The following is a 72,089-nucleotide window of genomic DNA, read 5'->3' as shown; positions in this document are numbered from 1 at the left end:
CACTTAGAGCCACCCTGTAGAGAGCACTGACAACACTCTGTGATATTTTCCTTGACAACGCAAAATTCCATGGCATTCACCTGGGAATGTGATGTCATTTCACTGTTACAGTCAAGTGCCAGTTATGGCAGTAGCAACCCAACCATGGAATGCCCAGGAAGAGACACATGAATGAATACCTGGCTCAGGCCAAAATCACTATGGCAGAGCAGCTAAGACCATACCAGAGTCAGGAGGCCTCGATTCCTACCTTGGCTTTGCTACTCACTAGTTGTGTAACATGGACAAGTAACTTCTCTGGGCTTCAACTATTATCACATATAAAATTGAGATAATAGTACTGCCCACTTCATGCTATTTTCTGAAGATAAAAAGAACTAATACATGTATAGGACTCAGAACAGTGCCTGGCATATAGTAAGCATTCTCTTAAAAATATATGTAATGCTCTGGATTCAGCAACCACAAAACAAACACACAGTAATGGAAAAGAAATGTACCTATCAAAGTGAGACAGATGGAAGGGGTCCACCAAGCAGCATGTCAGGCTGTGTAGTAAGGGAGAAGATAGCTTGGTGCCTTGCCTTGGTATTGGCACTCACTACAGTGGCTGTCCTCATTATCACACAGAGACACCTGCAGCCAGTGGGGTGAGGATAGGAAGCTGAGGTGAAGAAGGATAAAGAAGCCTCACTGGGGCTTTTTTGGAGCTAGGTATTGGGAGGTTCCCAGGGGAGGGGAATTCATTACATTCAAAATCTCTTAGAAGAAGATCAGTTTATACTTGCATATGACTTAACCAACATCAACTTCATTATTTTTTTCTCCACCAGCCTTTAGCTGAGAGATTACATTAAAATAAATTGTAAAACCTTTCCACGGCCTCTCTATACCTCTGCAATTTGCAAAATGGGTTAGTATCAGGCCAAGGGTGCTTCTAAATAGGCATGCAGGGGCTGCTGTGTCCCCACTTGGTGTCCCAGAAACACCTCCCCTGGCCCTGTGGTTTCCCAGTAGTAAACTGCCAATTCTCAGGTTTCAAACTCCTCAGGTTTAGCATTTTAGCAATGGCTCCCTTCCTGGCTCAACTGGCATTTCCTGGCACCTACTCTTGTTAAATTCATCAGCTTGAAGCAGCCGTATAGCCTAATGATGCTTAAAAGTGCAGAATCAGGACAGTTCAAACCTGCTTTCAGTACTTCCTGGCTACATGAGTTTAGGCCAACCACTTCCATCTCATAGAGCCCTAGTTTCCCTATCAGCAAGAGGGGGATCACCTGCACCTTCCAGAGCTGTTGTGAAGATTACAGGAGATAAATGAGCCATGCTTAGCACATACCTGGCAGGGCTAGTGCTAGATAACTGGGAGCTATTATTAGCCTGCATAGGAAAGCACGACAGGCCCTGCAGCTGCTCTTCTGAATCCCTACCCCTCCTTTTTTCCCAGTCTCCAGGTTTTAGGAGTAGGATAATTACTAATGTGTTGAAATCTGGGTGGGGAGCCGGTATATATAAAATTACAAACCAAAAAAATAATAATAAAAATAAAAATAAATAAAATTACAAACCGGCCTGTGACAAACTGTTCCAGCTGTCCAGATTGTAGGGTACCATTTGCCCCAGGCAGCTAATTGTTGCTGTTTTGTGAAGTAATTTGAGTTGGGGGTGGGAGTGAGGACAGCATGGCAGGGTCCCAGCCACTGGGCTCTGTTGTTGGCTGATCTGGGGAAAACTCTAACAGAACCCACCCACGGGAAGGAGGAAGTCAGTTCCTCTCTGTTCTGTGTTCTAACTGGATTACATGAGAGGGCTGGGGACAATTGAGCCAGAAGCAAGAGGTACTAGGATTTGTTTTTGGCATCAGGGTAACCAGACTCTAAAGTGCTTGTTATACCCACTCTTGCAAAACAAAACAAAACAAGCAACAACAAACTCAGGTGTCTTTGGCCAATATTAAGCAGAATGTGGTCCTCCCAAACAGGTTCACAGAAAGTTACCACCACGAGGGGTGCCCACAGAGGTGACCTTTTACAGGGCTGGAATGAGTTCAACGTTGTCCTCCAGGCAGAAACAAAACAAGAAGATCTTGGGTCCTTTAGCTCAAAGGAAAACAGTCTTTGTCCCTTTGAGGTCAGCCTCCTCCCTTCTTGTCTAGTTATATTAATATATGAAGGACACAAAAGGGTCAAACACGCCCGTGCTTATCTCTTAGCCAAATCCAGCCTTTCTTTGCTGAAAGCAAGCTTTTAAGACAGGGGCTTCAGGCAAACCAGATCATCCTGGAGGTCTCTGGGGTTGCTGCCCTTGGGGCCCCAAAGCCCCCACAAGTCCTTCTTCCTACCAGGAAGTATCAAGTTCAGTTCCTCCTGACTTCAAGAAACTTGAAGTAATGTGGCTGCAAGGCTTCCATAGTTCTTCTCTGTTGCCTTTGTGCAGTCCCCACTAGAGTTTTCTGTTGAGTAAAAGGGAAATGGGGGATCTAGGAAAACACAAAACTCCCTGTGGAGCTATAATTATACACATGCAGATAACATTATTTGCTCTAAAAACAGAACTTGTAATTTTGGGGGGGTGCAAATTAACCTTCCCTGAGAAATCTCCTAAGAGAATCCTTGCAATTGGTTTTTCTCTTCATCTCCCTTTCCCCTCATCTTTCCTACTTCTTCTTTCTCCTCCATGTACATTTCTGGAGAAAGGCAAATCAGGTCTATAGGTCCCCTGCAGAGCTGGAAAATGGAAGGAGAGATGATTGGACAGCTTGGAGAGATGGTACCACAGCATTTGATCTTACACAGTATCCTCTAGCAGCCAGTGCCTGAACAGAGCTGTCCCAGAATAGCTAGAGAAGTCTTGAGTCACTGGTTTGTAGACTCTTTCCTTATCTTTAATCCTCATGCTCACCAACTCTCTGCAGGTCTCTTGGGGTGATCTCAGAAGTGGCCTGCTTGTCCCAGCCCTCTCTGCTCCGCCTGTCCCACAGTGGTCTACAGCACCCGGAGTTTCCTGGAGTGCTGATGTGAACACTGGAGGGCTTAAATCCCCATGGGTAAGTATGAGCATAAAAGGTCCCTGGGCCTGCAGCTCCCTAATAACCAGACAACACACCTCTGAACCCCATAGGACTGGAAAAGGAAACAAAAAATCAAAAAAGGAACCCCAGAGACTCATCTACAAGCTCCTAGGTTTCTTCTTTATGAGGTGAGTCAGCAGGAACTTCTCCCTATGGAAGGGCTGGGTTGCATCCAGGGGCTGCCTACCGGGGGCTGCATCCAGAGGAGATGCAAGAATCCCTTTGGTATGAAGGGAAGCCAGACCTGGGGTTTCCCTGGGGCTTCTCTTGGGCCACTAAGTCTGACATCAGCTTTGGAATTGGAGGGAGGCACTATGATAGTGGGAAACCCACCTTCACCCACCCCACCCCCACCTCTACATAACTGCCCCTGCCCAAGAAGAAAAAAGCTTTCTTTCACTTATATATGGGGGCCTTGGACATAAATGGTTTTAGTTGATCTGTTCTCTTTGTTTTTCTGTGAGTGCAAGGGAGCCACCAAAAAAACAAAAAACAAAAAACAAAAAACAAAAAAACACCAGGACGGTGGTTGTTATTGCTATGGAGTTTTTTTGTTTGTTTGTTTGTTTGTTTTCCTCCAACAGTTAAAGTTATAGAAGAATCTCTATACCTTTTGCTTGGAGGAGTAAACATAACCTAAATCCTCGAAGAAGTCCTGGAATACTGTTTGGTGAGCAGAGAATCCCCACTGATCCCAGTTTTTGATCTTGGCTGCCCAGCCCCTCCACACATGCTGAACAGACAATGTGTCCTAACCCAAGAAGCTGAAAGTCTTGTAGAGTTCAATTAGAAAGTTGTCTGGAGGAGGCTGAGAAGAAACAGAGTAGCAGGGCTGCAGAGAGGCCATGACGAATCACCCCAACAGTAGCTCACGCTGTTTTGCATGCAGGCACGGTGCCCATGCTGTAAACGGATTATCCCACTTGAATATCACAACACCGTAGAAAGGAGGCATTACATTTACCCCCATGTTACAATTCATGAATCAGTGTAGGGTAGCGGCCCAATGCTCAGTTCCTAGAGTCACACGGTGAGGTTCAAATCCTCACTCCATCACTACCTGGCCGTGTGACCTTAAGCAAACTCCCTAATTAGCCCATGCCTCAGTTTCCTCATCTGTAAAATGGGGACAGTAATAATGCCTGGAGTTGCTGTGAAGAGTGAGAAAAAAGACACAAAGTGATGAGAACAATGCCATGCATGTAGTAAAGTAAGTTTTATCACTGTGACCTCGTTCATCCATCTCAGAGACCATGGAGCCAAGATCAGATCCGAGGATTAGATTCCAGGTTATCTGGCCACCAAGGCCTCTGGCTCCAGATTGTGGGGGTAGCGTCTAGGAAGCAAGAAGCAAAGAGCTGCTGACAAAGTCTTGGGGGCATGTTCTCGCTTGCTGCTTCAGGTGTCTCCCCCTCACTCAGGGCTGGGTATTCTCTTTCACAGGAAGGCTAAGCCACAGCGTAAACACCCTCTGATACCTCCAGCAGCAGCGAATCACAAACAGCAAACCTGCAAGATCCCTTCTGTCCCTGCCATGGCCAGCTTGTGACACAAAACCCTGCCCCTGACTACCAATTCTGGGAGGCCTTTGCTGTACCTTTCAGTCCTGATGTCCCGCCAAGCACTGTGCTTGAGGTGGCTGCATTCTCCAGCGGCCTCCTGGGCACCGCTCTTTTCCATGAACAATTCAATGAGCTCTTTCTTTAGTCCAGCCATGCATCAGCAAGACCTGACGTGGGTTTGGCTCACCACCGCCAATCAGTGGGATTGCTGGATTCCAATTACCAGTAGGGGAGGCCCCACTCCCTGCAGGGGGCTGCTCTTTCTTGGGTATTCCCTTAGCTGGTACCCTCACCCTGGTAACTATTCCCCAGGAACTTCTGTGATTGTTGCTAAAGCAATCATGCCCTAAACCCACACCCACTATCAGGCAGTGCTCCCTGAGATCAGGGAAATAGAACCAAAACTCAGGCCCATGTCATTGCTTACTGATAAGGCTCAAGGAATATATAGGAACTATCATCCCAAATATCTTTGCCACTAATCAACCTTCCAGCCTGAGATCCTCTTCATCATAAGCGTTCCTTCAGGTTATTGTATTAACCTAAACCTCTGTTCCAGGTTGCCAGGATACACCCAGTTTACACCTGTTAGCCTGGCATAATGGTTGACAGGGTCCCTTTCATTCTCAAAACTGTCTTGGTTTGGGCATAAACTATGTGGTCCTCCTAGTTTTAGTACACTTTCTCTCTGGGGGACTCCTGTTAAGATGCACATGGTCCCCCGGACACTTGTATTGCATAGTCCAAGGTACAGAAGAGTCCTTATGGGACTTCAGGATATTGCTCTAGGTTTGCTCCTTTGGTGGGGAACAACAAGGGCAGGGGGAAAGGTACAAAAGAGGGGAGAGACTTCAGATCAACTGGGCTTAAGAAAAGACCTGAGGCTTCTATCCTTACCTTTTCTGCCAACCCCAGTCTAGTCAGGTACCATCCTCTGTGTTTTCTGACCTTCCCTGAGTTGGCTCCAGGAAGACAATTGTCTGTTGATCTGCCAGATTCTCTACCAGATCTTAAGTTTCCTAAGGGTATGGATTACATATTACTCAGCTTTCCATCTCCAGTGTCTAATCTCATGTTTGTCACAAAGTAAGCATTCATTAAGAATTTTCCCTGGGGGCACCTGGGTGGCTCAGTCTGTTAAGCGTCTGCCTTCAGCTCAGGTCATGATCCTTGGGTCCTGGGGTCTAGCCCAGCATCAGGCTTCCTGCTTATTGGGAGCCTGTTTCTCCCTCTCCCTCTGCCCCTCCCCTTGCTCATGCTCTCTCTCTCAAAGAAGATCTTAAAAAAATATATTTTCCCTGAATGAATAAATGAATTTGAGACTCAGTTTCTGTATCTGTAGAAGGGAAAATCTAGCCTTCTGAGATGGTTGTGAGGCATAGAGATACTTGTGTGTACATGTATTATACCTGCCCAGATATTATAGATTTTTATTAAATAAGAATAACTTAGATGCCTATCATCATGATTAGTCATGCAATCAATCTCAGAGCAGTCCCACTAAAACCAAGCTAGATGACGGGAACTGCATCTCCCAGAGAGCTGCCATTTCACTATGATATCCTTTTCCCTCTCTAAGCTACCTCTGAAGTTCAATGTCAGTTGAATTCCCGTACAGGGACTTCTTGGCATAGGAGGGGAAACACACAGAAGGTGACTTGTTTCACACTCACTTAGGGTCACCTGTTCTTAGAAAATAAGGCAAGGAAATCAGATCGGTGTGGAAGTACCGATTCCCAGGTGTTTGGGAAGAGGGTGTAATATTGATGATTGCAGAAAGTGGGTGTGAGGCACAAAGGGGGCAGAACAAGGATAAAAAGTGAGAAAGGTGTTCCATGGTGTGTTCCCCTGCTTTGCAGTACTGTGCAGTACCAGGATATTAGTTCCATTCCCTATTTCATCCTCAGAAAATCCTATGAATGGGATTTTATTACCCACTTTCACTTGAGATCACTGAAGGTAGTGGTTAGATGGCTTACCTAGGCTTCAACAGCTGATGAGAAGCAACACTGAGCACTGGGATTCACTCCAGATCTGCCTGAGCTGGAGCCTACGAGCATTCTTCCCAGCTAGCTGTCTTCCCTAAGGTGGTCCTGGGGTAAAGAAAGCAAGAAAGATCTGAGATGAGGTAGCCTAATTTGATTGTCCTGACCCAAGCTACAAGAGGTGGGACAACATGGGGCTTACTCCCAGCATAGGGCCTGGCCCATGGTAGGCTCTCAGCAAACAACAAATGGAGCCAGTGAGAACTGAGCTCTTGCCAGATCCTGGTAGTAGGGCAGGAAGTACCATTTGCATCATTCTCAAATGCCCTTTATTTGCTTCTTCCACAGGGCTCTTGAATTAAGAACCCAGGGAGAAATGTAATTATGTATTTTGCTGAGAAACCATTACCTTTCATTCTATTGATTGAGAGAGAGTGCACGGAAGCACGTGAGCACATGTGTGAGTCATGGGAAGGACAGAGGGTGAGGGAGAGAGAGAATCTTAATAATTTTTTTTAATTTTTATTTATTTATGATAGTCACAGAGAGAGAGAGAGAGGCAGAGACACAGGCAGAGGGAGAAGCAGGCTCCATGCACCGGGAGCCCGATGTGGGATTCGATCCCGGGTCTCCGGGATCGCGCCCTGGGCCAAAGGCAGGCGCCAAACTGCTGCGCCACCCAGGGATCCCGAGAGAAAATCTTAAGCAAACTCCTCCCTGAGCACAGAGCCCTGATCCGCATCTTAATCTCATTACCCATTAGATCATGGCCTGAGCCAAACCCAAGAAATGGACTCACAACCCACAGAACCATGCAGGTGCCCCTCATTTTATTTATTTTAAATAGTACAGAGAAGAGTGTCCATGAGGGAATGCCTGAGTGGCTCAGTGGGTTAAGCATCTGCCTTGGACTCAGGCCATGATCCTAGAGTCCCAGGACTGAGCCCTATATCAGGCCCCCTGCTCAGGGGGAGTCTGCTTCTCCCTCTGCCTCTCGTCCTGCTTGTGCTCACTCTCACTCACTCAAATAACTAAAATAAAATCTGAACTATTAAAAAAAGAAAGAGTGTCTGTGAGTTGCCTATAAAAATAGGGTTGGTCTAAAAAGCATATATATAATTCTATAATTTATGCTTAATAAGTTTTTCCTTCATTCCAAGACATTTTAAAATGAGAATTTATAATATTTTGGAGCTGGGAAGAATCTTGGCATTTATCTGATCAAACGCTTCATTCTTCAGATGAGAAAGGTGAGACACAGCATCATGTAGTTTGTCTAAGGCCTGGCCCCATGGATCGACAGAGCTGGTTAAAAGGCCAAAGAACTCTCTCTAGGCCACAAGTTTTCCAATTGTGGAGTGCAAACCAATCGTGAGTAGTGAAATAAGTTACAACTGAATTTCATTTTTATTTTACTTAAAAAAAGTATTTTTGATAGATTTCATTCTTCGGTTAATATAAAAATTGTACAGAAGGCAAATATGTTACAACTGATGAACCAATATTGATACATGATTATTAACTAAAGTCCATAGTTTATATTAGGGTTCACTATTTGTGTTGCACATTCTATGGGTTTTGACAAATGCGTTATGTTATGTGTGCATCACTATCATATCATCATTGAGAATAGTCTCAATGCCCTAAAAGTGCCCTGTGTTCCACCTATTTATCCCTTCCTTACCCCTTCTGGACCTCTGGTTCAATTTTTTAATATATAAGATAGAGTAAAATTTTAAAAATCATAGTGCATATGTTATAGTATGTATAGTACTATTTCATGAAACATTTTTTTTAAGAGGGGGAGGGCAGAGAGAGAATCCCAAGCAGGCTCCACTCCCAGCACAGAGCCCAACTTGGGACTCGATCCCACAACCCTGGGGTTATGACCTGAGCTGAAACTAAGAGTTGGATGCTTAAGTGACTGAGCCACCCAGATGCCCCAAAAATTTTGTTTTAGGTATATAGGTAAATATGTGTGTATTTAAGTTAAAATGTAAAATACATTTCTTATTGTAGATTGGAAGGGAACAAAGTCTGAGAAATACTGCTCTAAGCTTTCTTGTACACAAAATTCTAGGGAATAAATCCAGAAAATGAATGCACAGATGGAACATTTCATATATAAGACCAAAACAAGAAAAAAACATAACTAAGAGACATTAAGAAAATAAACAAGCATACAAAATTTCCCTGAAGAGTGAGTACAAAGAGGTCAGAAAGTTACTGTTTTTCCCCAAATCAGTTTTGATTTTAGTTTCTTTGTTGGGACGGCAAATTATTCAGATTCAAAGACTTTAATGTTCTCAGAATACAAGAAACGGAAAGGGGGAAGAGGGTTGGGTGGGAGCAAGGGCTTCATCCTTGCAAACTAATTCTGTTCAAAGTTTCCAAAAATGTTATCTCTGGATAGTAATCAACGACAACAAAAAAATGCTTTTCAGGCGGGTTTGTTGAGGTTTGCTTGGCTCTACAGCTATTGACTTTTTCATCAACAGGGCCGCTGTTGTGTTTAACTTCATGTCATGCCAAGCGTCTTAGGTTTTTTAAAGGATTTGAATTTATGCTTGAATCAGATTCCTCAAGTTTTAAACATCTCCTTTTCATGTATATTGGTATTTCATCTGTCTGGTGGAAATGTGGAATCTAGATATATCAGCATGTCTCAAAGAAATCCTGATTTCAGGGAACGCCTGGGTTGGCTCAGCAGTTGGGCATCTGCCTTTGACTCAGGGCGTGATCCCTGTCCCAGGATTGAGTCCCACTTCTGGTTTCCTGTGAGGAGCCTGCTTCTTCCTCTGTCTATGTCTCTGCCTTTCTCTGTGTCTTTCATGAATAAATAAAAAATAAAAAGATGGCAGTCTGGGTGGTTCAGTGGTTTAGTGGCACCTTCAGCCCAGGGTGTGATCCTGGAGACCCAGGATTGAGTCCCATGTCAGGCTCCCTGCATGAAGCCTGACTTCTCCCTCTGCCTCTGTCTGTGTCTGTGCCTCTCTCTCTTTCTGTGTCTCTCATGAATAAATAAATAAAATCTTAAAAAAAAAAATCCTGATTTCAAATTTTGAATTGCATTGGCTCATTGTGCAGCCTACAAATTGCCTAGGGCTCAAATCCCAGGTCTTACTAATTATTGCATGAGCCTGAAAAGGAATTCTTTCTTAGTATTCTTTTTCAAGATTGATATATAAAAGTTCTAAAAATAAAAAAATAAAAATAAATAAATAAAAGTTCTATATTAAATGACGCTAAGATTATATTAGGAGCTTCCCCTTGTATGAGTAATGTGTTAAGCTAAACTCTCTGGATAGGATTTCTATCAATAATCTATGATATAGAAATTATTGTACTCATTTAACAGTTGAAACAAATTTAAGCTCAGATAGCTTAAGGGGAATGCCCAACATCACCCAGAAAGATAGTGGTTAAGCTAAATTGGAATCCATGTCAGGAGGAGCATGGAGCTAGTAGTCTTCTGTGTGCCCCCAGGGCCTAACGTAGTGCTTGATACATAGTACATGCTCAGTAGATGTTTCCTGAAGAAATGACTAATGGAAGAGCAAAGGCTTAGCAAAGATTTAGGGGTAGTTTTAAGGATAAGTAAGATAATACTATTGCTATACCTGCCATTCATTGAGCACCTACTTTGTGTCAAATACGATGTTAAAGGGTTTACATGTATTATTCACAGTGCACAGGAACTAACATGAGGTATAGCATACAGTAAAGATATCAGTTACTAACATTATTATATATCGCTATAATAGTAGATATCGTCATTATGGCAAGAGAGCTTATAACCTTATCATCTCTTCAACTTACACCCTCGATGCTTTTCTCTGAGCCATACTGACCAGGTCAACTGAGGGTCAGCCCTTTCAACAGTGAACCAGCCCCCAACCTGATGCTTCCCTCCACTTCTTTCTCACACAGGCATAATTACAACATGCTGTGTTGGCCAATCTCCCCCCACTCCACCTTTTTAAAAGCATACGTGATGCTGAAGCAAGCACTCAGTTGGCCAATCCTTGAATTACATAAGAAGCCCAGCTCCCTCTACCCCCACCCCCGCGTGCTTTTTGGTGGGAGGGAGGAATAGGGTTGTGGTCTTGTGCTGGCACCTAGTTTGCATAACGTGCTCTTCTCTTTCGGGTTGAATTGAGAAAGAAGCCATGTGGTCTGGTGGCAGCAGCTGGGAGGAAAGAGTGGTGACTCAGCAGGGCTGTGCGCAGAACAGTGCAGGGCAGCTTTGAGGAGCAGCAGAGATCAGCCTCTTCCTGGCCACGAGGGAGCTACAAGCTCTGAGCAAAATCAGCCTGACTGGCAGCTCTGGCCACCAGGAAGGAAAGGAAGAGAGCTGTCTCTGGTGGGACCTGGTCAGGCTGTGTCAGTGGGCTTGGGGTCAGTGTGAAGGTCTGGGGAACTGAACCATGTGGTATCGTCTTAGTACTGGAAGTTTTTTTGTGACCTGAGTACATTTTATTTATTTATTTATTTTTTCCTGAGTACATTTTAAAGTGGGGAAGTACCAGGTATTGCCCATGGGTCTACGTAAGGTCTGGAGCCCACAGCCTTGAAATTAAACTTTTAGATAGTAACCGGAATCCTCATGAAGCACGTGTCACAAACAGGAATATTATGCATATTTTCAGAAATAGAGCACTTTATCACAACCAAGTTAATCACAATCTTTCATCTGGTGGCCCTACTACTGAACTTAATATCAATATATTTTGAAACAGTACTCATAACAGGCCACTGTTACCTCTGATGACTTGAAAGACTTTCAACAGAAATTCTCATGAGAGAAATCTTAAGAGTTTATTCCTTTGTTTATTCATTCATTCAGTCAATCTGCAATTTATCATCCTTTTAAGAAATTTATAGTCTCTGAGGTACACCTAATGGTGACCTGAGTAGAAAGTCAGAAGACAGGTGTATGAGTCCCATTTTCACTAGGATTTAATTGTGAAATTTTAGGAAAGTTGGTAAGATGTGGGTAAAAATTCTTTGCCTATGTAGTGTATGGAAAGTGTATAAATGATAAATGGTAAAGTACTATAGGAAATTACTGTGTTTTACCTACTGAAGAAACCAAGACACGGAGTGAACAAGAAACTTGTCCAAAGTCATAATTAGCTAGTAAGGGAGAGCCAAAGATGAGATATAAATCCAGGTGACTGGACACATTACAAGCTGAAGCTGATTCAGCAAAACAACTACTTTTTTGCAGTCAGGATGCATGTGACTGTAAGAAACATCGGTCCACTGATGTATAAAAGGTTACTTACTGAGAGTATATGGAGATCTCACAGGATCTAAGGATGGACAACAAAGTACTGGTGGGCTTCATTCAAATTGGTCAGGAGACTGGGAAACCCTCAGGAATAGGATCACTCTGTCTCTGATTCTGAGCCAGCTCAGCCTTTCTTCCACTTTGCCTGCCTTCCTCTATTTGTTCATCCTGTGAGAGACACAATAGGACTGCTCATCCTGGACCTATACCATGACCACTAAGCTCTAGCACCCACCCATTATTGGCAATCCGTGTTGAAATTTTTCAGGGATGAAGAAATTACCCTGGGCCACATAATCATTTCAGAGCAAGTGATTGGTTCTTCCTGAGTCAGGTGTGTGTCCACCCCTGGCCCAATCAGCTGTGGGCTTTCCCACCCCCACGATCACCACCACCCAGCTCTAGAAATCACATTATCTCACATTATCTTGTGCAGCCTCCAGAGAGCTGTGGGTGGCAAGGGTGCTAAATTGCCAGGCTGGATGTTATCATATAAAGAGAGGAACTATTTATAGGTAGAGTGTACTTGGAATGATTTTATGATGTATTCCAGTTATGAAATTTAAGACCCAAATTTCCTGGTAAAAAAAAAATCAATTCAATGTAATAAATATTGTGTTGGGCTCTGAGGATAGACACATGTCTATGAGATATGTCCACAAATAACTATAAGACAGTCTCTGAAAATCTCTGAAAAACTGTCTTACAAAATCATATGGAAGCATAAGAAAGGGTTACATCTCCTGGGGGAGTAGAATGGTTTCACCAAGTAAGTGCAATTTGAGATATGTCTTGAAGTATTCATTTAGCATTTACAGAGAGAGGTGGGAGATCAGGAAGACACACACCAAGTAGTGGGAAAAAGATGAGCAAAATAATGGGAGTGGAGTTAACGCTTGGCTCTGAGAGGGCAAACAACTACAGTGTGGCTGAAGAGTAGGGTACAGGGGAGGGAAAGAAACCAGCAGCAGCGGACTGCCCCAGCTATATGCCAGACATTTCCAAATTCTACCTTATTCAATCCTTTTAGCAATCCTTGAGATGGCACCTATTGTTCCTATTTCACCAAGTGCACAAAGGCTAAAACCATTCCCTCCATTGTACCAGGATGAGGATGGGGTGGAGAGGGAGGCAGAGGGCAGATGGAGGGAGGTCTGCCTTGCCATGTGACAAGTCCATGCTGGGTGCAACTGGCTGGCTCAGTCTGTAGAGTGTGTGACTTGGGGTTTGATCTTGGGGTTGTGAGTTTAAGCCCCTCGTTGGGGAGTGGAGACTAAAATAAAATCTTAAAAGACAAAAATCAAAACAAAACAAAAACCAAGTCCACACTTGATTCTGAGGACACTAGGCAGGAAGACATGCAAGAATTCTGAGCAAGGAACAGTATGATCAGATCTGAATTATGGAAAAATAATGCTGATGGTAATATGAGGATTAAGTAGAGTATTTTTTTCTCTCCCTCATTCATTTCATTAAAAATATATACTGAAGGGCTGCGCTTGGGTGGCTCAGTCAGTTAAGCATCTGACTCTTGGTTTTGGCACAGGCCATGATCTCAGGATTGTGAGATCAAGCGCTGTGTCAGGTTCTCTGCTCAGCACAGAGTCTGCTTGAGATTCTTTCTCTCCCTCTCCCTCTGCCCTCCACTTGAATGTTTTCTCTTTCTCTGTCCCTCTCTCTCTAAAATATGTAAATAAATCTTTAAAAAATATCTATGTATACATAGATAACTTACTATGGGCCAAGACCTTGAACCAGGCCTTAGGAAAAAATGTTATATATGCCAGTCCCGAATCTCATGAAGTTTATACAGTCTCTCTTTGTGTGTGTGTAGATGATACACAGCTTCATATATACTTTTCTGTATTTTATAATATATATATATACACATGTACATATATACAAGAGTAAACTTTTACATTTTAATTTTTTTTTTAAAGATTTTGTTTACTTATTCATGAGAGACACAGAGAGAGAGAGAGGCAGACACATAGGCAGAGGGAGAAGCAGGCTCCATGCAGGTCCCATGACCCCTGGATCATGCCCCGGGCCGAAGGCAGCACTAAACTGCTGAGCCACCTGGGGATCCCTACATTTTAATTCCTTTAGCTCACAAAAATAACATTGTTTTAAATATTATCTATATACTCTAGATATTAATCCCTTATCAGATATATAATTTGCAAATATTTTCTCTCATTCTGTGAGCTGCCATTTTATTCTGTAAACAGTATCTTTTGATGCACCAAAGTATTTAATTTTCATAAAGTCTAATTAGTCTATTTTTTTTGCCTGTGCTTTGGTATTATATTCAAGAAATCACTTTGAAATTCAATGTCATGAAGATATTCCCCCCCTTTTTTTTTTTGGCAAGACTTTTATAGTTTTAGGTCTTAGGGATCCCTGGGTGGCGCAGCGGTTTGGCGCCTGCCTTTGGCCCAGGGCGCGATCCTGGAGACCCAGGATCGAATCCCACATCAGGCTCCCGGTGCATGGAGCCTGCTTCTCCCTCTGCCTGTGTCTCTGCCTCTCTCTCTCTCTCTGTGTGACTATCATAAATAAATAAAAATTTAAAAAAAAATTTATAGTTTTAGGTCTTATATTCAGGTCTTTGATCCATTGAGTTAATTTTTGTCTACGATGTAAAGGGTCCAACTCCATCTTTTCCTTGTGGATATACATTTTCCCAGCACCATTTGTTGAAAAGACTGTCTTTTCCTCATTGAGTGGTCTTGGCACTCTTTTAAAAATCATTTGAAAATCGTATATTTGAGGATTTATTTCTGAGCTATTTCCTTTCATTGATCTATATGTCTAGACTATGGCAGTACCATACTGTTTTGATTATGGTGGCTTTGTAGTAAGTTGTGAAATCAGGAAGTGTAAGTTCTCCAAATTTATTCTTTTTCAAGGTTATTTTGACTATTTGGGGTCCCTGGAGATTCCAGATGAATTTTAGGAATTCTATTTTCTATTCCTGCAAAAAAATAAAAATTGAGATTTTGATAACTACACTTGAATCTGTAAATTACTTTGTATTTATTTATTTATTTATTTATTTATTTATTTACTTTGTATTTATATAGCATTTTGAATACATGAAATGCCACTGAATTATATACTTTAAAATGGTTAATTTTATGTTATGTGAATTTCAGGTCCATTAAAAAAAAAAAAGATTGGGCAATTATACCTGAAGAGCAGGTATGGGGGTGGCATGAGGTAGCCAGAAGGGCAAGGAGGAATGGTGGGGTTGAAGAACTCTAATAATGCAGAATACTTTAGGGTAGGTGAAGATCTCTGGAGTTGAGCAGCAAAAATACTGGGAGGCTAAGGGGCTCCAAAGGTATCTACAAAGACGTTTTCTTTGCAAGGAGGTTCAAGACTGCAGTTTCAGAAGGATACATTCTAGGCTGGGAATGGTGGTCATTACTGGAGTGCCGGGGAGATAGACTACAGGGGAATTTTACTATTACAATATCTTTTTAAAGAAAAATAATAATGAAAATTGTCTTAAAGCTGTAATATATCGAAAGATGAATAGATAAAGAAGCTGTGGTCTACGTATACAATGGAATATTACTCAGCCATTAGAAACGACAAATACCCACCATTTGCTTTGACTTGGATGGAAATGGAGGGTATTATGCTGAGTGAAATAAGTCAATCGGAGAAGGACAAACATATGGTCTCATTCATTTGGGGAATATAAAAAATAGTGAAAGGGAATAAAGGGGAAAGGAGAAAAAATGAGTGGGAAATATCAGAAAGGGAGACAGAACATGAGAGACTCCTAACTCTGGGAAACGAACTAGGGGTGGTAGAAAGGGAGGTGGGCGGGGCGGGGGTGACTGGGTGACAGGCACTGAGGGGGGCACTTGATGGGATGAGCACTGGATGTTATTCTATATGTTGGCAAATTGAACACCAATTAAAAATAAATTTATTTTTAAAAAGCTGTAATATAGGAGCTTTAGAAAAAAGAAAATAATGAATTAGGTGCTTTTTCTCTTTAATTATTGTGGGAATGGCAGGAAGGTGTTATGTGATACAGGCATATATAGGGAATGGGCACACCAGCTGGCTTCATCTTTTACTTATTTTCAGAGTAATGGTCTGGCCATAATACTGAGCTGGGAAAAGGCCAATTCTCCTTCCCAACCCTGAATATATGAGGTTTGGTAGAGCAAATATCCCACAATTCAAAACTGAGGCAAAGGAAGCTTATTCTTTTAAGATAACCAGGTTTCAGTTAAGGCAAGCAGTGGGAGATAGTTTAGGGATGTGGAAAGACTTGGTCACCATGAAATGGTGGTCCAAAGGAAGCAGCAGAGGGATATGAGAAAGAAAGGAGCAGCAGGGGAATGAGTGTAGGAAGGCACAAGGCAGTCTGGGGTCCAGTGTACAGGATAGATGGATGACTGGGGGCATTTACATTTAGGCACCTATGTAGTATGCAAATAGGGTGGTTCAGTGAGGAATAGCAGCTGTAAGAGACCAGAGACCTGTGACATCAAGTTTAGTAACAGTGGAACAGGCTTCCTGGGATCTGAACAAGATGTTGGACTTGAGCTGGGGCACTGGATAGTAGGATCTGGATAGACAACAAAAAAATGGTACAACCTCACACCAGTGAGAATGGTGAACATTAACAAGACAGGAAACCACAAATGTTGGAGAGGATGTGGAGAAAGGGAAACCCTCTTGCACTGTTGGTGGGAATGTGAACTGGTGCAGCCACTCTGGAAAACTGTGTGGAGGTTCCTCAAAGAGTTAAAAATAGATCTGCCCTATGACCAATGGCACTGCTGGGGATTTACCCCAAAGATACAGATGCAGTGAAACGCCGGGACACCTGCACCCCGATGTTTCTAGCAGCAATGTCCACAATAGCCAAACTGTGGAGGGAGCCTCGGTGTCCATCGAAAGATGAATGGGTAAAGAAGATGTGGTCTATGTATACAATGGAATATTACTCAGCCATTAGAAACGACAAATACCCACCATTTGCTTCGATGTGGATGGAACTGGCGGGTATTATGCTGAGTGAAATAAGTCAATTGGAAAAGGACAAACATATGGTCTCATTCATTTGGGGAATATAAAAATTATGAAAGGGAATAAAGGGAAAGGAGAGAAAATGAGTGAAAATATCAGTGAGGGTGACAAAACATGAGAGACACCTAACTGGGAAATGAACAAGGGGTAGTGGAAAGGGAGGTGGGCGGGGGTTTGGGGTGACTGGGTGATAGGGCACTGAGGGGGGCACTTGGTGGGATGAGCACTGGGTGTTATGCTAAATGTTGGCAAATTGAACTCCAATAAAAAAAATTTTAAAGAAGAAACAGTACAAAGTCACAGAAGGAGACAGAAGCATGGGTATTTGAGGGCTCTTGAGCAAACCAGACTAAAGCTGAAAGCTTAGGTTGGGATGAGAAGGCTATCTCCCAAGGGTGGGGCTGGGTTCTGGAGAGATTTATAAGCCAGCAGAAGTGTCAAGACATGATTTTTAAGAAACAGAGGTTCATTATAGATTTTTGCCAGTGGAGGGACTGATGAACATGGCATTTAAGGAAGATTAGTGTGAGAAATATCCATGAATTGAATAGGGAGGGGCTGGAAAAATTGGACTTGTTACAGGTTTTTCTATCTAAACATGATATGGTATAGGATTAGACTAGGAAGGAGAAGATAATTTCAAAATAAAAAGCAGCACTTGTTTTATACACGGATGAAGTGATGACAAGAAAGGATTAAAATTTTTCAAAACTTTGAGAAAAAAGGAATAGGATCAGTTTATGCAGAAGGAGTAGACAGTGACAAATTTAGTTTGGGACCCAGATTTGTTCGAATCTCATAGCTAAGTAAGACTTTACATCTGGCTATGTGGAATAACGATCACATTTTACAGGTGATGAAATCTTGAGTTTGAGAGGACTCAGGACATCCTAGAAAAAATGTCCTAGGGCCTCCTGACTAGCAGTTGGTGTAGCTAGCATGCGACTCTTGATCTGAAGTTGTGAGTTCCAACCCCACATTGGGTATAGAGATGACCTAAATAAATAAAACTTAAAAAAAAAAATGTCCTAGAAGCAGTTGGCCATTTATAGCTACACTTTAGTGAAAGAACAAAGCTAGTGATACCAATTTTGAGTCATATGAATAGTCTTGTCAGACAATTCTGTAAAAATGGATGAATTATCCGAGACAGGAAATATAGTGAGGAAAGAAGACAGAAATTTAGCAGAGAATTGAATCAAGAGATAGAAAAGAGACGGGAATTTGAGCTTTGCTGTTGGATAGCTCTAGGAACTTGACAATTTATTGACTTCTCTAGGTCTTAGGTTGCAGTCTTATGAAGGTTTGAGGGGTAGTGGGGAAGGCTCTGCTTCCAAGCTCACTCTGTGGCCTCTGGTCTCTGCTGGCTGTTGGCTAGAGTCATCAGTATGTTAGTATGTGGGTCTCTCCATAAGGACACTTACCACATGGCAGCTGGCTTCTTTCTGGGTGAGTGAGAGAAAGAAAGTGCTTAAGATAAAGCCCCAGTCTTCTTATAACCTAATCTCAGAAGTAGCATTTCCCTTTTGCCAGATTCTGTTCATTAGAAAAAGTTGATAAGTACAGCCCACATTTGAGGGGAAAGGATTATACAAGGGTAGGAGCAAGAGAAGGCAGGATTACTGGGGACCACTTTAGTATGTAACACTTATATTCATAGATGCTCATACTCATTTCCTTACTTTTGTAGCTGGTTCACCTAAATTGGGCAAGTCAATAAATGTTGCATCCACTAAGCTGGACACAGACATGGGGCACAAAGAAGGCAAAAACCAATTTTACTCAGAGAGACAAGTTATAGGAATTTCCAGAGAGGAAAGTTATACTTGCACGGATTCTTAATTAAAGAATAAACCAGTAGTTTATCAGGAGACAAGATGGTCAAGTTAAAAGCTTAATGATTAGGGGTACCTTGGTGGCTCAGTTGATTAAGCATCCAATTCTTGATTTTAGCTCAGGTCCTGATCTCAGGGTCCTGGGAATTGAACCCCACATCAGGCTCCCTGTTTCTCTCTTTCTCCTTCTGCCCCTCCCCTCATTCTCTCTCTCTCTCTCTCTCTCAAGTAATAATATTTTTTAAAAAAGCTTTCGGACTGTGGAGTTCTTTTATTTTTTAAGATTTATTTATTTGAGGGGGAGAGGTCACATGCAAGCATGGCAAGGGGCAGACACACACACACACACACACACACAGAATCTCAAGCAGACTACCTGCTGGGCCTGGGAGCTGACTTGGGGCTGGATCCCACAACTCTGAGATCACAACCTAAGCCCAAGTCAAGAGTCGGATGCTCAACTGACTGAGCCACTAGGTGCCCTTGGACTATGGAGTTCTTATGTATTGATTCTAAAGCTGGAAATATGGTAAGCATGAAGAAAATATTTCATAATTTGAAAAATCTCCAAACTTATTAAAATGTGAAATAATGATTCATGGAATTTTATCATGATTTCAAATATATCTTTAGAAATAATAGTTTAACTTAGTTTACCAGATCTTATAGCCATTTTAATAAATTAGCACTAAGTTTCAACTGTTTTCTAATAATATTTTTAAGTACACTAACTAAAAACTTGCATTAAATTGTTCAGAAATTTAAGATAATTTCAATGTACTTAGGAAAAACATAAAGTCTGTTTTCCTATTTCAAGGCTATCACTCTATTACAATAAAGCTGATGTTTTAGTTTTTTCATTTTTTATTAATTTTGTGAGCTTCATATACCTCCATACTTGACCCACCTTCTAGCACCTTCTTGCTTTCTTCACCTACAGATTTAGTATTCTGGATGCTGGTTTGAGAGTGTGGCTGAACTTGAAATAAGCTACTTTGGTAATTTCCCAAAGTGGCACAAATAACAGAACATTAAGTGGGTTTTCCAAGGGCTTCTCTCCTCAGAAATCGGAGTGCCACTGTAGAATAATAGGTTGTCTTATGTTTTTCCTTGCAAGTCTGCATTAATCTCTGAAGTTGTCTGATCGCCCAGGCTTTGGCCCAATCTGATCTGTCTCCCCCAGATCCAAGCAACCAGAGGGCAGATGAAGCATTGATGGGAAGCCCTAAACAATGCCAGCTCATCGTTTTGGAAGAATACTGATTTTGCTTTTTTGACCATTGTTCTCTAACAACTAAAAGGTTTAGTTCATCATTTTACTGTGGTGTTAGCACGTAAACGTTGGATCCCAATGCTTGAAAGTCATGTAACTCTGCTGCCAGTGGATACGGTGCCTGGCAAGCTGGAGGCATGCCACAACACACACCCTCTGCATTAAATCATCTCCCACTCGAGGGTTGCTGCTGGCAGTTGGAAATTTGATTTAGGAGTCAATATGCTGTTAAGAACCATTGTTTTTGCATACAAAGAACAATGACCAGCTTTTTTTTTTTTTTTTTTTAAGCATTCTTGATATTGTACTATTACAGTGTCCCTCATTTTCTATTTATTCACTTTCTTTGAATAGCAACACTCTTTTCTTGGTAACGAGGTACACAAATAACATGAAACAGTGACTACAACTTAAAATTTATTTTAAAAGGACTATTATTCCTCTTAAATTGGACACAGGCATTTTCTTTTCTTTTTTTTCTTCTATTGTAGGCTATTGATTTCCCTGGGAAGAGGAGGAATCAATAAAATGGCCAATCACAGATAAAAATCATCCTAATTTCAATATATGCAAGGTAGGAATTATAAATAAAACTTTCTTATATGTTAATATACAATCATCATATTTAAAGTTAAAACAATATCAAATTGTTTTTTAAAAAAATAGTATATAATGAATAGCAACGAATAGTGTGGGTAAGGAAGGAAAGTGTCTAAGAGGTCCCTCTGGTCCAACATCCTCCCAGGGCAGAAATCTCCTCTGTACCTCTGAACAAACCCAGTGGCAAGATAGCTTTCTCCTCTGTAAGACATCCCATGGCATTATCCCTTATTGTATTTTTGGGAAGTAACTAGAGGTCTATGTGTAAGGCACCACCATGCTGAGTGTTCTGTGAGATTTTTAAAAAGAAAATAATCACAGTCATTGCCCTAAAGAAGCTTAATAATATCTTGTTCAGAAAGTTCAGACAATAGTAATGTAAGACAAGGAAGTAAAAGGGCCATAGAAAGACACAAACCAAACCATATACAAACTCAAGGGGTGGGATAAAATAGCACATCTAGCCAAGGGAACCCACTGGTCCTAGCTCTCCCATCTGGACTGACACCAGTTTCTCTCATCCATCTACAGAGCTTGACATATTCTACAGACGTGTTCAAAGAAGCAATCAGGCTGAGGGGCTTGGCTGGATCTTGGGCATTAGACATCTTTGGATATGAATCCAGACCTTCTCTTTTCAGCTGTGTGATCTTGAGCAAGCTGCTGAACCTCACTGTAGTTCTCTTTTCTCCTTTGTACAATGGGCATAGTAAAACCTATCTGAGAGGCATATTGAAAGATTACTTAATACAAAGGGCTTTAGCATAGTGCCTGGCACTTGGTGTGTAAAAAATGGTAGCTTTTGTTTGTACTTTTTTTCATTTTCCCTCTGTCTTTGCCCGCCAATCTCTAATACTCTTATCATTCCTAATAATATGTTGTTTTCTAGACTCACCTTTATGGCTATCTTACTCCAAGCTGGGTGGTTTCCACTCTCCTGTACAATGCACTACCTAGAACTTTACAACAAAACTTTGTTTCCAAGTTGTTTACAAACTCCCAAACAGAAGAGCTACAGTTGGGGCTTAGTAAACTAAATTGCTACCTCCTTTCTGACCTATACTTTTATTCATGCAGCCCCAAATTATTGCATTCAGATTTTTGGTTTTTAGCAATTTCATGCCTTTGTTCATTCATGGCAAGCTTGTGGGTGACTACCTTCTCTTGGTGCTACTTAGATAGAGAACAATCAGGCCTCTCTTGTCTTATACTTGTGCAACTGATTTTTCTAACTAAATGATATCTTTTCTTTTTAGCTTGTGTAGGCCTGGATTCTTGGTTGTAAGTGATAAAAAGCTAAGCTATTAACTTACACTAGGAAGATGAATTTCTCTGTTTGGTATAACTGAAGAGCAAGAAAAAAGGGGACAACCAGAATGCTAAGTCTCCCTTCTTCATATGTGACTTGGCTTCATTTTCTCACATAGATTTCCTCTGGGACCATGGATACTGGTAACTCCTGGCTCATATAGTCATAACTTGAGCCACAGAAGAAATGATTCCATTGTCCAGTCCTCCTTCAACTAACCAAGCAAAGAATGGTCTGAATCCAACATGCACCAATGACTGGTAAGCTGTCCCTACCCCCAAGATAGGATGAGAAGCGATTAATTCTTGGACTAGTTCCTGTGGCTTGGGAGGCCAGGGTGAAGAAGATGGCAGTTACCAGAAGAACTCAAGGTATGGCAGAGGAGAAGTACTTCCAGAGGAATAAGGAATACGTTTTTTAAAAGAAATGGAGGTGGTTTAGCATTAAGTGACTTACTCAAGTAGAGCCAAGACTAAATGAAAGTTTTTAGAATGTCATAGATGATAGAATGGCACAAAAAGATTAATTATTTTTGTGAAAGCAAGTCATTTATATTTCTTCTTTCTATTTTGGTAAAGAACTAATCTTTTATTTTATTTATTTATTTATTTGCATGGACTTTTCTCCTGGTTAAAGTTACATAAAGCAATAGATAAAGCAAATTTAAATTGACATAAATGTTTATAAGTTACATGTTACAATTTGCAAAACTTTAAATGACAAAGTAATTTAAAAATTCTTGTTAAATACAATGTAGCCCAGAGTTACTCTCATTAGCAATCACATAGGTACTCATGTGATAGCACTTTGGCTAAGTTATTTATTAGAGAAAATAAAGCAAACCATAATTCAAACTGGACAAGCATAGATTTCAGAGCTCCTATTTTTTATGTCCATAACCAAAAGTTTAGGGATATCTGCCCAGGAGCTGTTTTGAAACAGAGAGACACAAGCCTATCTTACTCTATATTACCTAACCAATAAAACATTTGTTATCAGACAATGTGTGGCAGCAAAGCGACAATGAAATTAACTTTCCAAGGATTTCCTCACTTCCAAGGATTAGATGAAGACATAAGACAGCAAACTCATGGATCATGTCGATTGATTATTCTAGTCATGTATGTTGTATTTAATTTGTAAAACTGGATAATTTCTTTGGCTGCTTACACAGGTTTCTGAAGCAGTCCTCTTAAATTAACAGGAATAACTTGTTACATTTCTTATTTGTAATAAAAGACGTCAGTGTATTGCTTATGACCCACTTATCACAGAAAAACCATCCAAGTCACTTGAGAGAAGTAAAATGCTGACCCATATGTAATGACATACACAGCCACTAAAATGAAAATAGAAAAAAACCTGCTTTTCCCTTACACAAGAGTCTGAATCTGGGCTCCATCACTCTTTGCTTGCCAGGCTTACCCTTCAACAGGTTAAATGATCCTGTGGACAAAGATGGGTGATGGACATGAACAACTTCAAGTCAGTGCTGGGATGCAGGGGCACAGAACTCTACTGACCTGGTACCTAAATTTTGTGAGGAAAAAAATTAAACATGACAATAAAAAAAATCTCTTTTCAAATCATATCATTTTTCATCGGAGGTGTAAATCAGCCTAGGTAAAGCTCTAAACAACAGATATTTAGCAAATAAAGGACTGCACCTTATATCTACTCCATTCAAGGAGAGAATGGTATATAATCTGAAACCCTACTCTACAAAGTAATTTGGAAACACTTTTACCCATTTTCACTAGCCCAATAGCACCAGATTCTTAAGAAGCAAGTTAGCTTTTTTCTTTTTAAGATTTTATTTATTTATTCATGAGAGGCACATGGAGAGAGAGAGGCAGAGACACAGGCAGAGGGAGAAGCAGGCTCCATACAGGGAGCCCGAGGTGCGACTCGATCCCGGGTCTGCAGGATCAGGCCCTGGGCTGAAGGCAGTACTAAACTGCTGAGCCACCGGGGCTGCCCACAAGTTAGCTTTTTACAAGACTATGAGTGTACCAAAATATGTGGTAGACAACTGAAATATCATGTTTTTTTTTTTGTTTTAAGATTTTATTTATTTATTCATGAGAGATACAGAGAAGGAGAGAGAAGCAGAGGCACAGGCAGAGGGAGAAGCAGGCTCCATGCAGGGAGCCCGACATGGGACTCGATCCCAGGACTCCAGGATCATGCCCTGGGCCAAAGGCAGTCACTAAACCACTGAGCCACCCAGGGATCCCCAAATATCATGTTTTAAAATGTGAATGTTTGGGCAACCCTCTTGGGTCCCTTCCCTCTTTGGAAGCTTTATACTATCTATCACTCTAATATCGCTCAATAAGCTTTGCTTCACTGCCCACCACTCTTTGGTCTACCTCTTCATTCTCTGAAGTGGTGTGACCAAGAATCACGGGCACTGAAGGAGGAGCAAATCCTGTAACATTTTATGGGAGGTCGTCTGGGATCTCAACCATTAAGGACAGCTAACTAGCCAGTCTGGGAAGGCCCATATACAGTGATTTTTGAAGCCTGGATCTACCATTCCAGAGTCAAACCCTGGTCCCCAATAGGGCCTAACAATAAGGAACCAGAAACACTTCTGTGAATCCAGAGAGGACCTTGAACTAGTGGAAGCAACAAGAAGACACATGTAAGTCTTCTTAAACGTAATGTTTAACTGATTTATGCTAGGCTATGCTCCATCTTGCATTGTGCTCTGGGACTTGCCTCCTAAATGCCTTAACCCACTTTATATTTTCCAGAATAAAGGTCATCAAAATCCAAATGGTGGAGTCTCACATGGAGGTCAAACCAGACTTCTACAGGGGATCCCTTGACAGGCTAGAACTAGAGGGATCCTGACTGCTGCCCCATCCAATACCCTGACACACCCACTCCTATGCCAGCAGGAAGTAGCTATGATCAGATGTGAGCCTTTTCCCGTAACAGCAGTTAGGGTTACAGTTAGTGGGGAATGATGGAGGATAGTTGGAAGAAAGGCAGGCAGGGACAACCCCCCCCCCCCCCCATGCCAGGAGGAAATAATCCTTAAAAGGATTTACACCACCCTGGAAGGAGACCTCTACCCTTTCCCCTTTCCCACGTGATAGATAACAAAAATCTGATTGGATGACAGGTGCAGGGAGGGTTAATTAGATTAAAACAGCCCTTCAGCAAGTCCATAAAAACCCTAGACTTAGAAACTCCAATGACAACCCTCTTGGGCCCTTCCCTCTTTGCAAGCTTTGAGCTATCACTTTACTATCACTCAATAAACTTTGCTATGTTGCTTATCAAAAAGAAAAAAAAAGAATGTGAATGTTTGGGGCATCTGGGTGGCTCAATTGGAAGAACATGGGCCTCTTGATCTTGAGGTCGTGAGTTCAAGCCTCACGTTGGGTGTAGAGATTAGTTAAATAAAACTTTTTTAAAAATGTGAATGTTTTAATTATTCAAAACCTATATATTTTGACTGTGAAAACTTGAACTGTGGAAATATTATTTATACATCATAGATTAATTAAATTATTATGTACTTTTTTTACTATATATCAGTTTGAAAATGTTATTTTTACAAAGTATTCTTTAAAATGCTTGAATTTCAGAGTATTACCATTACCTATGAAACTTAACATTAAAACTTTAAAAATCCCCAGAAAACACCCAAAACAAAAACTATATATTTTGTTTTCTATATAATGAGTACTCAAAGAATGCACTTTAGCAATAAAAATGCTTATTAAGCTCTCTTTAAAGATTCCCATTAAACTGGTATTTTTACTCTTGATTATAATTGGGCTCTACATTTGTCATATTTATATATGTGATAACAAGATATTTTTATTATAGGCTGTTTTTAGGTGTACCTATTGTTTTTGAGTGACTTGTTTTTATCATCAATCTAATTCATTCCAACTTTTATAACTATTGGCACAAAAGCAAGTAAGTTTGAATCAATGGACCAGGATGACCTAAGTGTGAATGGTACTGTATCACTTTATCTTAGAGCTTTCTGTTTAATAATAATAGTTTCCCTGGCACTACCTGTGTTTTTATATATGAGTAACCTAACTTGGCAAAAAAACCAAAACCTCAAACCCCAAACACAATTAAATATGCTGTTCTCATTAGGGAAGCTATCGTTCTGTTAAAGTTATATACTATGTTGGCTAGTCCACTGCAGTACAATTTTTAAGGTTCTATTGTTTTCCTCAACTACAATAAATACAATAGTGCTAGCTGCATTATTCTTTAATTTTGAATACACAAACACTAATCATGAGGGCGTGTCGTTTGAATAATAGATTGTTGAATTGCTTCATAGTATAAATGATGTTGAATTAGGCTCAGGTCCAGTACCTTCCACTTGATTTTTTTTTTTTTTATTTTTATTTATGATAGTCACAGAGAGAGAGAGAGAGAGAGGCAGAGACACAGGCAGAGGGAGAAGCAGGCTCCATGCACCAGGAGCCCGACATGGGATTCGATCCCGGGTCTCCAGGATCACGCTCTGGGCCAAAGGCAGGCGCTAAACCGCTGCGCCACCCAGGGATCCCAGTACCTTCCACTTGAAAGAGTGGTCAACATCCAATGACTTCACCTCAGCTACTCCTCACTCAAATTTAACTTCTGTGCCTCCCACTCCACTGAAATTACTCAGTTAAAAGTCACAGATAACTTCTTTTCAGGCCCTTATCATTCTTGATGGATCATTACAATAGCTTTCCAAGTGTTCTCTCTGCTTGTAGCCCTCCTTCTTCCTATCTTCACAGTCGTCTTTTTCTGAAATTCAAACCACTCCCATGATTGAAACTTTTTAGGGATAAAAATCCAAACTTAACAGGAGATCAGAGTTTACCCATGATTTGTCACTTGCCAGAATCAGAACCCTCTTCCCATCCTGTTTGAGTGATAAGACATCTTAATCACTTTTTCTATCTTGGAACACCATCCTTCTTACATGGCTTGACATTGTACTATGGTGATTCTCCTTCCACTTCTCTGGCTGGTCCTCTTGGTTTTCTCTGCCAGCCTCTCTTCTCTCTGGCATTTCTCAGGTTCCTGTACTTACATCCCTTTTCCTGTAGACCTCAACATTTTCTTAATCATCATGTCTATAAGAAAGGCTCCCAAATTCATAGCCCAAAGGGCTCCAGATCTCCCTATTTCCAGGGGCCTTTGGACCATCTTTACATGGATATTACAATAACAACTTCAACTATGCTCAAAGCAGTCTCATATTCTTTCCTCCAAACTGGGTTCTTCTATTTCTACCTATGTTCATAATTCCAGAATCCTCCCTGTTAATTAGCTTAATATACCCAAATCATTTGACACCTTCTTATCTCTCTTGACATTCAAAGATTACCTTCTAGCTTTCTATGCCTTTTCTCTCCCATCCATTCGGATCCCCTTAGCATTCTTAACTTTTTAAAGAGTCCCCACACTGTGTCTTCCAAACTTTCTACCTATTTTTAATCCCACTGATACCAGAATAATCTTTTGAAAACATCTGAGTATATCGTGTTCCTGCTTAAATGGTTCCAGAATAAAGTCCAAGCTCTGATCATTTCTCGATCTCACTGTAACCTACCTTTTCTATCTCATTAGCAACCAGGCCCCTACACTGGAGCCAGAAAGCCCACTCACAATTCTCTAAACTGGCTCATTTCTGTGCCTTCTCTCACTTGTTTCCTTACCTAGAATATCTGCTCTCAAAATCACTTTTTCCCAATGTTTGGAACATCTGCTCTCAAAATTTATCACTACCTTTCCGTAGCAGCCTTTCTCTCAGCTGCAATGATTTCCTCTCTCCACTAGGTTCCACATTGCATATCACTTCTCTGTAAAAAAATTTATTTTGTGTAGTTGTCTTATTTCTCCTGCTAGATTGTAAGCAAGATTTCAAGTAGTGTATTCATCTCTAGCCACCTCCTTCCACCAGGGGGTTTAGTAAAGTGCTGTGTTTCTAAATGTTCTGAATCAAAAAGAATTTTTAAGGAATGAAAGAAAAGTCAAGATATAGCAGAGTGAAATATAGAAAAACAAAATTAGGGAGCATCCACAGCTCCCAATTTTTACCTAATACTTTCCTCCAAAAGCCTACATTTCAGCTTTTCTATCTTTCCATCTAGGAAGGCTATTACTCTTCTTTTCTAATTTATGATTTATTAATCAGACACAGTGCTGCTCACAAAGTAAATTGAAGGTGGGGAAAAACGAACGAAGAAAAAGGTCAGGGTCTTAATCTCATAGATTTTAACTTGGGAGGGATGTATAAATATACATTTCATTTATGTCATTGACTCTTGATTCACAAGGAGTTAGCATGAGAGGACTCAAAAGTTTCTGATCACTAATATGAAGACATTTTTAAAAGATGAGAATAAATTAAAAGCTATGTAGGTCATATTAGGTTCCCCAGTTTAAAAAGTTTGTTATGAAGTGGAGGATTAAAGTATCGTGCGTTTGTAACATCAGTAATCCTCTCACCAACACTGACCCTTCATTAACAAGGGCTGGGTGTAATTGCACCAACCCTTTAAATAATGACATAGAGGCCACACTCCTTTAAAAAAAAAAAAAATCCTACTGCACCATGTTGTAACATACGCGCACTGGGGACATTTTCACGCGGTCAGGAGGCTCTCGGTAACCTCACCAGCGCTGGGCCCATCTATCCCGGCCATTTAGGAACTGGCTTCCACGGAGGAGTGCGCTAACTCACCCTGGGAGGGCAGTCCCCGGGCACAGCCGGTGGAACCCTCCCAAAGCGTCGCGCTCTCGAGGGGCGGAGCTCCGGCGAAGGCCCTGCAGGCCTCCCTTAGAGCCTCCCCAGGCGGTGCACGCGAGCCGCTGCCCCCGGCTCAGCACGACTCTGGAAGTCGTGGCCGCCGGGGCGCCGAGCCCAACTCCCACCGCGCCGGGGCCAGCCGCAGGCGGGAGCGTGGGCGCCCGGGGCTTGCAGGCGCGGGCGACGCTGCGCCCCGGCCCCGGCCCCGGCGCGTCCCTTTCCCCTCGCCCGCCCCCGTCCGAGCGCACGGGGCTCCGCCGGGTGAGGAGCGACGGCCCTCGGGAGGGCGGGAAGCCACAGGCGTTGGGCACCTGCACGCAGGGTAGCCCGCACCGCCCCCTTTCGCCCCCCACCCCGCTGCCCGCGCCTCACGCCTTTCTCTTCCGCTCCCTCCCCTCGACCCGGGCCGCAGCCCTGCTCCGCCCCGCTCGCGCGGCAGCCCGGCCGGCTGTGACGTCATCAGGCCCCGCCCCCTTACCATAAATACTGGCGTCTCCGGCGCCGCCTTCCCACACTCTCTGGCTTTTCGCTCGGCTGCGGTGTTTCCTTTTTTTCCCACCTCTGCCTCTTTTCATCCTTTCTCGGTCTTCGGCTCTGCAGCGTGACGAGGCCGAATCCTCTCCCCACCCAGCCCTCGCCATTCTTCTTCTACCCGCGTTGTTGTTCTATTTCTCCCTTCGGCCGCCGCCGCCACTGCTGCACAGCTGGTGTCGGTGCCGCGCTTTTCCCCCCACGTCGTCCCCGCAGCCTATGGCCCAGGCCGCCTTGGGTATTTCTGCTCAAGGTAACCACATCCCTCTTTAAAAATTCCGCCGAAAAAGAGAAGACGCTTTACCCGACTCTTTGGGCCGTTATCTCACGTGAGTACCGACCCGAGGGGCGCGGGGGCGCGGGGCCAGCCTCGGGGAGCTGCCGGGTGCCTGCCGGCTGGGCCCCTCCGCCCGACCGGCGGCCCGCAGTGCCCCGCGGCCGGCTGCCGCGAACATGGCGGACGGCGGTGTGTGTGGCGGCGGTCGGTGCCGGCGCGGCGGGCTGGGGTGGCGGGCGCGCTTCGGGGCCCTCCGGCGGCCGCCGGGCGCTCGGCGGAGCGGGAGCCGCCGCCGCCGCCGCCGCCGCCGCCGCCGCCGCCGCGGTGAAGGTGAGGGGGCGTGTGCGTGTGGGGGCGCTCGTGGGGGTCTCCGCCGGGGGTCGGCGCAGTCTCCCGGCGGCGTGCGGCCCCCACCCCTCTCCCGTGGTGCATTGCTGTTTCCGGGGAGGGGGGCCGGGCCGCAGCCTTGAGGGGCCTTGCTCCCGCAGCCCCCGCCCGGAGCCCCGTCGCCTCCGGTAACCCCGCGGGCGGCGCGAAGGGTTGCAACGGCTGGGGCCCTATGAATGGAGCGGGGCGGGCCCGGCGGCGGCCTCCTGTGACAGCTGCCGAAGGAGGACTGGTTCTTGGGGTGCGGGGAGTGCGGCCCCCCTCTGGTGGAGGAAAGTTGACGCCACTCGAGGCCCGGAGGCAGGGAAGCCCCGGTGTCAGGTAGCGAGGGAGAGGCCTTTGGCCCCTTCTGGAAGCCTCGGGGCTGCTACTCCGCCCCCTGCGGCGCTCCTGATTGGGCCAAGTCGCCTTCACTCACCCCAGTCACCTCCTGGAGCCTGAGGATTAGTCACCATGGCTTCGTTTTCCCGTCCGCGCCACGATTCCTGGGCAGTGAGAGGGAGAACGGTAGGCTTGGGTGGCTTATCAAGTGCTATTTTGACTGCCAACAGGAATGATGGTGACGTGTTTTAACTCTTGCCCAAAATATTTGAGCGTGTATGTGTCTTGGGCTAAACTGCTGGGTCAGAAACCTGAAGTCGGGGACACAGTTTATAGCCCTATGATGTTCAGATTTAACTGGATTTTGTGGTGGCATCTTGGGTCTTTTAAGATGTTTTCTATCCCGTAGTTTTTCGACCTTTAGCCCCCAGCTTGGGTGGGAACCTGACGACTCTTAAAAGGAGAGAAGTGCTGTGTGGGGGGAAGAATCGATGGGACGAACCTGGCAGAAATATGGCTAATGATTGTCAGGCAAGGCCCTGATCTTTATTATTATTTTTTTACAAATGTGAGAATGCAGATCATGGTCATGAAGACAAAGAAGCCCTGAGGAGTTTACATTTAGTAGGAAAGATTGGCTCCTAATTAAATGAGTTACAGTAGGTGCAGTGATCACGTAATCGGTGCCTCCTCTCTTGTCAGATTTATTTAACTTACACATTTTCAAACATAGAAGGCAAAAGAATTGTACCCTCTCCTAGATTCATTTAGCAACATTTTGCTTTATTTGCCATCCTGCTATCCATCAATCCATCTCATTTTTCCGTGTATTTCATTCAAAGTTGGAGACACCAGAACACTTTACCAATCTTCAGTTCATAAGTATGTGCTGTAGTTTAATACTGTTTATTCTTAAAAAGAAAAACCTTTGGATACAATGCGCAGATCTTTAATCTATCATTTTGTAGGTTCTAACAAAAAATAAGAGTAGTGTAATCCAAATCTATCAAGATGTAGAGCATTGCCAGAAACTTCTCTTTTACCCCTTCAAATGCTATCCCCCCCGCCCTACTCTTCCCGAGGCAGCCAGGATTCTGATTTTTTTTTTTAAACCATAGATCTGTCTATTCTAAAACTTGCATGTAAATGGAATTATATTGTTAGCATTATTTTATGTAAAAGGCTTTAATTCAGCACATTTTTTGATACTTAACCCTGATACGTAGATCAGTAGGTTGTTACTTTTATTCCTCAGTGGTAGTCCATTATGTGAATACTTTGCCTAATTTTATAAAATAAATTATTCTGAAATTTTGGATTTACAGAAAAGTTGCAAAGGTAGTACGGAGGTGCATACTTCTCATTCAGTTCTTATTATTAGCATTTTACTGTGGTACATTTGTCAAAACTAAGAAACTGACTTTGATGCATTACTGTGAACTAAACTGCAGACTTTACTTGAATTTCATCAGTTTTTAATGTCCTTTTTCTGTTCCAGGATAATCCAAGGTACCACATTACATTTAGTTGTCATGCTTTCCCCAATTCTTTCTGACAGTTTCTTAACCTTGTTTGTCATGTCCTTGACAGCCTAGAGAAGTAGTATTGGCCTGATATCCAGTAGAAGGTCCTTCAATTTGGCTGTCTGATTTTTTTTTTCTCATAATTAGACTTTAGTTTGGGGTTTGGGGAAAGAATGCCACGTAGCAACTTCTTAAAAAGTCATTGGTAAAGACAATATTTGTTATTCAGGGAAATGCTGATAATTTGAGGATACTAGGCTAAAATAATGTTTTTTTTTGTGTGTGTGGTAGAGACCTACTGCTTTCAGTCAAGACTAGTTCTTCCCATGCTTATTCACATAGATGTAACGAGACATTCTCTTCAGTTAAAGAACTTGATTGCAACTGATTACACATACCATTCTAAATAAGAATAATTATCTTTTCCTATACCTCTTTTTCTACACATTTTCATTTAACTTCCTTACGGTTTATTTTGACTGTACAAATATCCTGTATGTAACTGGCCCTCTTAGCCTATGTGCCTTTCATATTTTACTAAAATGTGCCTTTCATATTTTAGGGCCTTCATTTCCTATTAGTATCTTTTTGTTAGATGGAAATGTTTTAGAGATCATGCTGAAGAACATTTTTGAATGTCCGAAGTTTAATATCTTTAACATTTTACGCCACTGCTCTTGGGTTACATTAAGCAAAATAGCTGTGTGGATACCTGGTAGGGGTGAGATGAGTCTTTTCACCCAGAGTAATTATCCTAAGACAGGATAATTGAGAATAAACTCTGTCTTCAGCATGAGTCAGCTTTTAATTTATTTTAAAAATTATCTTGGTGTGGGAAGAATCAAAATCTTTGTTTTGGAGTATATTATTTGAAATTTAATAGTAAGATTATAATCACAGTTATATGTCTGTATGGGTTCTTGACTCATCCAAGAGTGTGAGCATATTCTCCTAGTAGGTTGAAGAACCACAAGGATGCGTCTATCCTGGTGGTGAGAGATGCTTTATTTTTTTAAAATTTTTATTTTTTTGAGATGCTTTACATATGTCTGGGGTACATTTGAAATTTTTCTGATTCTTAACTCTATACTTTCTAGTTTAATCCTTTTTCTGGCTTCCTTATCACCTTTTCTAGGAAGTCCTGTCAGGTTATATTAGTTTAAAGTGCAACCACCTAATTATGATTAGAAGTATAGATGTAGCAGTTTTGTTTGAAGGTGAGAAATCCATCCAAGCAAACCATAATCAGTAATAACCATGGCTCAAATTTAGCGTTTTGTAACATGCTAAGCATTCATAGTTCACATTCATAGTTCACTTCACATTCATAGTTCTAGTGATTGTAGACGAAAGTCTAGATAGGTTAAGGTATGTGGAGGAGAGATACAACCCTTAAATACTTGCCTGCTGTGTAAGGCAATTATCAAGCATTATTTCACATAAGTGGCATATCAGCTAAGATCTTTTTGGTATGTAGTAAGATTCTACATTTTAAGTAAAGAGGACTTGAAATTTGGAGAGTAAAAGAAATGTTCTGGGTAGTTCCAGATTACAGATCATGCCAGAACATTATACATCAGGTTGATGAGGGTACTTGGAAGTTTTTCAATTTTAGGGCACTGAGAAATTTGGGTTTTAGAAGATGAATAAAAGTGAAAATGAAATTAGATGAAGGCTGGAAACTGTTAGGTAGATAAAGTGACTTGGAAAGATGATCATGACATCAAGCTCTGAATTTTGTACTTATAGCAGCTTGGAAATTTTTACTACAGAAAAAAAGTACTTGGTATTATGGTAAACCTTTTGAAAACATCGTTTGTATAATGTGACTGATGAAACACTCTTTTAAAACTAAAACTTATTCCCACAGTTAATCTTTAAGTCAATTTAATCTGCTCGAAGAACAAGCTAATTTTCTTAATTTAGGACTATTTACTACTATTTTCATTCCTTTCTTTAGGGCGAACTTTCTGACCAAGTATACAACTACCCAGAGGGCCTAGGAGAAGTGCTGTATAGAGAGCAGTTCGACTTCAACGCTGAGCCACCTTGGGAACCTAGCTGATGATAGGGGGGTTCCATCTCCTAACTTGTCCATGTAAGTATTTTCATGTCTATGCTGGGGCTCTTGTAAAATTGAAGTAAAGGAGAGTTCTTTGTTGCTCAGTTTTTTTCAAAACTTGAAACTGTACTTATCTCTTATCTCTTAAAGTGAAGTGACTTTTATAGTGCTTTTTATAGTTCTAACATAAAGGTTTGACAGTTATGGGTATACTGATTCAGCTTTGTATGCATTGTTTACCAATGATTGGATCACTTAATTTATTTTGGGTACATAACAAGTATTACTATACTTAGGTACATACTACAAGCCAAGCTTTAGGAAGTCTTAACTAGCCCAGGTTTTATTTTTTTATTATTTTTTAAGATTTTATTTATTTATTCATGGTAGACACAGAGAGAGAGAGAGAGAGAGAGTACCAGAGGCACAGGCAGAGGGAGAAGCAGGCTCCATGCGAGGAGCCTGATGTAGGACTCGATCCTGGGACTCCAGGATCAGGCCCTGGGCCAAAGGCAGGCACTAAACCGCTGAGCCACCCAGGGATCCCCTAGCCCAGGTTTTAATATAAGTTGGAAAGATTTTGTATTTTGTTTGTTTTTAACTTAAGGTGTAGGCATTTAAATATTGCAAAAGATTCTGTTTTTCATTCCACTAACTGAAACTGTACCCCACAATATGGGATATAAGAGATGAATCTTCTTGTTTTTCTAGTTTGAGCGTCTTGCCTGGTATAATGGATTACTAGAGTTGATAATTGTTTCATAAAATGGGTTTATATAGTACTCAGCTGGTGGAGAAAAATTGGTTGCTTTTAGAGGACTTACTGAGAGATGATATATGTATGTCTTCCAGCATGCCACTTTCTTGGATGAATTTCATACCTAAAACTGCAACATACAATTCAACAGTAAACTGTTCTTTGAATTTGTGCTGCTAGATTTACATAGTTTATTATTATTATTTTTTAAATTTATTATACGTTTCTTGCTATTGAAACTTGGGTTTTGAGGTTTGGATGTTTCTAAGTGTCCAGAGACTTGGAGGAGATAACAATTGAAATTTTCAGAAAAGTTTAGAGTATCGATATAGTGTTAAATATAGTCTGATGTTGTTAAATAGATTCTATCAAAAAAAAAAAGTTTGCTCTATCTAATTAAAGTATGTTAAAGCAGACCTTTCAACACATTTGCAAGGCTAAAGAGAGGGGAGGAAAACGGTTTAAATAATAGGATTTCTTGCAAGTTCTACTGACTTAGAAACCTGACTAGCAGATTTCTCATACTGGTTTTCTCCTAGCTGTGTGAGTTTGAGCATACTGCTTATTTTTAAAATCATAGCTAAAACTAGAACAGTTCCTTTAGCCCTAAGCTGATAACAATGATTCTCATTTTTGAGTGTATTAAGCACCACTTATTAATGTAGTGTGGTTTTGGGGATTAGCATCATCTGTAATAGAAATGTAGAATCTTAGCCCCACCCAAACCTGACTCAAGCTGCACTTTAACCAGGTGGCTTGTATGCATAGTAGAGTAGCACTGTTGCTGCCATCTCAGTACCAAGTCTGGGATTTCTTAATTTTTGTTAGTAATCAGTTCTATTTCCAATATATCTAATATTCTCCCCTCATTGACTTGGAGATTTAACTTTTCTGGGGTGGGGTCTAGTTGACATCACAGTCACAAATAGATTCTGAAATGGAAATTCAAGAACAGGCTTCATGATTTAAGGAAGATCATATTAAAAGATGGACTTTTTTTTAGTTGAATAATATTTCTAGTGGTGTTTCCTCTTAAACTTGTATCAGTGAACTGATAGCTTAATAAATGAGTCTGGCAAATCTGGGAAAGTAGTTTTTATTTAATATACTGTAGTACTGGGAAAGTCCATAGTTTACTCCTCTTTCAGGAGTGGATGAGCACAGATAGAATATATTAAAGATACTTATTACTCTGCAAGGTTCTGGCAACCGAAGTAACTGACTTATTATGTCTAGATATGATGTATATTATGTTGAACAAAACAATAGCACTTGGAACTTTGCTATAAAGCTACAGGCCCAGAGTCCCTTATGCATAGAATTCTGAAGTCCAAGAATTACTTAAGATTTTTATAGCTTTCTTGAAGCAACCTAAACTGATTTGGAAACAAAACCTTGAGATGTTGCTATTTTTATCTTATCCCATTAAGTGCCAATATTTTTAAATTTTGTTGCAGAAATATTGTGATTACGGGGTGCTGGCCTCCTAGAGAATGCTGTATAATATGAAGTATATGTACTATAGTACCATTCTAAAATCTGAGAAATTTTGAATTTGGAAAAGATCTCTGACTCCAAAGGTTCTTGGCTAGAATTAGTAAAAATGGCAAGAGAAAGTTCTGCTTTCCAGAAATGTCCTTAGATATCAATAGGAGTTTGTTATGGTGGACATTAAAATCCTGTGGAGCAACAATACTGTTTTGGAAAACCAGAAGTCATTAAAAGGGCTTTAACACACTGGCCTTTGTGGAAAATACTTGGTATGTAGCATTGCAGAGCATATAGTTCTGTGCAAATGGTCTAAGCTCTAAGATTTCCCTTCAGAGTTAGGTTTTTAAGTCAGGTAACCATCTGAATCTTGAGATAGTTTATTAAATATTTGGAAACTTGGGTGGTTGCTTACATAATAGTTTTTCTTTGGAATATGTGTATGATGCAATAGGTGAGCACTATAAAGATATTTGACAAATGTTTCAACACTAGTAGTTTCTAAGATTAATGAAGATCCTCTCATTGTGGCAAAGCTTTTGAAAGTCTTTTAAAGGGTTCCTTAGGGCTTTATGCTGGTATGTTTTTTTCCATTGGGCTAGGTTCTCAAATTATTTTAGCTGTCACTCTTGTTTTATAATTAATAAAATTAGCCTAATGGAAAAATTTTTAAATAGGCCTTTCCAGAAAACTAAATTCTCTTCTAACCAACTACTTTTATTAACAGATCTGGTGATGGAGTCCTATTGAATTAATCATTATCATACTTTTTAATAAGTTGTATCTAAATCTAGAAATAGGCTTCAATTAATAGAATGGTTTAAATGGACTCTTAATATTTGTCTAAAATATTTTCTGTGGTTGTCATTAGTTGACTATGTTCAGGTAGGAACTTAGTAAGAATCATCAGCATTTTAAATATTCATGTTGTCTCCTGATTGGTAATATTTACATATGCCTTAATAGGACCTGCCCTAAACTGAAATGAATTATTTTAACTAGGAGATAATGTTCTGTATGAATTTACTAGTATTGTTTTCTCATGTTTTGCTGTTGTCAATAGTAAAATCAGATTTTTGATTTACCATGGAGAAAAGAAATTTTAGTTTGGATAATTTATAGATTCTGTGATGCAAGCAAATTCAGGAGAATATTCATTAATGGTTGGTGGTGTTCTTTGACAAGAAAGCTAAAACTGCTATCCTTGAAAAACACTGTTTTTAAAGTACATGTATCCCCTGGTATACATGAAATAGTATTTGATGACTCTTCACTGCTCATGTAAATTAGTAGAAAAGTATTCTGTACAAGCACAATGTGAAAATACCTTAATAGATAAAACAGTGTTTGGGGAACATGCCTTTTTTTCTTTGGGTAAATTCAGAGTCTTTGCTGGGAGGGCCAAAAAGATTGGAAAGCATTGTAGACCAATTTTTAAAGGGAATAAAATGGTTCTTACATTTATTATAAAAAACAGTGATCCAGGGGGGTTAATAGTGACTACCAATTTTTGTGTTCCATTACACTCCTTTGTGTGGTCTTACTTCAGACTCCTCCCACCCCTTCCCCAAAATTTTGAGACACTTAAGTTAGGAGTGAATAAGGTATTTGTACCTTGTAAAATATGAAATCTAGATAAACAGAAGGCTGTTCTAGGCGGGCCAGTGTTCAGAGAAGCCTATGTGAGGTGCTCTCACATTGATAAGGCTTAGGAAACCGATATTTTTTTTGTCCTTCACCTCCATTCCAGGACCATCCTTGCACAGTTAAGCAATTTGTCACAAGCTAACTGAAGCAGAGATTTAGCCATCCTTTCTCTATTCCAGTGAATAATGTGAAGAACGTTATGGCACAATTAGAAAATACTTCTTCAGCATAAAAGGATTAGAGTGATAGTGTTCAGCCTGCCTGGGCCATACTCAGCCACCCTGAGGTCTCAAATGCCTTATAACTAACTGATTGCCAGAAGTACCCAAGATAATAAATTATTTTCAAATGATCCTTTCTGAACTTTTTGCCTTTTCTTATCTTATATAAGCACACATTTTAAATCTCTCTTCTGAACTTGCTATGGTTTGTTACTTTTTGTGCTCCTATAGTCTAGCTTTGTAAACTTGTGAATTGATCTTTGTTACCTTGAACAAAGTTACTTGGATGCACACATCACAAATTAAAATTTTAATTGAAATTTTAATTTGTGATGTGTGTGGACTTGATCCTTAGAAGTTTAAAATTTCTTACTAGGGCAGCCCCAGTGGCGCAGCGGTTTAGCGCCGCCTGCAGCCCGGGGTGTGATCCTGGAGACCTGGGATCGAGTCCCACGTTGGGCTCCCTGCATGGAGCCTACTTCTCCCTCTGCCTGTGTCTCTGCCTATCTCTCTCCCTCTGTGTCTCTCGTGAATTAAAAAAAAAAAAAAATTCTTATGAAAATAGCATCCTCTGGCACTGCTGTGTTCAGTAAAGTAGCCACTAGCCAGCTGGCTATTTATATTTTAAAAGTTAAAATGCAATAGAATTTAAAATTCAATTCTTAGTTGTGTGAGCCACATTGTGAGTGCTGGCAAGCTATATATGGCTAATGGCTATTGTTTTGAGCAGTGACAAAATTTCAGTTACCACCGGAAGTTCTATTGGACAGCATTGCTCTAAGGTATTGTTAATTGTGAACATGAGTAGTATTAGCTGTTACAATCTTAAGCCACCAGTTAATAGGAATCCTAAGAATTACACGTATCTTCTTAATATTTTTTTTTCTTCTTAATATTTAATAAAAAACTTCCTTAATTTGTAGGGCTTTTCAGTTTTATATTTTAGTGTTTTTTTTTGTTTGTTTTTTGTTTTGTTTTTCAATTTTAGTTAATTCTTTACCATACTCCTATGGTATGATTCTGTACTATGATTTTATGTGCTTATAGAGACAGTGTTAGATTTATGTTGAATATAGGACTTTTCATCTATTGCTTGCTTTTTGCTGCAAGAATCCTCTGATGCCCAGTTTATAAAGAGTTCCTAAATAAGCATAGTATCTTTTTATCTAGGTTCAACATGGTCAACCATGTTCTATTTGGCATGACCAAAGTAGGAAGGGGAGTATCTTAGTATGTTCAACATGGACACTGTAATAAAAACAATTCCCCCCAAATCCTCAAAATGAGGTATTTGCTATCCTAAACTCATAAGGAGCTTCCACAAGTTAAAAAAAAAAAAAAATGAGCAGAGGAGGACCATTTTTCACTAAAAACCTAGCTGTTCTCCCAGTACGTAGCCATAGATCAGTGCTACTTAAACCGCCAGTCAGCAGACAAGGCTCTTGTTCCCCCAATGTCATGGACTGCTTGGTTCTTACGAATCAGCTAGTTTGCAGGCCTTAGTCTGAATAGCCCTGCCCTTAGGTACATAAATAACAGAGGTTATGTCATAAATAATATAAGTAATATGGGAAGTAACCATAGATCCAGTTCAGACAAGTGTGTATCTACACAAAATACTACACAGCCATGAAAATTAATGGACTCTGGTCATGTCTATAGGTGAATGGAGCCTATAATGTTGAGCAAAAGATGTTAGTCACGGTAGAAAAATGACAAGGATGCTATTTATAGTTCAAAACTAGTAAAGCCAAAGTTTTAGGGGCATAGGGAACAATAAAATTAAACAAGGAAGTGATTAAAAAAGCATGAACATGCTTATTCTAGGGGAGATGTGACCACTGCCACCTGGGAAAGATGTATAGGGTTTCATGAGTATTCTATTTCTTAACCTTGTACTTGCTGCAGTCATTGTATTGTATGTGTGTTTTATGTATTAATAATCTTTCTTTTTGGAGAGGTGACAGTGAGATCTGCCCTAAGGAATCAAAATAGTAATTAAGTGCATTTCTTTGAAGACTTTATTCCCTATACTACATTAAGAAAGCTTAGAAAGCTTGAAATTAATATGGTTATATATTTCCCATTCATACTTAATTATTTTACTTGTGTGAGGTACATACACTTCCTTCAGAAAAAATTCAGCCTTCACATCGAATAGTCAAGACAAATTTTTTTTTTTTGAAGATTTTATTTATCTGATAGCATGAGCTGTGGGGACAGGGAGAAGCAGGCTCCCCTGCTGAGCAGGGTTCCCAGTGCTGGACCTCATCCCAGGACCCCAGTGACTGAGTTGAAGGCAGAGGCTTAACTGAGCCACCCAGGGGCCCTCAAGACAAAGGGAGCCTAATCTTGTCAGTTTCATATGTAAAAGTATATTGGTATTACAATCCTGTATTTTGTTTTCTCATTAAGATTTATTTTTAGAATCCTGAGGCATTTCATAGGGCAGCCTTTATCTTCAAACTTAGTCTGTTGGGCTCATTTCCTTTGTTTTTTTTTCCCCTCCCTTATGTATATCCTATTTGTTCTTGCTCTTGTCTTTTAAAATAATTCTTCAGCGGTCACCTTTAATGTTCTTTCTCTAGGGTTAATCAGGTTTTTTTTTTTTTTTTTTTTTTTTTTTTCTTTTTTTACCTCACCACCTGAAAAGTAAGCTTAAGGGTGTTTATTGCTATTCCTGGGTTTCCACTTAACCATTGATTGAAGCAGATTTTGTCCTGATTATCCTAAGTTACTCAGTGTAGATTAGTGTTATTATCCATCACTTACTTTTGGTCTGGTATGGTGAAAATCCATATGGTCTTATGGTCATCACACAATTTATTGGAACTTCCAACCATTTCCAGTATGTAGCTTCCTGGCACTGTTTCTGGTGATTCGAACCTTCTCCAGGCCTCACATCTATAGTGCCAAGTCATCCTTGAGAATCCTCTTCTAATGTTCTTTTGTCCAGTTATTTCTAAAGGTATTCTATATGGTAAGTAACATTTCTGTCAGAGGTAGAATGCAGAGTTGACTTTGACAGCATTGTGTCTATTGTTAAAGCTGTGAGCTGAGTTTTAAGTCCTCAAATCATATATTAAAAACCAGAAGTGCTCTTAGGCTTCCTTACAGTAGTAGTGTAATTCAAATATCTGAAGTTCTCATTCTTTAATGAGTAAAAGTCCTTTTAGAAAAGTGGTTGATATATTAAGGTTGGGTTTCCTTATTACATGTATCTGAAATAGTACTCTCAACCTTTCAGCTCTCCCTGTTCTACTTCCAGGGAGGTCTTCACTTCAGAAATCCAAGACTCATATTCATCCAGCTTGGTGTCAAGTGGGCTGTTGCTGCCAGAATTATCTTGTGATTATTTGAGAGATGTATCAGTTTCTTCTGAAGTACAATCAACTATAGAAGCCTTTGTAGCAGGTGTGTAACAAGGCAAGTGCCCAGCTGCTGCAGCCACTACTCTTGGAGCTACCCTCACTGAACATGAGGACTCAGCGGCCTCATGGAAGGCTCCAGGGAGCAGTGTGCAGTTCTTTGGAACCTTTGTTTCTTTGGCAGCTCTTCATTTAAAAAAAAAAAATACCAAAAAACACCAAAATAAAGGTGTAAATAAGGAATGTTAAACACTTTTTTATTCCCAGCTACAATATCCAAGAGGAAATTACTTTAAAAAGTAGTACTATGATTATAGCAATTGTATTACTGTGAAAAAGTGGAGCTTGCTTTCACCATATATTGGTAATGTGTTTGGTTGTGAATATGGCTTAAAGGCTTGTAAGTAGAGAATACTTTCTAGCATGTGTTGATTAAAAACTAAACCCCAGAGCTTTTGTGAAAAAATGAATTTGCTCCATTTGGAAATCTAAGATTTACACAGGGTAGATTTTTCTGAAGTTTAATGCAAATAATTCAATGTCTAGCAGCACCAGAGTAGAGTGTGTAGTGGGTCATATATGTGTTGGAGCAGTAAATAAGTCCCATTTCTGATTAATAAGCCATAAAAGATGGTGCAGTATCCGTTGGAAATTACATCCAGGATTGGAGTGTTGGGGGTAGGTGTGGCATTACCTGAGTTTGAGTACATTCTTAATGGAGAGGTGTCTGGAATTTCCCTGTGGTATTTTAAATTGAGATGGATTAACTTGGCACATCTGGTATACAATATAAACTCTGCTCACCCACAACACATAGAGACTTATCTTTCTGATTCCATAGAATGTGATTGTATATGTCATAGATTTTTGGTTTAATGTATCATCACTGAGTAACTTTAAATGCTTCTTGAAAAACTAGAAAAATACTTCTTTAGAGCTTTAAGGCAGAAACGTAGAACATTAACCTTTTTGAGATAGTGGAGCTTTAAAATATTTTTGCTAACATGTTAAGAAATTAGACAAAGGCTCCTGGAAATATGGCTCCTTTTTAGGACTCTTTCAGTGAGTTTGGGGTATAATATTTGGGGTAGAAAAGAAACACAATCAGCCTACCCATTACCACCTATTTCAACCTTTCAGTTGGAAATTTTGGACTTCCAAGTGACATTTCATTTGAACAAAGGGTTTGTTGGCTCAGAATATGGTAGAAAGCTATCTCCTGAAGGTCTTTATATGTTGCAGGTTCTTTAGAGATATTAGTATTTCCTGGATATAACTTTGAGGTTTTTTTTTTGTTTTTTTTTTTTTTTTTTTTTTTGTTGTTTGTTTATTTATGATAGTCACACAGAGAGAGAGAGAGGCAGAGACATAGGCAGAGGGAGAAGCAGGCTCCATGCACCGAGAGCCCGACGTGGGATTCGATCCCGGGTCTCCAGGATCGCGCCCTGGGCCAAAGGCAGGCGCTAAACTGCTGCGCCACCCAGGGATCCCTAACTTTGAGTTTTTAACTAAGACAGCTGAGAGTTGAGCTTTGTATTTATATGTGGGTCATTTTTGTATCCTGTTTTTGGGCTCCTTTTAAGAATGTGAATGATGTGAATGATAGACCATTTTTTTCAACACTTTGGAAGAGTTTATTGCTGTCACAAGCCAATCCTAAGTTTAAGAACTCCCCATTTTTAAGAGTTGTGAACTCCTTTGTCCACCTGTTTGAGCACCTATTCTGAGCTAGGAATTGTGGGAGCATCAAAATCTTCAGGGACCATCCAAGAAGATAAACTAAGCTCACTTATGTCAACTATCTTTTATGTATAGGTTTTATTAGTGTTGGTTTAACAGTTTTTATTGCAGTGCTCTGTATGATTAAGGAAATCAAATAATGTTACATGTACTACATCTGTTTTAGTGGTTTAGGTGTGTTAGTCCCTTCATTCTTTTAAGTACTGCGAATATAAGAAATGGAATTTTTTTTTCCATCAGAGTCCTTTTGTGAGTGAAGTAGGAATTGGTGAGCTAACATAAATAATACTATGGTTACTTTTGACTTGAGAGTTGTATTTCAATAATAATAATACAGCCATTTCACAAGCATTGCATCCTTTAGAGCAGGGTGTGCTTTCCACTATCTTTATTCATGTTACTGTTTGTCAGCTGTTTTAGTTTGGTCCTGGGTTATACTTTAAAATTATTTTACCTCTACAAGTCTGATCTGTATTGACAGAGCTCAGTGGTTGGCTGAAGTGGATTTGGGGATTTACTGCAAAAGGAACAGAAGGAACTTACCTTCATGGCAGTGGTTATGCTTATGTATACATTTGTCAAAATGGGTGCACATTGTTTCATGTAAACTGCTGATTAAATAGATTTAAAAAGGAAAACATAATTTCAAATCTGAGAATTAGACAAAAGGTACAGAAGGAACAGCAAGGTTAAAATCTAGAAAATAGTTAAAAGACTATGAATAAGCATAATAGGATGTTTTTCTACCATATATAAATAAACTTTATTTATTACAACTAGGGGAATTTATATGTTTAAGAAACAGTTACTTGATTATGGAAATGTGATAAAGAAAGCTCTATCAGAGACAGTTACATTGAGTTTCTAAAAAAAGAATCCTTTTTCTAAGGATGTGCTGAGGAGACTGATCTTTTTTTTTTTTTTTTAGCTTTTAAACACAATTTGTTGGCATCTCTGGAGCTAACAAATTGTTCTGTGTCTCAGTGTCTTCACCTCTAAAATGAAGATTATACTGTTAATGGTTTTAAGGGTTAAGAAAACTAATATGTATAAAGTACTTATAACAGTGCCTGGCACACTGCCATAAAAAATTTTCCTTAGGAATGTAGGCATTCAGCAGGTTGAGACTGGATGGAATGGGTATGATGTTTTTGTTAAGTACTGAGGATCCTGATGCTAGAGGAAAATTATTCTGTAAGGACTGCAACTATAGTAAATTGAGATACATACTGTTGTGACTTTAAACTAGATTTTTTGGCAGCAGTTTACTTGGAGATTCATGAGTGATAACCTAAGGTTCCCAGTTAAATACTACATAGAAACTTAGGAGTCTCAAGAACCTAAAATGTCAGGCTGAAGATCTTAAGAATGTTTCATAATTAATAGCATAAATGGAAGCGGTTTGACTTTGAAGATCATGATGCTAAACTTAACTGAAAGTTTCTACTGTACTCTTTCTTTGAATAGGCTTTTTAAAATGAGTAACCTTTATCTTTTCTTGTTCCCTTAGTGCATAGCTGAATATTCCTCTAAAATGTTAAAGATTATTTAAAATAAGTGTTTCCTCAGGCCTAAAGTGCTTTCTGGGCAGAGGTTTGCATCAGTCCTGGCTACAATTTTACTTTACTGCATAAGTATTAAGTCTCACTTAGATATGCCTAACTTAACTCCTTTTCTGAGATATTCTCAACTTTCCTATTTCTACTCTTGAATGAAAGAGATTTGGTGAGCTAAACTGAATATAGTTGACTTCTTGGAAATGAAGTTGTTAGTGTTTTAAAAGTTAAGAACTAACTACTGTTTGTATTTCATGGAATTTGATTAATATGATGGCTTATTGATGAATTTGGTGTATTCAAAAAGCTGACACTTTGGGAACCATTGAAATGGAGTATACCTGTAAGATAAGAGCCATCACCAAAGGTGAACACCGCACCATAGAGCAGCATGGAGGGGAGGGAAAGGGAGAATGAAGGACACAGGAAAAGCTGTGCAAGTTTTAAAATAGATTACCAAGAGCAGCTGGTCTGTTTCCATTATTAATGTGGCAACCAGAAATCAGTACCAGATAATAAGCAGTATCCTGTCTGGAAGACTTGTTCTGCTAATGGACTTTTTATGTTAAAAGATATCCTTACTTAAAGTAAAGTTTAAGGACCAGTGAATTTAGAAAAGATGATAAACCTTTATGTCAGTATGTTACCCAGAGGAGAATGGGTGATCTTGGGGAGGGGAAAGAATTTCTTCCATAGGGAAGAGGTTGTATTTTAGCCTTTTCAGTGTTTTTAGTAAATGGTTTAGGATATACCTACCAGATGCCTAGCTTGTCCCTAGTTGCTTTTTTAAAGGTTTTACTTGAGAGAGAGCGTATGAGCAGGGAGGGGCAGAGGGAGAAGCAGCGAACCTGACGTGGGGCTCCATCCAGCACCCCAAGATCACGACCTGAGTTGAAGGCAGACATTTAACCAACTGAGCCACCCAGGTGCCCGCTTGTAACCTACTTTTAAAGTATGGCATTTTTGTGTTTCTGGCAGTTGGCAACTTAAGCTATTCTGAAACAACACTTAAAACAAATATTTTTTATTCATATGCTATACTTTTTTTTTTAACAATAACCTTTTGAGGCAGTAGTTAATATAATTAACTGAAGTTTAAAGAAATTGACTTAGGATCACATAGATATTAAATGATACAGCCACAAACATATGGGTCTTTCTACATCTAGTCCAATAAGGATTTCAGCTTACCTCATAAGAGACTTAAACACTGCTAACCTGAAAGAGCCAGTATCATTTCCAGCTTGAAGTGAGACCTAGGCAGTCTGTATCAAAGCTACAGATGATCCACGAAAGTCACTTTCTCCACCCCTACTCATTTCTGTGACTTCATTTTTCCCCTACTCTAGAATTTATGGGATGTGGCTGGCAGTATATTGAAGCTTAGACCAGTATTTTGATTACTTGGCTGCAGATAGGTATTTCACTAGCTTTCTTTACTTAGAATGCATTTTTTTTTTCTAAAATTGTGTATGTTATGAGAGAACAACAAAGCAAGATGAATAATACTGACTGGGTCTACAACTCTATAAATAAGGTGACCATATTGACTGGTAATAAACTGTGCATGTGTGGATTATCTTAAATTGTCATATTGAGCTTGGTTTTCAAAAGTATAAAATACACATTCACTTTAAAATGGGCACCAAAAAGATATCGAATGATCTAGTGTTTCTGCAAATGTTAAGTGATCACAGATTCCTCACTAAATTACGCACTTAGTACACTTTCATTGACAACTACTACATTAAGGTTAACTAGTGAAATAATACAGACTTTGAAATAACTTCTATTTTGTCAGTTTGTTGCATATTCTAAGGACCCAGACGTAAGGCTTGGTGGCCCGTCTCTTGTTTTTCCTGGTTTATGACTTTCGGCTTTGTGGAATACGGCTGAGATGAAAGGATTTCTTGATGATGCAAACTACTCCGTTGGCCTGTTGGATGAAGGAACAAACCTTGGAAATGTTATTGATAACTATGTTTATGAACATACCCTGGTAAGTGTGCTATCTCATATTTCTCAGTTACGGTGTGTATAAATTTCTGAATTCTAGTTGCTCTATTTCCAAGATGTTAATCTGATAAAAGTACTTTTTTCAGATGTTTATAACTTCTCCACATTGTCTTCATTTGATGCAACCACTTCCCTTGAGTAGCGATGAGATTTTCTTTCTATCCCACATTAAAACTAGTGGCTTCCCAACCATTCTTTCTCTGCTGTACCTTTTAACACTCAGCTCTTGTATGTTCTATTTTCTTGGTATATGGCTGTTCTCCTTGATAAGTTGTTTTTCTCAGCTATATGCTTGAGTAGATTGTAATTTATATTTCACATAATCTTGGTTGTGTATATTGGCTGAGAACTTGATAACAATACAGAATGCTTACTCTACTACACCAAGTGTCAGCTTCTATAGACTCATTCACTTCTACTTAAAGACTATTTTTGTTTTAATTTTTTTTAAACTTATTTATGATAGTCACAGAGAGACAGAGAGAGAGAGAGGCAGAGACATAGGCAGAGGGAGAAGCAGGCTCCATGCACCGGGAGCCTGATGTGGGATTCGATCCCGGGTCTCCAGGATCGCGCCCTGGGCCAAAGGCAGGAGCCAAACCGCTGCGCCACCCAGGGATCCCCTATTTTTGTTTTATACTTAGTGATAGAAGTACCTTTAAAAAAAAAAAAGAAGTACCTTTATTGTCTTATTGATAAAATTTCTTTGTTGGAGCTTATTTCCCATATTCCCCAAATTTGTTGAAAAATTGTTTTCGTGTTACTGGTGTTCAGTAATAAGATACCAAAAAACTACTCTTGACCTTCACAGATGTGCTCAAATCTCCCCACACCTCAGGAAAATCCCTTTATCTTTCTTCTGTCATCAGAATTTTGGAGAAAAAAGTGATACTTCTCATACTATTCAGTCTGTATAGTCAAGCCATTCTATAGTTAATTATCTCATGTCACTAGAGAATCTCGTAGTGGAAGTACGCTGACCTTTCTCTTTAACTTGTGCAACATTCTTTGTAGGTCAGATAACAATCTTTGAAATAGCTCTTTCATTATTCTTGTTCCACAATCTTGAATTATCCCACATTGAGTAACACTTAGGGTTAGTCTGCAACCCTATTCTCTTCTAGCAGTGTCATTTAATTGTATGGCTCAAGGATGATTACAACTGAACATCTTGGGCCCGGGGGGTGGGGGGGTTGTTTTTAACCCCGGTTCTCTTGCTGGTAACTATAATTGCTCACCCCCTGTTTTTGTGTTAAAGTAAAAGTAAATTTGTCTCTAAAACATTAGGGATGGCATATCTTGAAAGGATGGAGTAACTTGAGTATAACTGTTCTATATTTGCCACACAAAAAACATTTCCAGTCATGTCTATTTCCTAGTCCGTATATTCCAATAAGGTACATTTTCCAGTATGTATTAAAGAGTAGAAAGCAGTAATGTTGTATTCGTGGCTTTTCAAACAATATTTAGATAATGTGTAAGATTGTCTCCCATCCAACATTGAGTAACTTATACTTTGCCTGACATGTTATAATCATCTCTTTTACCCCTAGAGTAGCGATGTTAAAATCCTTATCTGTCTCCCCAGATCCCTAATTAAAATTTGTTTCTATTTATTTTTAATATTTTTAAGATTTTATTTATCCATTTGACGTAGAGATGTGGCAGGCAGAGGAAGAAGCAGACTCCCTGAACAGAGCCCCATATGGGGCACTATCCCAGGACTCTGGGGTCATGACCTAAGCTGGAGGCAGATGCTTAACTGACTAAGCACCCAAGCACCCTGAAAATCTCAAGTTTTGAGGGAAGAATATTCTTACTCAGGTTTATCTGCCATTTAGTGTACTAATACATTTTTTAAATTCCAGTTTGTCATCTCTATGATACGTAGGGTATCAACTTTGTCTCCTTTTTTTTTTTAGGTTTATTTATTTTATTCATGGGGTGGGGGGCAGAGACACAGGCAGAGAGAGAAGCAGCCCCCATGCAGGGAGCCTGACGTGGGACTCGATCCGGGGTCTCCAGGATCACACCCTGGGCTGAAGGCGACACTAAACCGCTGAGCCACCCAGGCTGCCCTCAACTTTATCTCCTTAAACACTGGTTCCTAGTATTGTTTTGTTGTTTTACTGTCCTGTTAGATGCAATTTATAATGGAGATACATATTTAAATAGCTTACGAAAGCATGGAGGGAAACCGGTGCTCTCCTTCTGTACTCACCCAAATTTGAGGCAGTTGTAAAGTAGAAAATCCGTATAATAATTTTTTTTAAAAAAGCAGAGAATATTTTACATGCCAGCTTAGCACAGTAAATCAAGTTTAAAAAGAAAGAAAAAGGTACTTGGATTCCCTGTGTGCTGAATCTTGCTTAATTACTCTTAAGCCTTAAATGTAGTAGTGTATATAAAAGAATAGGTTAGCTCTTTTGTGGAGAAAAGAGGGAGTTACTACTTGTGGTACTCTATTTTCAATAGTTCTTTTGTGTTTTTTTCCCCATGATCATAATAGACAGGGAAAAATGCATTTTTTGTGGGAGATCTTGGAAAGATTGTGAAGAAACACAGTCAGTGGCAGAACATAGTGGCTCAGATAAAGCCATTCTACACAGTAAAGTGCAACTCCACTCCAGCTGTACTTGAGATTTTGGCAGCTCTTGGAACTGGATTTGCTTGTTCCAGTAAAGTAAGTATTTTTCATTACTTAGTCACTTAACAGCAACATTTTAGAACACACTTTAACTTTTAGTTACAGCAGTTAGAAAAATTGCAAGGTAATTTTACTTTTGGATGTTTTTAAACTCTTGTGTAAATTTGCAGCCTAATGGAAATTTACAAACTTTTAAGGTGTACCAATGAAAGGAAAGTTTCAGTGAGATGAAACTTGAAAAGCTTTATCTTTAATCAAGAACTTTTTATTCCTCATTCTTAGGCTAGATAGAGCCAGCTAGACCATTAATTTCTGATGACAACAAGCTAATTGTAAATCATGAGATTTCTCTGATGGTATAGTTCGACCTTTTTGAAGGCTTTTTTTTTTTTTTTTTTAATTTTTATTTATTTATGATAGTCACACACACAGAGAGAGAGAGGCAGAGACATAGGCAGAGGGAGAAGCAGGCTCCATGCACCGGGAGTCCGATGTGGGATTCGATCCCAGGTCTCCAGGATCGCACCCTGGGCCAAAGGCAGGCACTAAACCGCTATGCCACCCAGGGATCCCTGAAGGCTTTTAAACAGTAGTGTAGTAAGCATTACCAGGATATGTGAACTGTGACATTATGCTATCCTAATTTAACTTTATATAATTTGAGGTTAGCCCCCCCCCCCAAAAAAGTATAAAGTAGTAATTAAATGAAAAATAATAGAAATGTTACTTTTTAAACAACGCTTTAAATTTTTTTTAATAGACTGAAATGGCTTTAGTGCAAGAATTGGGTGTATCTCCAGAAAACATCATTTACATAAGTCCTTGCAAACAAGTGTCTCAAATAAAGTATGCAGCAAAAATTGGAGTGAACACCATGACATGTGACAATGAAGTTGAATTGAAGAAAATTGCACGTAATCACCCAAATGCCAAGTAAGTGTAAAACTGAGTACATGTGAATATTACTTTACAACCTAGGGTTTGGATTTGTCTTTGGCCTGGGAAAAGGACATTTATGTAGAGCAGTGGTATATATTACAATATATATATATATATATATATATATATATATATATATATATATATATATATATATATATATTTTTTTTTTTTTTTTTTTTTTTTTTACAATATTTTTTTACTTATTTAAAGTTCCTATATGGAAAATGGCATTTTATTGCCTACCCTCTTCGGATCCTGTTTGTAGATTTGGGATGAGATAAGGACAGTTTAAAATATGAATTTATAATCTTTAATTCAAGGAATAAAATGTGGTTGTTGGGATGATGAAATGAGGGCCACAGATGTGATTATGAAAATACATCAACCCTACTAGTTATTTGTCATGTTGGGAATAGGATGTGTATTGGTCAGCTGTTTTTCCTAGTTAGCTGAGGGTTTAATCTTCCTTTGGCTGTAGTTTCTAAGTGATTTGTCCTTAGTGACAGTGTTTTAGGAGCCTAGTCTGTACATTTTTGAAGGGTTTCTCTTTTAAACCCACTCTTCTCTTTGAATAGGAAGTTTAATTTCTTTTTTACTTGTACCTGCATGTATCCCAAGATTTTTTATTATTAAAAAGTTTACTTTTTAAAGAGCAAAAAAGGCAAATTTACTATGGTTGTGATTTGGTATGTCAAGACTTTAGGATATACTAAAAGCATATTGTATTAATATGTACAAAATTGCTTATTTTTTAATGGGTTATTGTGTTCCTTAAAAATGTATATCATATCCATATTTTCCTTGTACATTTTTTATTATTGACTTTGGTATTCCTAGGTGTCCTGACAAGATTGATTACCCTGGAAACCTTTGTTTTTCATAAAGGCCTTTTGGGGAAATATTTAGTTAACCACTTATCTCTAAAAAAATCTTTGTTATATGATCTTCAGAAGATAAGCCCTGATATGGGGTTACTGTGTTTAACTGTAAAGTGGATGGTACATACTTAATAGAGTTGATTCTACCCATAGGAAGAATAATTTTGCTTTTATGAGACTATCTCTGACCATCGGTCATTCCTTAGGACTTCCTTGGGGGAAGGAATTTACAAACAGCATTTGTATATTTGTGGGGTTTAGTGGTTTGTAATTACTTGAGTATCTCCTGAGATAGTCTCGATCATTTTGTCTTGGTTGTTATGATTTGGAAGAAAATATCGAGTAGATTTGACTCAGTATCTAAAAGGCTACTGTTTAGACACATAAGATAACTCCAAGCTTGCTTGTTTTTTGTAAGATGGAGGAGATTAATAGGAGTAGGTGGTGGAAGATTAACTAGCTGGAGCAATTTAGGAGACTTGAAACGTGTAAAAGCCCTGATATTTTTAACTGAAAGACAATGATGGCATTGCTATTCAATTTAGTCTTTCTAGGTGGTTTTACGGACTGATGGACTTCATTTGAAAGTAATGTCGTCTTTCATTACAGAGCCCAACTGACTCTTGCTGCTACAACAGAGTCTTAACTTCCTGCATTTTCCAAATTCCCATCCTTGTAAGCTTCATGCTTTAGGCCCTAATGGCTAGTTTTTTCTCTGTACAGGATTGTTTTTCGTTAGGTTCACTTGATTCAACCGTCGCTGGATTTGGGAGCACTGGCAACATAATCAACATACTTCCTACAATCTTCAGGCTTCACATGTGCTGATGATGATGTAAACCAACTCTGCCCCAATCATCTTCCCCTTCTCTTAGGGTCTTACTACATATTGCAACAGAAGATAATATTGGAGGCGAAGAGGGTAACATGAAGTTTGGCACTACCCTGAAGAACTGTAGGCATCTCTTGGAATGTGCTAAGGAACTTGATGTCCAAATAATTGGGGTTAAGTGAGTATTTGTTTTAAACTTCTATTTTTATGTTAAACCTTTGTCGTTCTGATGATTTTTTTTGAGACTTTATTTGCATGAACTCTAGTAGATTCAACTTTCAGTTTAATACATATTTTCTTAGTCTAGGTAAAACATATGACTTAACCTTCATATAACTTTATACATGCACCTCCCCTTTCCTAATTAAGAGAAAAAATAGTAAATAAAAATTCAATTAAGTTCATAATGTAAAACCTCTCCTTTAAATTGAAGGGAAAGGTTGTACTAGAATTCTAATGAATACCAAAGTGGCATTCATCTGAGTTGTCATTTTATTTTTTTTCCCCATCTTTAAATTTTTTTTCCTTTTCAATCCCTTGGGCACGCCAGTAAATCAGACATTGTTTTACCTTCTTGATTTTTATGTGCGCAGAAAACTGAGACCCAGAGAGATTTAATGATTTGATCATAATCTCAGAACTGTGATCTGAGTCAAATTTGGACACAAAGCTCCACAAATTTTTGAGTCACCAGTCCATTGCTAATCTCATTACAGTGCAAAATCTTTTTAAATTGTTCATAAAGATGGATAAAGAATCATGACTGTTAAGTTTAATTTTCCCTTAAGTGACAAATAATGACATATATTTGAGAGTTTTCATATTTCTATTTGTTACCATACAGTAAAATTGACTCTTGGTTTTATACTTCATGAACTTTAACGTATTTGTGTGACTACTGCCACAATCAGGATATAGAACCATATTCGATTAAATTTAGGTATTCTGTTTTGAATGTCTGATAAGTATCTCTTAATAAGTAATACTAATAAGTGTTAGTAATACTCAGCTGAATTAATGTTCATTTGTATTTCATAATAGACATTTTTATTTTTGGCCAGATAAAATTATACATTCCAATTACAGATTTTGTGACCCAGTTTTATCAGTGGTGCTTGTTACTTTACTATAGATACAGAAAGGCATGTCCTTATCTGATATTTATAAAGCCTGATAACTCATTGTTAAAAATTCTTTATAAAATTAAAGTATTAACCCAAACATTGCCTTTTCTGAAAGGCAGGTTATTATAACTTGGATAATTAGAGGCCTGTGCTTCCAATTCTTTAAGTATTTAATAAGGTTATTGCGAATACTGTGTCAATATGGTGAAGGAGAACTGAAAAGAATTATAGGAAGGGTGTCTAAAATTTGCTGTTGCTTTAAATTTATTACTCTCTTTCTTCCAGATTTCATGTTTCAAGTGCTTGCAAAGAATCTCAAGTATATGTACACGCTCTATCTGATGCTCGATGTGTGTTTGACATGGCTGTAAGTTTTTTCCTTAAGTTATTTTGATATTTTAAGCCAGGGTGTTACTTATTTTTCCTCTTTTTTCCTTTGTCTTTCAAAGATTTTATTTACCATTTATTTGGGGGAGAGAGTGTGTGCACGCAAGTGTGTGCACCTGAGAGCAGGAGGAGGAGGAGAGGGAGAGGGACAAGCAGTCTCCACACAGCATGGAGCCCTCTCAGGGCTCAGAACCAAGAGTGGGACACTCCACTGATTGAGCCACGCAGGCACCCCTCCGGGATAATATTTAAGGTTTTTAAGTGGGTAAAGGGATGAAATAGTAACTTACTTGCATGTCTACAAGACAGTACAGACATCGTTAGGAAGACAGTATATACACAACACTGAATAAACCTGCTTTTATTGGTAGATACCAAAACTGAAGCTATACTAAAGATCAGAACAGATTCTATTTACCTCCTTGGGAAGGGGTTTTTGAAATGTCCTTGTAGTCATGACAGTTTGGATAAGCATTTAAAGTATTTTTTTCCATCTCTAGGGAGAATTTGGTTTCACAATGAACATGTTAGATATTGGTGGAGGCTTCACAGGAACTGAATTTCAGTTGGAAGAGGTAAACTTTGTTCGGTGGATGGAATACTGGAATAATCTCTCTGCTTAAGTGGTAGATATAGACAATGGTATAACAACAGCAGGAAATAAACCCTAAAACATCTGCTTAAAATTTGATTCTAAGAAGGTGAAGAGGCAATGAGAAGACCTACCCCACTTTGAAAGGCTTAATATTCCTTGAACTCTGTAGCATAACTTACAAAAAGTTTGTATTCAGTTGTGTTTCTGCTCTTATGGAGTACTTGATGGCACAAATGAAATTATTATTTAGACAGCTTAAGTTGTTTTATCGAGATGTACATTACTACTCACCTTCCTGCTGTGCCCTCCGTCTCTCAAACTGATTTGATGTGTTGCTCCTTTGCTAGTGTTAAGGGGTATAGAAACAATCAACAGTAGCCATTCACCCTTGGTGTTAAGAAATTTTTTTAAATTAATGCCATTCTGATAATATAAACTTTGATGCCTCAAAAGCCTGCTTAATTGTTTGAAGGTAACTGCTAAATAGCTAAGCTTTCTGGTCTATAACTGGAACTATGGCTTTAAGTTTTCTAGGAAATATATCCATCTCTTAATGTGAATTATCTAGTTCAATATTGAAATCATAATGTGGGGTTTAAAATTCATAGGTTAATCATGTTATCAGCCCTTTGTTGGATGTCTACTTTCCTGAAGGATCTGGCATTAAGATAATCTCAGAACCTGGAAGCTACTATGTGTCTTCTGCATTTACACTTGCAGTTAATATCATTGCAAAGAAAGTTGTTGAAAATGATAAATTTCCCTCTGGAGGTAAGTTACGAAGTTTATAATTTTGTTTTTCTTAGTTAAATTCATCTTCAAACTAATTGCAATTATCCTATACTAGTCAAGTATAAAATATTGTAGGACATGGACATTTATGGATTATAACATTGTGGGTGATCTTTAGCCAGCTGTAGGTAGCTAGGCTTTTCAAAAATGCCATAGTGAAGTTAACACTGCATAAGACCTCCGGAATCTAACTCTTGGTTCTGATGTTTAATTTTATTTTATTTACTTTTTTTTTTTTTTTCCCAAATAATTGAGACCTTATGTGCATATTGGGGAGGCGGGGCGTAGAGCAGAGGGAGAGAGAATCTTAAGCAGGCTCCATGCTCATGTGCAGAGCCCAAGGCCAGGCTCAATCTCATGACCTGAGATTGACCTGAGCCAAAATCCAGTCAGTCACTTAACCAACTAAGCTACCCACATACCTCTAGATAGGTGTATTTTAGATAAGCTTTTAGATAAGCTTCCTCCAGGTGATTCTCCTATCTTGTTAAGAACCAGTATGTTACTATAATGTCTCTTGTCCTGTTCCTCTTAGTCAGATGGTTCACATGGAGAACCTAACTTTATACTTTCTTATATAATGAGGGCCAACAAAGTCTTAATCTGTCTCTAGTCAAACCAACAAAAAAGTACTAGACTTTGTTTCTTGCTGACAAATACCACTTTAAAAAATGTAGAAAGTGGGATCCCTGGGTGGCGCAGTGGTTTGGCGCCTGCCTTTGGCCCAGGGCGCGATCCTGGAGACCCGGGATCGAGTCCCACGTCGGGCTCCCGGTGCATGGAGCCTGCTCCTCCCTCTGCCTGTATCTCTGCCTCTCTCTCTCTGTGTGACTATCATAAATAAAAATTTATTTTAAAAAAATGTAGAAAGTACTGTTCTATGTTAAGAAAACTGTTTTTCCTTCAGTTAGTAAGGATAAGTTTTTCTTTTGAGTTTTTAAATATCTTGAAGTTGAAGAGCTACAAAAAGACCAGGAACTTCCCATTTTGATCACTTTGTTAACATGATGTCGGTGGATTTCTGTATTATGAAGTGGAAAGATAATTTATAAATAACCTTTTTTCTTTTCATACTTTTACCCCATTAGTTTTAACATCAGTGAATTTCTGACTGTTAGTCTAAGAATAGCTTTCCCTTCTCTTTATTTATATTAGTGTAAACTCCTAGATACTCAGTATGTAATCAATTATTTTTTACTATCCAAAATTGGGGTCCTTATGACATGCCTCCATCACTGCCTGAGCACTTCTTTACTTCATGGTACATCAAGATACCCAGGTTCTTTACCTGCCTCAGTCCTAGAATTGGCCATTTCTCCAAGGAGCTCCAGTTCATTTTAACAAAGAGTGGTATTTGAAAAAACAAGAAAGGAGTTGGTTGTATTCAGTACTACTGATACATCATTTCATCCAAGCTTTCTCACTGAGGAGAACCGGGAAATGTGTGTGTGCATATATATCCATAGCACACATAACTATATATCAGAAGCCAGGCATGCAGTAGTATATCACAGGCTGCATTCTGTTTTTCTCCTTACACATTGTAACTTTCCCAAGAATGAGAAACCTAGCTCCCATTATCGTATACTACATATGTTTGCTTAAGTCTGGAATACATAGAAGGTGGTGTTTCCCGAATAGCTAACTCCTATCCCAGCAGTTAACCAAACCACTTAACCTGTAGTTTGGTATCTGTTTAGGGTTGGTTTTTGGCATAAATTTTTATACAAGGAGTACAATCTTAAGCATATAATGTGACAAATTAAAGTATATACTGACATCCCTATAGAAACAAATTTCATCTCTTAGGATTTTTTTTTTTCCGTTTCTTTCCTAGACAGTCACTATTGTGAAGGTTTTTCCACCATAGATTAGTTTGGATTGCTCTCAAACTTCATATAAATGGAATCATCGAGCATATATTTTAGGACAACTCTGTATAATATCTGATTGAGGGCAGCCTGGGTGGCTCAGCGGTTTAGCACCAGTGTCAGCCCAGGGCCTGATCTTGGAGACCCGGGATCGAGTCCCATGTCAGGCTCCCTGCATGGAGCCTGCTTCTCCCTCTGCCTGTGTCTCTGCCTCTCTGTCTCTCTATCTCTCTCTCTCATAAATAAATAAAATCTTTAAAAAAAGATTAAAAAATATCTGAGCTGCTTTTGTTTCATCTTTATTGCTAATATTTCACTGTGAATAGACTTTATCCATTCTCTTTGCTGATGAATATTTATTTGGTTCCCAGTTCTGAGCTGTTAGGAATAAAACTTAACATTCTTGTGTAAGTCATTGGGGAAATGACTAAGAGTAGAATTGCTGGGTCAGAGTAGATGTTAAAAATTTCAAAGTAGTATTTTATCTCCCCACTGATGGTATATATGTTTGTTCCCCCACTTTTACTGATTTTTTTTTGTGTGTGGTCGCTTTTTAATTTTATCCATTCTAAAGGTGTGGGTAGAAACTCATTATAGTTTAATTTGCATTTACCTGGTGACTTCTGTAGAACATATTTTCATGTGTTCATTGGTCGTCTTCCTTGTGAAGTATGTTTTCAGTTTTTTTAGGCTGACAGTATTGAGGTATGTCAGTATACATCAGGTTTTTTTAAAATTTGATTTAAATATTTTGGGAAATGTGAAACCTGTAAGTCTGTTCTATAAATATTCAATCGGCTATGCCTTGCATAGTTAGCTTTATTAGATATTTTAATGTAAATTCATTTTCATTTTTCTGCTTTATTTCAGTAGAAAAAACCGGAAGTGATGAACCAGCCTTCATGTATTATATGAATGATGGTATTTATGGTTCTTTTGCAAGTAAACTGTCTGAGGACTTAAATACCATTCCAGAGGTTCACAAGGCAAGTTGTATAACAACAACTTATTTGGCATTTATAAACTGAGCTCTTTTTTTTAAAAGGTGCCTCCCGAGTTTTGGAGAAATGCTTTTAAGATGGGGAATATTGCTCCCTTTTGAGGATTTATCTTCCTTAGATGGAGTTAAGAAGGAAAACCAATGCTCCTGGCTCCAAGCCTGCCTTTCATAGGCGTATTGAATCTGATAGAGTAAAAAATATTCTCATCTACCCTCAAATTCAATACCTGCATGAAATAAACATGAGTTAAAAACTTAATTTAGAAAACTTTTTTTTTTTCTCCTGACAGAAATACAAGAAAGATGAGCCTCTGTTTACAAGCAGCCTTTGGGGTCCATCCTGTGATGAGCTTGATCAAATTGTGGAAAGCTGTCTTCTTCCTGAGCTGAATGTGGGAGATTGGCTTATCTTTGATAACATGGGAGCAGATTCTCTCCATGAACCATCTGCTTTTAATGATTTTCAGAGGCCAGCTATTTACTACATGATGTCATTTAGCGATTGGTAAGGTATTGTTTTCATCGTAAAGCTGATTGGATATTCAAGATGACATAACATGTCGGCTAATAATTTTAATTCTGTGACAAATGCCTCACAAGTAATAGCAAAATGCCCCTGTTAAGGGTTATTGGAGGACTAGTTATTTTATAATCTTATTTCATTGTCCATTTGTTATGTGTTCATGTGGTCTTTATGCTTAAACTCAGAATTAACGGTTTTATGTTTTTGGGGGGTTTGGGGGTTTTTTTGTTTTGTTTTGTTTTGTTTTTTTGACAGGTATGAGATGCAAGATGCTGGACTTACTTCAGACACAATGATGAAGAACTTCTTCTTTGTGCCTTGCATTCAGCTGAGCCAAGAAGATAGCTTTTCCTCTGAAGCTTAAACAGGCATTAATGCTTCTTGAGATCTGAAGTTGCAGGTTAAGCTTGTCTGGTCTACATTCCAGTGTGAAACAAATTCAAACAATCTTACTCTATTAATTCTCTTGGAGACAAAATCTATTAGTAATAGCTATTTGGGACCAGACGAAATCAGCTTTCATCTATAATTCATTGGGGGTAATTGGGAAATTTAGATAATGTATCCAGATTTAAACTTACCAGTTTGTCCTACCCCCTTAAGCGTTTAAAATAAAATATGCAACAAAATGGATGACTTAGTGGAGATGGAAGCCCATTAATTGGGTTCCCCATTAAATCGTTTACATACAAGTACACAGTTTTTATACTAAGGATTCATGTTAAAAAGTCTTGTAAAATTAAATGTCTTTCACCCAGATATATCAAATGTCAGTGGAAGACTAGTGTGACTTCATTAGATATGTTTAGTGTATTTAGAATGTGTAAATTTGTGCTTTGAACTGTAGTTTAATAAATGTAAAATTGCATCATAGTATTTGTTGTATTTGACCTAATGTAACACTTGTATGATTGCAATAAAATTTTGTGTAGATTTTACTGTTTTTTCAGGCTAAAACTTTGGGAAAGGGGCTAGCTAGGAAAGGTAGTTTTGAAATAGATGTGTATATGGACTGTTTTGAAGGTTTTTTTTCTTTTATAGCCCATTTAAGTTTAGTTTGGCTCAGTACATTTTTTTCAGTTATTTAAATAGTAATTTAAGTAAAATGTTTGGTAAATCATTGTGAAGTTCAGATTCATGGAGAGTTGATGTGCGATAAGCATGATGTTTAACAATTTTAACACCAAAAATGTTAATTCTGCATAAACCAATTGTAATAATTAATAGGTGTTTCTGTATAGATAGGATGCATAGAATACCTTAGTAAATCTTTGAATTACAAATCTTTCGGCTGAAATGGAAGATTCTATTAAATACTTTGAATAAACTGGGGGGGGGGGATAAAATCGCAGAGAATTCTGCAACGCACTAAAACTTAGAGAAGGGCTACATCTATATCCAGAAACCTGATGCTCTTTTGCACGGAATATTATTTAAATTCAGAGTTGTAGGGAGTGGGGTGAAGCACACCTGTTCTCAATTTCTTAATTGCAATGATTTCAAACTTTAGGAGTTTTTGTTTTAGTTATGCTTAGTTTCTTATTTCCCATTTGTTCAGCTTTGTAATTTTAATTCTTTTCATACTAAAATTTTGTGACTGGGGGAAGGGAGTTAGTGTTACTAACCTGACAGTTGTTGCCAGGAGTTTGCGTTGTTCACTGCTAGTATATTAGTAATCCTAGACCTCAGAATCACAAGAGTAATAAAATAAACAACAGGGGTCATTTTTTCCTAACTTACTCTATGTTCAGATGTGGAATTTCTGTCTCCCCAAGAGGAAATGTGACTTCACTTTGGTGCCAATAGACAGAAAATTCTACCTGTGCTACATAGGAGAAGTTTGGAATGCACTTAATAGCTGGTTTTTACACCTTGATTTCAAGGTGGAAAGAAATTGATCATGAATCTCTAATAAATTTCAATCTAAACCAGTAGGTGCTTAATATTTTTTGATTTGATTGATGCCCATTTGAATTTCATGGGTTCTAATAATAAAATTTAAGACCCCAGTCCATTGTCCTCTGTAATTACCCTTGGACTTTACCAAGGTATAATATGGGGTTTTATGCAAAGTTCCAAGCTACATGCAACTTTTTTAAACCATAATAAAGTGGAGGAATTATTCCCAGCTTCCTTTACATGTTGTGCTTTGTGGTCCAGAAATGACAAACCGTTTTTTACAAAATGGTACAACTTTGAGTCCTTGGCTTGACTACACAGCTTTGAGCTTCATGGCATGTCAACTTTGCCATAGTCATAGGAAAGTTCTATGTATTATAGCTCAAGAGTCGCAAATATCACATGTGAATGAGATGGTAACTTTGAGAAATGTCTGTATTGTATTTGAAGACTGTTTGCCATAAATTTGAAGTTTGAACTTAATGTATTTCAATTTGGTATGCTAAAAAGTACTGAATTAATGTAACAATTTTTTTTTTACAATATTGTAATCTCCGCTCAGAATTTAACTGAAAATATAAAACCCAAATGATTTCTATATAGTAAATTGAACTGTAAAGGTAATTTGTGTGTGATTCTGAATACACAAGATAAAATGTTTTTATTCCTCCTTATGTTTTACTTTGGCTTCTATCGTGAAAGGGTAATTCTGCATATCAACTTTGTTTATATTAACTTGCGAGTATTCTTTCAGAATCTTTATTATAAAGTAGCAAATCTGGTAAAATGATGCTGGGCATTACATGTGGAAGATTTTGATGATGTTCAATATATATGTGAGCACTGAGAGGTTTCCAGGGCCATGTTTTCTAGATCCATTAATTTACCAGCCTCTTGAAGTTTAAACTTAGACTAAATGAAATTGATTTATATAAGTTAAGGTAGGTATTCTAAGTAATTGTGGGCACTGTAATATTCAATGCAAATATTGTATTTAAAAAGCCACTGTTCAATCTTTTTTGTCCCTTGTTGGGGACTTTGTATTTTCTCACTATAGATATTAGCAACTTGACCAACAATATAGTAAAAATACTTAATTGGCTTCAAGGTATAAGATCAGAGAAGAATTCATAGTCTTCCACATTCAACTTGTGAATAAATCCTCCAAATACTTTAATTCCTGTCTTGTCCATAATGAAGGCAAAATAATGGTATATTTGCACACTCAGGCTTTCATAATGGGAATAAAACTAGCTTAGGAATAAGAAACAACTGGTTCTGGTCTTTTTCTGGCACTGCTGGAAGCTAATCTATACCTACTTAAAATAATCTACCAGCTTTAAGGTGACTGTTTTGATATTTTATGATTTCTGGAGCCTTTTACTCTGGGACTGCAGTCAAATTTGAGTTAATAAGAATGGTATAAATTCAATTTCTTTTTTTTTTTCCTAGCTTGTTGCTGGTTCAAGATGGGAAGGTATAGAAACAAGAAAGCCTTTTTAAGTTTAAAATTCTGGTGATGGATGATCATCCATTTGGGCAAGTTAAAGTTAACCTGAAAACAGTGCCTGCTCTTAAATGTTACTGAGGAAATTTGTTTTTTGTTTTTTAACTACAAATTGTGGGTACTACATTTATCTTCATCATAGTTTAGGTCTTCACCTAGAATGGAGTATAGATGGGGGAACACAAAACTACTCCAGGCTTCAGGCACTCTGACCAGCGTTTGATACAGTTGAAGAATTTGGGTTTTATCTGTTGGAAACTGGGACTGGGCAAACTTTTTAAAAATAGGCAATGAATAGAAGGGCTAATTTACCCAACATGCTCATTTTGTGTGTTGTCTTGGAGCAGGTAAGAAACATGTTCCAGAACTCCTGAATTCCTTGACCTAACTATAGCTTCAAAAGCAATTCTGTTGTCAAATCGTCTTTCAAATCCTGGTTCTACTGTAACGCTGCTTATGCTTGTCAAAACCCTGTGCAGTTGATGGCCTCGTTGGAGAAGGTTGCCACTGGATCAGTTACAGAAAATTGAAAAGTGTTAAGAATCTGCAGTTGACAGGTGAAGTGATCATGTATTCTTCCCGAGTGCGCACGCACACACACAACACACACACACACAGACTTTGCAAGAGTACAAAAGAAAGTCTTAACAGTAAACTAGTAGGATATTAGATTAAATTTAGGCCCAGATAAATCAGCTTCTTCTAAATAATGGTGCCAGACTATCTGTGCCTATACCCTTGACACCACTCAATTTTTAGCAGGATGTAGAAGGAAGGTGGGAGGGGGGAGACACTTGACTAAGGGTTAGGAATTTTCTCTGGATTTCACGGATTTCCTCCCATCTGTTCTGTGTCTTACAATTGTTTTCTGGGGGTTTTCTCTGTTCCATATTCCAAGTCTATTTTTCACTGATGCAACTCTTGAATTTCCAAACCAAGGGTGCAGTATCTTTTATCTCTGAGAATGTCCCTCAGCATTAATTCATGACTTAAACTTACCCTCTTAAGATAGTTTTCCTTACTGTTCTAAGACCAAAATGAAGCAAGAGCGTTTTTCAGGTTGATTATTCTCCTAATTCTACGAGGATGCAACAACTTGCTGAGAGAGGGAGGAGCACTGTAGTGGTTCACGAAAGAAAAGCATCATTTAAAAATGTTTATGAACGTTGACTTCATGTTGCCAGGTTAAGAACTGGGTTTAGAGTTAGGCTTTCGGGGGGGGGGGCATTAGAGTGTAAAGCTGATATGAGAAGTTCACATTTGAGGAAAATATTCCCAAGTAGCATAATGCTACTCCCCATGCCGCCACCCCTTTTATGCAGTGTTGATACAATTTGATCTTCCTTAAAAATTGTTACACTCTGAAAATTGCACCATAGGCTGTTGGGGAAAATGGGCTTGGAGCTGCAGCACTCAATAACAGTGCAACATTATTATATAGATATTTTACACATTTGAGATTTAAATAGGTTAAGTAGAACAAACTAGCACTTTGAGAAAGACCCTGGGTTTGTGGAAGTGGGAGGGTTGCAGGCTTGTGAAGTGATGGGGGAAAAGGCTGTACTATGTTTAATGCCTAAGGTCAGAACCACAGTTTCTGCTAAGATGTGTATTAGTTGCTAAGGGCTGTCATAACAAAGTACCACAAACTGGGGTTTATTGTCTCAGTTCTAGAGGCTAGAGTTCCAAAATCAAGGCATAAGGGTTAGTTACTGTGAGGGCTGTGAGGGAAGAACCTGTTCCCTTTCTTTGGCTTGAAAATGGTCATGTCGTGTACATGTGGCATTATTTTTCTCTTAAGGACCTGGCACTGGGGTACTTTTCCAAGGTGTAATGCAGGGCTGAGCTCTTCCACCATTCTGCATGCGGCTGTGTCTAGGAAACCCAAGCTAAGACAATGACACAGGTTTATCAAGTGTTGGGCTCACTCACATCCCTTCTCTAAGAACTCTCTCTGTTCTAGCTGTAAAATCTTGGGCAAATTTCTTAACCTGAGTGTCCATTCCTCCAAATGCAAAACGAAATTAGGGGAGAAAAAAACCTAGGACACTTAAAACTTCTCATGTGTGTCATACAGCAGTTGCTGGGTTGTCTTGTTACTGGTCCTTAACTGCATGGCTTAAGGCTAGGTTTTTATTTACAATGTCTGGGACACCTGGGTGGCTCAGTAGTTGGGCGGCTGATTTCAGCTCTGGTCGGGATCCTGGGATCCAGGATCAAGTCCTGCATCCAGCTCTTGGGAAGAGCCTGCTTCTCACTTGCCCACATCTCCCACCCCCATGTCTCATGAATAAAAAAATCTTTAAAAAAAAAAAAAGTGTGTCCTATTTTTAATTTGCTCAATTGCCACCAAAATTGCTATCTTTTGGAGAGTGGGGTTGCTGCTGATAGTGAAGGCTTGAATGTAATCCTTTATTGGTACTTTTCAACTCTACTCCCGGACATTGAGGTAAGTAAGCCCTACTGTTCTGAGACCTTTGTTCCAAGGTGATTGGTTTTATTAGGGACCAATATTAGGATAACATGGTGCTTAGTATTTTATTTCTGTCTTCCAGAAACACTATTGAAAGCAGAATGCAACACAGTTGAATCAAGTTTAGGATTATTTTTAAAAAAACATTCCTCAATCTACCAGCTACCTCAGTTCGCCAAGTGTTATGAGCCACACCCTTTCCTATTATGAAATTATAAAAATTCTGGTAATACAGAAAAGTAAAATAGTTTTTAAAAATCACCTGAACACTCTCCACAACTAATTTTTTTTTTTTTTTTTTTTAGATTTTATTTATTTATTCATGAGAGACACACAGAGAGAGGCAGAGACATAGGTAGAGGGAGAAGCAGGCTCCCCATAGGGAGCCCGATGTGGGACTTGATCCCAGGACTCCAGGATCACGACCTGAGCCAAAGGCAGATGCTCAACCACTGAGCCACCCAGGTGCCCCTCCACAACTATTTTTAATGTTCTGTAGCACTGCTTTCTGGACCACCTCTGTTTTCATCACAACATTCCAACCCCCATTCTCCCTGGAAGTGTAGGATTTCATTAACACGGAGTGCCCAGCATTTTCTTTCTGCCACTTCCAATCACTCTTTTCCTCACCTAGTGCAGGGAGCTGCGTAAGTAGTATTACAGGCAGACTGGGACTCTGGACAAGATCCAGGGAGACCATGAAGTCCACTCCGCAGGTGTACCTGGACGGTGATTCAGGACCCTGGAAATGGAAGAATCAAACTACCAAAGAGGTGTGACTACTCTGCAACTCTCCAGATGGTTCTCTAGGGGAAGGTGAAGCTGGGGTTCAGAGCTCCATGGCCTAGCCCAGATGGGGCCTGAGAGCATATCCCAAGAACTAGTTTCTTCAACCTGAGTGGCTCCTTTTTATGACCAGACACCCATGTGAGGGCGAAGGGCACACCAGAAACCATGCCTGGTTCTAGAGACTTGCCAGTTTGGGAGCACCCGGCTGGCTCAGTTCGTTGAGCAGTCGACTCGGTTTCATCTCAGTCACAATCTCAAGCTGGAGAGATCAAGTCCCGGATAGGGCTCTGAGCCAGGTGTGGAGCCTGCTTAGGATCCTCTCCCTCTCCTGCCCCTCCCCATTTTTAAATAAAAATTGTCAGTTTGACTTACTGTCTCTTAACTGGACTAAATAGTTTCTAGCTGGTCTCTGCTACCAGGAACTCCCCCTCAGGCCACCATCCTTATGGCTGCAAAGGGAGCTTCTGAAACCATTCTGATTGAATGATGACTGCGCTTTACAATCTCCCTTGCAGTTCTATTTGGGATCTGTGCTTTTGAGCAGCCCTGGTTCGCATTAGGCGTCGTCTTGCTGTGCTGTCAGCACCTCACACATAGTTTGATTCTTTCATGGCAAAGCCTGAGGGAGGGTTCGACTTTTTTATTCATTCATTTGATTGTTCACTTATTCTCCAGATATATTTTTGTATTTAGAAACCAGTCACTATTTTAAGAGAAGGACAATAAAATAGTCCTAAATCCCTGCTCACTTCCACTCCTGGGAGCCAACTAGACCCTTTTGACTGACCTGTAAAAAATGAGAGACAAACCAGCTCCAACTTGATCTTTACAACTGGCGTAGGAAGTGGTCTGAGGCTGTTCATGCTCCATCCAGGATGTTCGGCTGGGCAGAAGTAAACACAATCCCACACAATCCCAATCCCAATCACACACCAAGCAACTGCAGGTGATGCTGTCACACAGTGCCTCCAGCTCTGCTGGCAAGTTCCTCCTCCAGCCTGTGACCCTGAAACTTAGAGCCCTGCTCTACCCCCTCTAGCTTTGGCAGATGCCTGACTCAGAGCTCATGAAGCCTCAGTAGAGTCTAGTGATTAAGAACATGTACTTGAGGCATCTTAACTCCATTTCTACCACTTACCAGCTGTGTGACCTTGGATGAGTCACTTAACCTCTCTGAGCCTCAGTCACCTCTGCATAAAAAGTGCATATTATTTATAGCTGTATAGAAAATTGCCCCAAGCCTCTGAGCTTCATTTCCTCACCTACAGAAATAAGATTGTAAGAATTCAATGAGGGGCACCTGGTTGGATCAGTGGTTGAGCATCTGCCTTTGGCTCAGATCCTGATCCTGAGGTCCCTGGATCGAGTCCTGCATCAGGCTTCTCCCAGGGAGCCTGCTTCTCCCTCTGCCTGTGTCTCTACCTCTCTGTGTATCTCGTGAATAGGTAAAGAGACACAGGCAGAGGGAGAAGCAGGCTCCATGCAGGGAGCCCGACGTGGGACTTGATCCTGGGACTCTGGGACCACACCCTGGGCCAAAGGCAGGCACCAAACCGCTGAGCCACCAAGGGATTCCTCCCCAAAAAAAATCTTTTTAAAAATTCAATGAATTTTACATTTAGTGCTTAGTAAAGTGTCCTAATAGGTGATATGTCTCCCAGGTCCCTGGCTCACTGAATTTTTAGCTTCCTGTATCCTGGGGTTCTGAACCCTCTCACTCCTGATGACTGCTGGATAAGATGCTTAGGAAGCTAATGGAGACCCTGTGGGAAGTAACTGGTGACTCCAACTTTTTCCAAAAATTTGAAAATATAGGTTTCATATGAGATAGAAACTAGATAAGGAAAATGGCAATAAATTGGGGAAGAGGAAGGACATTAAAAATTAGATAAAACAGAGGTGAGGTCAGTACGAAGGTGGTCATTATAAGGTCCTGTTAAAGATGGACCCCAGTTTTGGCGCTGAGACTCCTAGCAGCCGGGTTAAAGAGAAACACATTGAATTGAATTTTTAAAAAGAAATTAACAAAATTCAAAGCATCTATAGATTATGAGTGAGAGTTTCTTTCTTGGCTTCCTTTTTACGGCGCAGAGCACCGCGCCAGGGGTACCTGAGCTCCAAAAGTTCTCTCTGACCGGGACACAGGCGGGGCCCCCCTCTCGGTGCAGGGAAACTCGGATGTGTCGCGCTGGTGCGGCAGCTGCAGAGGTCGGGGTGGGCGGCAGTGACGGGTCTCGTCACTAGAGGGCGCGCGTGGACTGTGCCCAGCGCCGCGGGAGTTCGCACGCCGTCCTCCGCGTGGTCCAGCCGAGTTCCCCGGCTCACGGGGCTCATCCCCCCGTTCCAAGCTGCTTGCGGCCCTCGCAGACGCCCCCGCCTCTCTGTGCTCTGCGCGCTCCAGTGGGCTGTGAAGCGGGGAGGAGGAGGCGAGTCCGGCCACCCCTGCGCGCTCCCCCTGCGCCCACCCCTAGGAGCTGCAGCCTTTGCCGCGGCAAATCCCCGAGCCAAGTTTCCAGGTGCCCTGACAACGTCTGGAGCCCTGAGCCCAATGTGAACAGCCGTTCCCAGGCGGAAGACCAAGTAAGACCAGGCTGGATGGAAGACCTGGATATATTCAAGGGATATGGTTGTGAGACTCCCAGTGTGGCTTTCTCCAGGTGGGGTTTGGCCTCCTTCCAGCTAGAATGTCTGGCCCACAGAGGACATGCCTAGGGTCTCGCAAAGCCGAGTCTCCGTAGCTTGATACATCCGAGAAACTCCCACACCAGGCAAGCCTCCAGAGCCTCTAGTCTGAGAGGGGCAGGTAGTTGAGGCACTGGCAGGGCAGGGAGCCGTGAGGCCTGGTTGGCTGGGAGAAAGGGGACTTTTGCTGATTTGTTCAGGCCCAGAGAAGGGGCCTTTTATCTGTGGGGGAAGTTCCCTGTGTGGTGGGGGCTTTGTTAGATCCATGGGTTTGTTTTTGTGGTTTAGATGTTAAGATCTTTTAAAATATATATTTCTCTATTTAGAGAGAGATAGCAAGAGTAGGAGGGGCAAAGAGAATCTATCTTTTTCTAAGCAGGCTCCTGGCTGGGATCATGATCTGATCTGAAGGCAGATGCTTAACCAACTGAGCCACCCAGGTGCCCCCAAGAGAGAATCTCAAGCCAAAACCAATGAGTCAGCCACTTAGCGGACTGTGCCACCCAGGCGCCCCTAAACATTAAGATCTTGAAGGTGATCTTGGTGAATTGCTTCCTCAGGCTGCCATGTTTCAGTACCTCCTCAGGACAGGGCTGCATCTTTTTCCTAACGCCAGAGCCAAGCACAGAACAGATGCTTTTTGTTGGAATTCACAAACACCCTCCCTCCTTTCTCTGCTTCCGGTCCTCTTCCTGGGCTTGCCCTGAGGTGGGGAGCAGAGGCAAGCAGACACAACAAGGTGTTCAACCTTCATTCACTTGCACATTGATGAAGCAAGTACTCTGGGCTCTGGGCTGGGACTGGCAACACCACTATGGACAACCCAGACAGGACAGTATCCTGGGAAAACAGGTGCAGGGTGGACCAGCAGATACAGGTAAGACTCCGAGAGTCACAGCTGTGCAGGAGTAGCATGTGGTGCTAAAGGGTGTAGGATGGGGCATTTGGCTTGTTCTGGAAGATTTCCTGTTTAAAGAACACTTGTACTGAGATGTGACTGAACAGTGGGAGTTACATAGGTGAAGAGATGGAGGGAGAATGTTCCACGTAAGGGGGCACAATGTGCAGAGAAAGGCCCTAGTATGGAAACTCAGGTGACTGAGGAAGAAGGCTAGTGTCCCTAGAATGCAGAGGCTCATAATGTAAGCACCACACAGGACCAAGCCAGACCAGGCAGGGCTCTGCAGGCCTTTTTTTTTTTTTTTTTTTTAAGATTCATTTATTTATTCATTCAGAGAGAGAGAGAGACAGGCAGAGACACAGGCAGAGGGAGAAGCGGGCTCCATGCAGGGAGCCGGATGCGGGACTCGATCCCTGGTCTCCAAGATCACGCCCTGGGCTGCAGGTGGCGCTAAACCGCTGCGCCACAGGGGCTGCCCTCTGCAGGCTTTTTTATGGATTTTCATTTTTTTTCTAGAAGAAATGGGGGAGACGTTACCATTTTTATAACTAAGGGTGGGGTGTATTTTAGAGCTGTCAAATAACTTTGCAGGTCATGCACTGTGGAATCCTAGATGAGGTCATAAACCTGGGCATCTGCTCCTAGTGGCCCTGGGATATGAGTATGTGTGACACAATTGTGTTTCAAAGGGATTTGCCTAGTTTCATTGTGGAGAAGGGACCTGAGTAGAGTCAAAGTTGGAAGGGGAAGGTGGTAAGTCTCTTGATCAGTGGTGGTGGAGGTGAGAGCAGGGAAGGGTTGAGGGCTATTTTGGAGGTGAATGGGCAAGACATGAGATGAGTTGGATAAGGATGGAGAAGAAGAAGGAGGGAGATGGCCTGAGTTCCTAGCTTGGGTAACTGGGTAGATGGTGAGCTTTATCGCTGATATGGGTCACAACAGAAGAGGCCAGGTTTTGAGGGAAGGTTTGTGAGTGTGCTCTTGGACATGTTACATTTGAGGTAAATTTGGGGTGGGAATCAAATGGGGATGTCAGTAGGAAGTTGGATATTTAGTCTGGGGCTTGCAGAAAGGCCCAGCACAAAGGCTACATACGTGAATGTCTTGTTTCCCATACCCTTCTTGAGAAGTTTCCGTCGTGTCCTTTTTGTCACGATAGTGCTCTGGGATGGTGGGGTGTTTCAGGGGAGTTTGACTCCTCTCTTTCAAAATCCCCAGGTGGGGACAAGCTTGGTGCTGGAGGTAAATCCAGGAAGAAGATGCAACCACACGAGGGCTGCAGTCTACTGGTTTGAAGGTGGTGGCCAGGAGTAGGGAAGGTGTGACTAGATCCAAAAGCCTAACCTAGCCAAAATGCTACCCCTTCACACCCCAGACCCCTCATTCTTCACATCTAATCCATTGGCCCCACAATTACCTGGAATTACTACTGTGTGCGAGACAGGCAAATGGGAAAGCATGAGCTCATAGCACTCATGTCATCGCAACCCTGAATGTGACCAGAGGTTAGTGCAAGTCCACAGTCACCACAATTCAAAATTCAAAGTACGCTGGAAACCCAAAGTTTTTAGTTTAGGTTGGTGAAACTCGTTTGGACTCAAAAGTTGACTACATTGACATGCAGCTGTTTACGGTGTTTATCCTACTTTGTGTGAATAGCCTCGAGTTTTGCTGGTGTGTTCAATTGCGGGGTGTTGTCCAGACTCTGGGTGTGTGTGTGTAGGGGGTACATTATATGCGTAGTGCGAATAATTCTGCCTTCGGGTTCTAGCTAAGGGGGGCTAGTGGATCATTTTACCTTCAATCTCTTACATACTCACATGTATGGAGTCAAGGGATCATAAAAGAAAATTTAAGCATGAGCACAGTGATGATCCTGACATTGGGTAAAGCACAATCCCATGTAGATATGAACAAATGGTTTCAGAGCATCTGGAATACTGCCAGTGTTTCAGACCCCGAACAGGGGGCAGTGAATGAAATAAGGCCTCAGCGTTCGCGAAGCTGATAGTGCTGTGCTTTTTATTCTATAAAGAATGCGCACACAGTTTTGCCGATATGGAGCACTGAAAGGGTAGACCCTATAGAACAGTGTGTGTCTCTAGATGTAGGCACTACGAGTGATTTTTTTCTTCTCCACATTCCCACATTCTCCTGCAATGTCCAGGACTCGCTTTTTTTTTTTTTTTTAAGATTTTATGTATTTATTCATGAGAGACACAGAGAGAGAGAGGCAGAGACAGAGGGAGAAGCAGGCTCCACGCAGGGAGCTGGACGTGGGACTCGTCATTCTTGTTTTTTTTTTTTTTTTTTTTGATGATCCTTAATTTACTAGTAGTTTCTACCGACCCGACCCCGACCCGCGCTCAGCCTCCGGAAGCTGGTCGTCGCTGTAGACGCAGGCGGGGTCCGCGTGCAGTTCCGAGGTCGCACCAGCAGAGGGCGCAGCGCCCGCGGGGCTCGGGGCGGGGCCGCGGCGGCACTTTTCTCCCCAGCAACACCGGCCCTCGCGCCGCCGGCCATGCGCGGCCTCCCCGCCCCGCCCCGCCCCGCCCCGCCCCCCGCCCGCCCGCCGAGCGCCGGGCTGCAGCGGCCTCGCCCGCGCCGCGCCCTGTGGGCCGGGGCCGACTGGGGCGCGGCCGGGAGGGAGGGGGGGGAGGGGGAGGGGGCCCAGCGCACGGCCCCGCCCGGCGCCACCTCCCTCCGGGGCCCGCCCCGCGGCGGGGTCGGCGGGGCAGCGGCTGACTCGTGCTCTGGAGCCGGGAGGGGAGACGTGACCGCCGAGACGCGGGCCGCGCCGGGAACAGGCGGGGGAGGGGGAGGGGGAGGGGGAGGCCGAGCCTCTGGGCACCTGGCGCGGCCGGGCGGGGGGCGGGCGGAGAGGCGCGCGGGTGGCCGCCCTGCGCCGGGGGTGCTGGGGCCCTCCGGTGCGGCCGCCCGCGGCGACTCGGCAAAGCGTGGACTCCGCGGCGGGGCCTAGCGGCGCTGCCAGGAGACGTGCGGGGTCCGAGTCCGGGGGGAACAGACTGCCCGAGCCTGATCCAAGGACGGGCCATCCCGAGGCGCCGCGGCTGTTTCCGCAGACTCTGGACGGTCTCTAGCTCGCCCTGAGCTTGGCCGCGAGAGACCTTCCAGTAAACACCAGACACTTCTAGGATCTCCTCTTCGGCGAGGGGGACTCAAAGGGAGGAGAATGCACAGCATTTCGAGGACGCTTTCCCCTTGGGTTTGACGCCCAAACCTAAGTGTGGTTTCTCCAGGGCCCTGGCTGTAAGGCTGGAGATGAAAGGCGCAAAACCCGAGGATTTTGCGCCTTTCGGATTCCCGCCCCCTCCCTGCCGCGTGACGCGGCTGCTTCACCAAGGTATTGAATGTCTGTCAGCCTCGGTTTTCTCAGCTGTCAAATGGGAACCACGCTGCTTGGTGGTGACAGGGTCGGGCGCTGAGGTGGAATCTCCAACTTTCACAGACTTTTATGCGTCCTTTAGGCAACGTTGTCATTTGTCAGGAAATTCTTCCTGTGGTTCTAAGTCCTCCCCCGGCTCAAGGCCATATTTCTGCTGCCCCATCCCAGGGAA

General features: G+C 40.6%; 2 protein-coding genes across 7 annotated transcripts; one reads left to right on the top strand and one right to left on the bottom strand.

The window, feature by feature from the left end:
• Window positions 1–29,288: 29,288 nt before the first annotated feature.
• On the top strand, window positions 29,289–61,336 carry AZIN1 (antizyme inhibitor 1). 6 transcript variants are annotated; one of them, XM_049093303.1, is made up of 13 exons: window positions 29,289–29,635; window positions 33,775–33,912; window positions 41,258–41,403; window positions 46,455–46,652; window positions 49,179–49,352; window positions 50,077–50,249; window positions 52,012–52,146; window positions 53,378–53,459; window positions 53,980–54,054; window positions 54,683–54,845; window positions 57,611–57,723; window positions 58,028–58,242; window positions 58,516–61,336. In XM_049093303.1, exons 4-13 carry the CDS (start codon window positions 46,551–46,553, stop codon window positions 58,622–58,624), a joined length of 1,341 nt encoding a protein of 446 aa, XP_048949260.1. In that variant the 5' UTR covers window positions 29,289–29,635; window positions 33,775–33,912; window positions 41,258–41,403; window positions 46,455–46,550; the 3' UTR covers window positions 58,625–61,336. The 6 variants fall into 6 exon arrangements, with proteins under 6 accessions (XP_048949260.1, XP_025305864.1, XP_048949259.1 ...); XM_025450079.3 differs by having other exon boundaries at window positions 57,608–57,723; XM_049093302.1 differs by having other exon boundaries at window positions 41,258–41,415; window positions 57,608–57,723.
• On the bottom strand, window positions 29,632–43,646 carry LOC118354509 (proline-rich protein 2-like). Its single transcript, XM_035715304.2, has 2 exons — window positions 43,641–43,646; window positions 29,632–30,360 (listed from the first exon to the last, which is right to left on the bottom strand). Exons 1-2 carry the CDS (start codon window positions 43,644–43,646, stop codon window positions 29,632–29,634), a joined length of 735 nt encoding a protein of 244 aa, XP_035571197.2.
• Window positions 61,337–72,089: the final 10,753 nt, after the last annotated feature.

The sequence above is a fragment of the Canis lupus genome, chromosome 13 (assembly GCF_003254725.2).
Source record: "Canis lupus dingo isolate Sandy chromosome 13, ASM325472v2, whole genome shotgun sequence".
Classification (NCBI taxonomy): Eukaryota; Metazoa; Chordata; class Mammalia; order Carnivora; family Canidae; genus Canis; species Canis lupus.
Note: the sequence above shows the minus strand (reverse complement) of the source record. Positions and strands in the feature narration are given on the sequence as shown.

Excerpts from the sequence above, each read along its gene's own strand:
- AZIN1 (XM_025450078.3), top strand. The coding sequence starts at position 46,551 with ATGAAAGGATTTCTTGATGATGCAAACTACTCCGTTGGCCTGTTGGAT. Across the intron at positions 52,147-53,377 it reads GTCCAAATAATTGGGGTTAA|ATTTCATGTTTCAAGTGCTT; the intron begins GTGAGTATTTGT and ends TCTTTCTTCCAG. Across the intron at positions 58,243-58,515 it reads ATGATGTCATTTAGCGATTG|GTATGAGATGCAAGATGCTG; the intron begins GTAAGGTATTGT and ends TTTTTTTGACAG.